Source organism: Nelumbo lutea, chromosome 4, assembly GCF_056320005.1.
Source record: "Nelumbo lutea isolate HS-2025 chromosome 4, American lotus-T2T, whole genome shotgun sequence".
In the NCBI taxonomy this organism is placed as follows: Eukaryota; Viridiplantae; Streptophyta; class Magnoliopsida; order Proteales; family Nelumbonaceae; genus Nelumbo; species Nelumbo lutea.
In genome coordinates this window covers 98,759,851-98,831,016 of record NC_142687.1, presented here as the reverse complement: position 1 = coordinate 98,831,016, position 71,166 = coordinate 98,759,851, and the positions used below count along the sequence as shown (strand labels likewise).

The 71,166-nt window shown below is 37.0% G+C and overlaps 6 protein-coding genes and 1 non-coding gene across 9 annotated transcripts; 5 read left to right on the top strand and 2 right to left on the bottom strand.

The window, feature by feature from the left end:
* The first annotated feature begins 2,328 nt into the window (after positions 1-2,328).
* On the top strand, positions 2,329-23,769 carry LOC148862139 (large ribosomal subunit protein eL20-like). Of its 3 annotated transcripts, XM_088986175.1 has the most exons (6): positions 2,336-2,757; positions 9,459-9,534; positions 15,372-15,489; positions 21,214-21,329; positions 21,551-21,614; positions 23,358-23,769. In XM_088986175.1, exons 1-6 carry the CDS (start codon positions 2,571-2,573, stop codon positions 23,697-23,699), a joined length of 903 nt encoding a protein of 300 aa, XP_088842301.1. In that variant the 5' UTR covers positions 2,336-2,570; the 3' UTR covers positions 23,700-23,769. The 3 variants fall into 3 exon arrangements, with proteins under 3 accessions (XP_088842300.1, XP_088842301.1, XP_088842299.1); XM_088986174.1 differs by lacking the exons at positions 21,214-21,329; positions 21,551-21,614; positions 23,358-23,769 and adding an exon at positions 16,988-17,247 and having other exon boundaries at positions 2,329-2,757; XM_088986173.1 differs by lacking the exons at positions 2,336-2,757; positions 9,459-9,534; positions 15,372-15,489 and adding an exon at positions 20,900-21,100.
* A 10,047-nt stretch (positions 23,770-33,816) lies between these two features.
* On the top strand, positions 33,817-36,931 carry LOC148862138 (large ribosomal subunit protein eL20-like). The gene is made up of 4 exons (XM_088986641.1): positions 33,817-34,174; positions 34,279-34,394; positions 34,615-34,678; positions 36,454-36,931. The coding sequence occupies exons 1-4, from the start codon at positions 34,160-34,162 to the stop codon at positions 36,793-36,795; spliced, it is 537 nt and encodes a 178-aa protein (XP_088842767.1). The 5' UTR covers positions 33,817-34,159; the 3' UTR covers positions 36,796-36,931.
* Positions 36,932-45,141: 8,210 nt separating this feature from the next.
* On the top strand, positions 45,142-47,901 carry LOC148862137 (large ribosomal subunit protein eL20). The gene is made up of 4 exons (XM_088986640.1): positions 45,142-45,202; positions 45,342-45,457; positions 45,678-45,741; positions 47,490-47,901. Exons 1-4 carry the CDS (start codon positions 45,188-45,190, stop codon positions 47,829-47,831), a joined length of 537 nt encoding a protein of 178 aa, XP_088842766.1. The 5' UTR covers positions 45,142-45,187; the 3' UTR covers positions 47,832-47,901.
* Positions 47,902-52,956: 5,055 nt separating this feature from the next.
* LOC148862136 (cytochrome b561 domain-containing protein At4g18260-like) lies at positions 52,957-58,323 on the top strand. Its single transcript, XM_088985380.1, has 4 exons — positions 52,957-53,368; positions 53,604-53,765; positions 56,762-56,910; positions 57,454-58,323. Exons 1-4 carry the CDS (start codon positions 53,213-53,215, stop codon positions 57,764-57,766), a joined length of 780 nt encoding a protein of 259 aa, XP_088841506.1. The 5' UTR covers positions 52,957-53,212; the 3' UTR covers positions 57,767-58,323.
* Positions 58,324-60,232: 1,909 nt separating this feature from the next.
* Positions 60,233-63,558, bottom strand: LOC148862135 (myosin-G heavy chain-like protein). The gene is made up of 3 exons (XM_088985379.1): positions 63,236-63,558; positions 60,939-61,010; positions 60,233-60,846 (listed from the first exon to the last, which is right to left on the bottom strand). Exons 1-3 carry the CDS (start codon positions 63,441-63,443, stop codon positions 60,548-60,550), a joined length of 579 nt encoding a protein of 192 aa, XP_088841505.1. The 5' UTR covers positions 63,444-63,558; the 3' UTR covers positions 60,233-60,547.
* Positions 63,559-64,361: 803 nt separating this feature from the next.
* On the top strand, positions 64,362-67,198 carry LOC148862134 (GDSL esterase/lipase At4g10955-like). Its single transcript, XM_088985378.1, has 2 exons — positions 64,362-64,713; positions 65,913-67,198. The coding sequence occupies exons 1-2, from the start codon at positions 64,580-64,582 to the stop codon at positions 66,940-66,942; spliced, it is 1,164 nt and encodes a 387-aa protein (XP_088841504.1). The 5' UTR covers positions 64,362-64,579; the 3' UTR covers positions 66,943-67,198.
* Positions 67,199-69,339: 2,141 nt separating this feature from the next.
* On the bottom strand, positions 69,340-69,412 carry TRNAR-ACG (transfer RNA arginine (anticodon ACG)). The gene has a single exon. It is a non-coding gene; the product is annotated as a tRNA-Arg (tRNA).
* Positions 69,413-71,166: the final 1,754 nt, after the last annotated feature.

The window sequence follows — 71,166 nt, the reverse complement described above, 5'->3', positions numbered from 1 at the left end:
TAGAGAAATTAAATAAGAGCATTTGTATATTTCCTCCAGTATTTCACCCGAGAAATTGTTTTGCCCCAAGTTAGTCTCCTTTTAAGTGAGAGAGATGAGAAAGATCAACTGGAATTTGGCCACTCAAACGATTTGAACAAAGTTGGAGGATTTCCAAATCAGAGCAGTTGTTGTGTTCCACTAGAATCATGCCTGAAATGCGATTGTTGGATAAGGAGAGAGAATAAACATTGATTTGAGGAAGTTATAGGTTGCTAGAATCTCCCCGTAAAAAGCATTTGATGTGAGGTTCAAATACCTTAAACCCAATCAGCTACTAAAACATTTCGATACATCTCCAAATAGTGCAGTTTCTTGTAGTGCAATTATTTGTAGATTTGAGCTCACCTCAATCAAAGTCCGAGTGGCCGTTAAATGAACGTCTATCGTGTTTTTGGAGCTTTTGTTGAGGGATGAACAAAGATCCAGAGCTCAGATTCTGAATTATATTGATTCATCCCCCCTACGTGGCAAACCTGAAAGCTCGAGTAGCAACTCACTAGAGAGGTTCTACCAACTCAAATCAAGAGTCCTAAGATCCAACAAACTTCCAATGCTAGAAGGTATCCTTCCTGAGAAACTATTACCACTCATTTAGAATAAGTAGCCTTCGTATGTTGCCTACTCTCAAAGGAATTTCACCCTTAAATCTGTTGCCACTAAGATTGAAAGTAGTCAAATTGCTCAGCCACATTAGCTCTTTCTGCACAGTGCCAATTAGGTTGTTTTGCCTTAGGGAGTTAAGGGGTGTTCTTTTTCTGGATATTGAGAGGGGGAAAAGTTGGTCAATGGGATTTTGATTCCCATTGACCAAGAATCCCATGTTCTTTTTTTCAGATTTATGTGGGAATCAGGGAAAACTTATTTTCCTGGGTATCACTTACCCAACTATCTCCTATGTGGGTAAATGGCTTCCCCACCTGGGGGGAAAATTGCCAACACTTGAATGTGACAAAAATGCCCCTTTTAATAATGAATTTTTATGGCTAAAATGGTAATTGCTTATTTAAATTGGAAATAAAAGAACATGGGTAAATGCACTTACCTGGATAAATACATTTAACGGGGTAAGTAACTTACAGAAAAACGAATGGAGCCTTAGATTCAATATTTCCAACTCGTACAGACTAGAGAAAGAGTTCGAAATCTGGCCAGAGAAGAGAAGAAATTTCCACCAAGAAATGACATCTTCAGATCCCTTATCTCTCCTATTAATAAAGGAACTTCACTGGAAAAACGATTCCCTTCTAGATCAAGATCGCTTAACAAGCTGCACTTTCCAATCTCCACCAGAACAAAACCACTAAATGTATTGTTTATCAGAATGCCAGAGTTCTTGCCACTGTTCCACAGTCAAAAACGCTAGTGTGTGGTGAGTGGCCAACGGGATGCTCGGATTAGGGCTCTGAGGAGATGAAGACAAGAGACCGGAAGGGGACTTAAACTATGAAAGAAGCCCTGCATTTTTTAGTTTCGTCTTTTTGTGGGTGATTGATTCAGCTATGGGCTGAACATCCATTAAAATTGGTGTTTTTTCGAAATACCAACATGGTCACCTATGATTGATGAGTTCAGGCGTTTGCACTCACGTGGCCGCAACCTAAAATTTTAGGGAGAAGTACCAATCAGCCCAGATCAGAATTTACTAGGCCCAAAGTACAGGAGGTATGCATCGTAATGTGAATTGATGCCAAATTCACAAGCAGGATGTGGTTTATAGGGGGAGAGAGAGGGGGGCTGGAATTCAGAATTCTCCATCATGTGTTTCCGTACTTTTCCCAAAATTTTAAAGTTTTAATGGTTTCTTTGTTTGTTTGTGAAAAGAGATGTCAATCAAGAATTGGGTGGAAGAAATCTGCTTTTCCTACATCAACCTAATAAATGCTTCGGCAAATATCCTCATTTGGTGAGGATTGGCAGAAAAATGGTCTCGGCCAGGTTTTGAATGCATCAGCCCGATGGGTCGGTAAATGCATCCTTCGGTTCGGCCACGAGGGCCGTAGGTCCAGGCATAGAGATTGTGATTTGTGACCATTTATCAACCATCTGATCCACAATTTGTTTTTATCTCGACCGCACATCACGTATATCTCGTGAACAGAAACCTGGACCCACCAATACATCTACCTGGCCAAACCACGTATCGATCAGTCATCAGCACGATATTGTCATGGGCGGGCCCATGGTCCCAACACTGTTCAGTTTATCCGTTCTGATCCCAAGTGGGCCCAGGGCATCTGTCTACAGTCCAACTGGACCCAATCATATATTGGACCTGCCCAAGCCCAAATTACTTGGCACGAACTGCACGAGATCAGAATTCAGAATTTCAGAATTTCAGATCAAGCTGAAAATTTCTCAACTGTAAACAGTGACAAAAGCTCTGAAAAAGGAAATAAAGGATAAAATTAAACCCCAGCTGTTTTGACTTTCCAGGGCTTTGATCTGGAAATTGTTACAGAGACAAAGAGGACGACGATCGCATTTGACGGAGGAAACCCTAACCTTAATTTTCTGTTTTTAATCTGAAGATGAGTGAAGAAGGGAAGAGTAGAGGATACGTTGGCGATCAGGAGCAGCAGCAGCACTATGGGACGTTTCAAGGAGTTCCGAGCTATTCACAGCCGGCCATTGGATTTCCACAGCCGGTTCCACCGCCGGGTGCGGCTTCCCCTTCTGATCCTGCTTTTTACGCTCATGGCTATCAAGCCATTCCAGGTAGGAATTATATTCTCTGGGTTTGTTGCAATTTTGGGAATTGCTGCTTTTCTTGTAGGATCGTTGTTGAAAACCGTAAGGTATGGTTTATGAATTTACGATGATCTTATGGCGAATGAGTTTAACGGTGAAGTATAACAACACCATGGTGGATTTATTTCTGAATTGTTGTGATTCCTTAATGTTATTATTATGGGACGAAACTATTGTTTTTTTTCCGGCATATTGAAAAAGTGTTTAAGATATACTGTCTCTTGTTTTTTTTTTTTTTTTTTTTTTTGACCTTTCTTTTGGTTTTCAGTTTGGATCTTTGAGTATGTTGTAAATTAATCTATTTGAATAAATACTTTCATGGCTTTTTCTAAAAATAATTGATTATCAATGACTTTATTTTTCTTACTTCCCACATCTGCACATGCATTGAAATAATCTTTCTGCGTTTTTCTTCAACTGTAATAGGTTGAATCATACTTTTTGGATTCATAGTGCATACTTGTGACTACAATTTGGATCACTTGAATCAAAGCTGATTTCACAGAAGGAAACAAGTTCTCTTGAATAAGATCTTTACTCATCTACTCATGCCTTGTTCTAACTATATGGAGTCTGCTATATGAATCATTTTCCGCTCTTCACTCTGTTCTGCCATATTCATTGTTAAATTGTGGGCCCTTATATCCATTCTTTTTATTTTATGCCAATCTTTATAACATACTTGATTTGCTTTGATTTTATATTGAACCTTTTCATTCTCATCAATAAGATATTTACTCTTCAACTCAAGCCCTGTTCTAATTATATGGAGTCTGCCATATGAATCTTGTCCCACTGTCCACTCTATTCTGTCATTCATTGTTAAATTATGGGCCCTTATTTCCATTCTTTTTTCCCTTTTCATATCTTTATGACATGCTTGTTTTGCTTTGATTCCATTTTGAACATTTTCATTCCACTACCAAGTTACTTTAATGCCTTACCATTTCCCTTGGTCATTTCAAGGGATATAAGGGCCCATCATCATCATCATCATCCAAGCCTTATCCCAACTATATGGGGTTGGCTACATGAGTACTGTTTTGCCATTCCATTCTATTTAATGCCATATCCATTGTTAAATTATTGGTGCTTTCATCTATTCGTCTAAATTTCATTTTCCTTCTACTATTAATTTGTTTTTAAATTGTTTGAATTTTATCCTTTTATATTTAACCAGTTAATTCTTACACACTTATTTTTTTCTCACTTTTTCTTCCATGTTCTAATTTGATCATTTACTTACATGAATCTATGCTGTGAGGTTAAGTTTCCCCTAAAATAACTGTTGAATCCTTGTACATCACTCATCTTATTTTCTTAGTGAGGAAAAGTCTATTTTACTTGAATTCGGTCCGCTTTTAAACATTATTAAATGTTCATTTTTACCAATAGCTATTGAGTTTTATTAATTATACTGGAATCTGTATTTAAGAGTGTATAGGCAGTATGTGCATCTCTAAATACACATAAAGACAGACCTTTACTACTTTTCCTGGTTCCCAAAATCAATTTTTGCTTAAATCAGCTTTACCCTAGAGGATATTCACCCCAAACAGTGTCCTGTGCTTACTCCTTGTTGAGTTAGAGAATTAACAAGGGAAATGTCAAATTGGGTGTTAAACTAAAAATAGCTTCAGTTTCATTAGCGAAGGGCCTTGCTTTCCTAGTATGGTGTTACACATTTATTAATGTTCATCTTTCTTCTTAGGGTTTGTATTTCCAAACCCTGCACTTTTTTCCTCACATGACCATTTAAATCATCTCCTACGAAAATCCTTTCTCCATTTAAAATTTCTTGAATTAATCCATGTTTTTCCCAAAGCTGTCTTTTAATGTTTTCTTGTAAACCCGCCTAAGGTGCATTAGCACTAATTACATTAATGCTTTCCTTTCAAAAAAATCTATTTTATCTCCAGTTCTTTTAACATTTAGAATTCTATTTTTAGATCATTGTCTAATATTGTTGCTACTCTATTTCTATTATTGACTTCTCTTAATTACCATTACTCACAGCTATCAATTTCTTTATCTTTTTCCTCTTCCGTTTAGTTTATTATAAGCATGTTATGTTAATCCTTATTCTTTTCATTGTGTATGCTAATTCTATGGTCTTGCTTGTTAATGTTCCTACATTTCAAATAGCTGATCAAATTCTTGTATCTTGTACTGACTTCTTTACCCATTTTCATTTGAAAAGTTGTGGGAACCCTTGCTCATTTCTCTTCACAACTGAACCTTGTTTTACTTCATTGCTTCTATGGAACATCCCAGTATGCCCTTCCAATAAAAAATAAAAAAAGAAAAATCCTAGTATGTCCTAGTCCATTTATCACATACTCAGGTTAAGTTATAACATTTTCTGTCAAGGAATGCCTTGGCATGAGAATGAATGACAGTTCAAGATACATGTTCACAAGAGTTTGGCAAAAAAGTTTTGATGCTGGCTACCAACTTGACACAACCATCATCCTTTATTTGGGCTTGGCACCCACAATGTGAGACATTTCCAATCCATGTTCCATAGACTATATATAACCTTCTTAACTTAACAAACGGATGTTACAAAGTTTAGTTTGTTGCTGTTGCCTGTTGGGTTGCATCCTGAGAACTTGGATCACTAGCCAACATGTAAACCATGAGTTGTTGAGTCAACTATGAAATGAATAAACCGTCGTCTAACAACTACAGATTTATGTTAAGTATTTTGGTAAATGGATAACTCATATTTGTTCTCTTACTGTAGTTTACATAAATTAACATATGGTACAAGCATTTTGGTAAATTTGGCAATATTAAATCTCTCCATTGATTAAAAAAAAAAGTAATTCGTGACTAATTATTTCCCGCAAATTAGCTGTTCTGACACATGGGGTATTGGTGTCAATCATTTCCTTCATGCCTTCCCAATTTCCATTCAACTTTGAGTCAAAGGCAAAGGGAGAAACTTTTTGGGTTCTTTATTTTTTCCACTGCAAAACAAAACATACTTTCTATCTTTCAGTTCCTTGCATCTTATTAAAAATCCTTTTATAGCTTCAAAAAGATTCAAATATAGATATGTGCTCTCATCATCTGCTAGGGATGAAAAACTAGTCATTGCTTATTATATAGTTTTTCTATTATGTGTGCACATCTTGGGATTAATTACTCTCAGGGCTAAGCTACCTATTCTTGCTTCAAGGACTGAGATTGGTTGGTTCAATGGGTATGATAATTCTACCAAATTTAACTCGGGAGCAAATGCAACTTTTATTATCTTGGTTCCTCAGAAGAAGGACGCTCTCCAACCAAAGAATTTCAGACCTATAAGCCTGGTGGGAAGCATGTATAAGATCATCTCTAAGGTCCTAGCACTAAGATTAAAAAAGATTCTCTCATCTCTAATCTCACCGTATCAAGGGGCCTTTGTAGAAGGAAGACAAATTGTAGATCAAATACTTATTTCCAATGAATGTGTTGAGGTGAAGAGGAGGAGAAAGGAAAAGGGGTTGGTTTGCAAATTGGATTTTGAAAAGGCATATGACATGGTGGACTGGGATTTTTTACTAGAGGTTCTCAAGCGGAGAGGGTTTGGGGAGAAATGGTGCAGTTGGGTAAAGGGATGCATTTCTTCATGTCATTTGTCAATATTGGTGAATGGTATAGCTAGGGGTTTCTTCCCTGCAAAGAGGGTTATTAGGCAAGGAGATCCATTGTCCCCATTCCTCTTTACCCTAATAGCTGATGTGCTGAGTGCCATGATTTCGAGGGCCGATGCTAACAATTTGATAAGAGGTTGGAGGATTGGTAGGAGGTAGTGGTCACACACTTACAATTTGTAGATGACATCATCTCATTTTGTGACGGGGAGTAAGGGGAATTACAGAACTTAAAGAGTCTAGTGTTTCAATTTGAAAGGAAGTCCAATCTTAAACTGAATTGGGGAAAAAGTTGTGTGGTAGGGCTCAATCTAGGTAGAGAGGAGGTGGATTCCCTAGCTAGGATTTTGGGGTGTGAAGTGGGGGGCTGGCCTTTATAATATTTGGGGCTACCATTGGGAGGAAACCCAATGGTTGAGAGTTTTTGGTACCCTGTAAGTGAAAGATTCTCCAAGAGGTTAGCAAATTGGAAGATGAATTACATCTCTTTAGGGGGTAGGATAACCTTAATCAAGTCAACCTTAGTCAACCTACCAGTTTATTTCCTATCTACCTTTAGAGTACCAATGAAAGTAGCTAACCAGTTAGAGAAGATAATGAGGGATTTCTTGTGGGAACTAGGGGATACTAAGAAGGATCACTTAGTGAAGTGGGAGGTGGTTTCTAGGAGTAGGGATGATAGAGGCCTTGGGTTAGGAAATATAAGATTTTGAAACATGGCTTTGCTGGGGAAATGGATTTGGAGACTACCATGGAATAGGACAGACTTTGGTCTAGAGTGATTGTTAGTATTCATGGATTGGCAGATAACGACTGGGATGCAGGACTTGACCCTGGGGCTTCTCAGTGTTCTCCTTGGAAAGCTATTCAAGGTATTTTGCCTCTTATGCTTCCTTATTTCAAATATGACGTCTGCGCTGGAAATAAAGTCTTGCTTTTGGAAGATGTTTGGGTTGGTGAAAACTCCCTCAGAGATAGATTTCCTTCTATTTACTCCTTGTCTGAAAGCAAAAGAAAAGTGATCTCTTCAATGTTTGTTGAAAACTCCTGGAATTTGGGCTTGAGAAGAGGTCTAAGGGTTGAAATGGGGATGGTTGATGATTTGGTCACTCAGTTAGGGGAAGTCTTTCTTGATCAGTCCTATAGAGATAGCAGAATTTGGAAACCTTCCCGTTCTGGTTTTTTCAATTGCTCTTCTTTCTATAACATTTTGCTTCAGACTTCTAACCTTGTAGGAAACTTTCCTTCAAAGGAGGTGTGGGGTAGCCCTGTACCCCCTAAAATTCAGGCCTTTTGTTGGGAAATGGTACTCCAAAAAATCAACACCTTTGATTTATTGCAGAAAAAGAAGCCAAATATGTGCCTCTCCCCCATGTTTGTTGCCTCTGTTTGGGTTCTGGTGAGACAATTTCACATTTACTAATCTCATGTCCCTTTGTGTTCTTTATTTGGTCTTGGTTCTCTTCTCTCTTTGGCTTCAGGTGGACTCCCTCTTCAAGCATGGTAAACCTCTTTGATCCAACTTTTTACAGGCAATCAACGGTTCGTGGAAGGATTATGTGGAGAGCCACTAGAGATGCTGTATTGTGGTCAGTGTGGGAGGAAAGAAACAATAGGATCTTTAAAGGCAGATGTAGATCCAAGGAAGAGGTTGTGGAAGGAATAACTACTAAGGTTATCCATTGGTTGAAATCCTGTGATCTTTTTAAGTATTTATCAGTTGAAGACATTTATAGAAGTTAGGGTATTGTGGCATCTACTACTACTTCCAAAGCTATGATACAGGAAGTTTGGTCCCCACCGGCACAACAAAGGGTGAAACTGAACTTTGATGGAAGCTCTATAGGTAATCCAGACTCATCTGGTATAGGAGGTGTTTTCAGAGATAATGAACGCAAGATAATGGCTTTGTTTTCAGGTCCAATAGGAGTTGGAAATTTCTTAAGAGCGGAAATCTTGGCACTACATCAAGGTGTAAAACTGGCCAAACAGTTGGGGCTACAGCAGATTGAGATAGAGGGAGACTCCAAGTTGGTAATTGGGTGGATGCAATCAGGGCAGCTAGGAATTTGGCAAAATAGACAGCTGATAAGGGAAATTCTCAGCATAACAAGGGAGGTGGGTGTTTGGTTCAAGTGGGTAAGGAGATCAGCAAATGGTTTTGCTGACGCCCTAGCAAAACAAGGGACTGCAAGGGAGAATCTTTTTTGGGCAGTGCTGTAATGTTTGATGTTTATTGGCCCAACCTTTTCTAATAAGGGTTGAATTCTGTATTTCAGGTTAATTTATCTCTAATGAAAGTTATCGTTTCTGATCAAAAAAGAAAAATAATAATTCTACTAAAAAAAGAAAAAATGGGTATGATATTTGGAAATTATAGGGCTCTCTCAAGTTGTAAGTAGGTGAACAAGAGCACTAGCACAGTCCTGTGGCTATATCTTCACCTTGTTACAGGAGCATGGTCTTTGTGTCCAGCATGAGTACATTGTTGAGATGGTTTGAAAGGTCTGCCAACTCTCTAGCAGAAATTAGCTAAAATGGAGTTAGTAGGGATGAATCGCACTGCTTCTTCTATATATGGTAGTAGGTTGGCCTCAGCCCAGCTGATTTCTACTTCCGCATTCATCCTGCTGCTTACTTGCTTATTCATCAGAAAAGTCTCTTTGATCTGTACTCAATTCAAAATAAAAGTACACATGTTGGCTGTTTAATCTAAATCATCTTATTGATGGGTTCCACCTTGGAGGTCCTCTACTCCAAAAACATTAGGAAAGCAGTTAATATATACTCTGAAGGCCAGAAAATGCTACTTCTAGATAGATTTCTACTAAAAGATTTCTGAACTTAGTGTCTATAACATTGTACACAGCCCTATGAACATAATAAATTAGATGCAGCCCTAGTGCTCATAAGATATATATATATATATAAACAACCACCACCTTGAAGTGAGAGTGTAAATTTTTGCTCTCTCTCTCTCTTGCATGTGACCTTTCAGTTTCTAATATTGTTTTGATGTTATTGAAGCTTATGCAATAGCTGAAGGAAGACCTGTAAGAGAGCGCCGCCTTCCTTGCTGTGGCATCGGTGTTGGCTGGTTTTTGTAAGTCCGTTGACGTAGTCTTATTTATTCTTCATGTTTTCTTCATAGAATAAATTCATACAGCCAAATCAAGGCAGTTGACCTCTCTATTTCACTATACTCATAGGAAATGAAACTTCTATTAGTAAGAGGATTGTATTACTAAAGAGATGAGAAACAAGGAAAATAGACAATAAGCTTGGAATCTCTATACCACTTGTAGTGATCTACTACTCTAAATATAAAACGAGTGCGCTCAAATATGTCATAATTTATATCTGAACTCTTATTTGAGAATCATAGAAAATGAAAATTGACTCATTTCAATCAATGGATGAGAAGGCTTAATTAAGTTGCCTTGTAAATTTGAATAAACTCTGTAAACATCTTGAATCAGAGACTGGCTTCATATTTTAGTATGACTCTTGCCTGAGCTACCATATTTTCCGAGTTCCAACACCATTATATCATAGTCCATGGAAATAGTTCACAAAATTGGACAATTTCTATTGGTGGTTTGGAGAGCTTGAGTGGGCATCTGACATGGATCCATCCTAGCATATAAATAGAATATTGCAGTGAAAAGGAATTATAACCTTCATGGGTCAACATACTTGAAACTACTTTGGTTGGCCTCTTACATTCATCAAAAAAGTTAATAGGTGCAAAATCAAGGTTTTTACCTAGCAACAAACTGAGTCTTGTCTAAGGTTTTCATTCCCCTCCCCCTCTTTTTCTTTTTATTTGTCTAATGGGCTTGCATATGATTGAATCTAGGCTAGAAATTTTTGATTCACATTGATGAATTATTTCTACAAGTTTTCTTTTTCCCTTATTTTTTCTTAGGATCTGGATCTTTGGATTCCTTTAATTTATTTTATTTTGTTTTATTTCTGTTAAAGTTCGGCCTGCCCTAGAAGTTTGTTTTGTTTGTTAGCTGTAAAGTAAACAACAAGAAGGAAGAGAGGAAAGAAGGAAGAAAGAGGAAGGAGAAGAGAAAAGGTCTGGTTCGAAAATAGGAAAAAGTCAACCCTAGTTTCGGCCAGACCTGTTATTATATTATTAATGTGATTGGAAAAGACATAAGTGCCCTTATTTAAGTAAGAGACACTTGAACTAACATAATAGTACACATCAGCACTCTCAACGGGTACAAAGACCGAAATACCCCTTCACTAACACTCCCCCTCAAGTTGGTGAGTATATATCATATAATCCCAGCTTGTTACATATGTAGTCCACTCTCCCCCGACTCGAACCTTTTATAAACAAGTCTACCCATTGATTTCCTGTATTAACATATGCAGTCTCTATGACTCCATTCAGCACCTTGTCTCTCACAAAATGACAGTCAACTTCGATGTGCTTGGTTCTTTCATGAAACACCGGATTGGAAGAGATATGAACCGCTGCCTGATTGTCACAATAAAGCTTCATTGGAGTACTGATGTCATATCCTATCTCCTGTACAAGGTTTCTTAGCCACACTAATTCACAAGCAGTATGTGCCATGGCCCTATATTCTGCTTCTTGCCACAACTGTTTGCTTCTTAAGTCTGCATACCTTACCATCCTCCCCCTGAGCAACAAACCCTGGTGGTTGCTCCATGTAGACCTCGAGCAAATCACCATGCAAAAAGGCATTTTTGATATCTAGTTGATGTAGAGGCCAATCATACATAGCTGCCAGGGAGATGGCAACATGAACTGACCCTATCTTAGCAACCAGGGAGAATGTCTCTGTGTAGTCAATGCCATAAGTTTGGGAGTACCCTTCTGCAATCAATCATGCCTTCAGGCGCTCAACACGACCATCTGGCAAGTACTTAACGGTATACACCCACTTACAACCGACAGCCTACTTCCCAGGAGGAAGAGCAGTGAGGTCCCAAGTGTGATTATGATGGAGGGTAGAGAGCTCTTCTTCCATAGCACGACACCACTCTGGAGAGGTAAGGGCTTCCTGGACATCATTAGGAACCACCACTGAGGATAACAAGGAGATGAACTGGCGATGGGAGGCGGAGAGGTGAGTAAGGGAAACAAAATTGGAAATAAGGTGAAGGGTACAGGTGCGTTTACCTTTCCGTAAGGCAAAAGGGAGATCAAAGTCGGAGGTTGGTGTTGGATCTGGAGCCGGATCTGTCGACGGTGATGAAGACGGAGGAGGCGTAGCCGGTACACGTGGGCGATGTGTATACACGTGATGGATAGGTGGATGGGCAACAGACGATGGCACCGGAGGCAAAGACGTAGGCACGATTGGAACCATAGGAGGAGGATCAGTCACAGGAAGGGGAAGAGGAGGAGATGATGTGGAGGAAGCAGCATCACCGGACCCCACGAAGAATGGAGTAGACTCGAAGAAAGTAATGTTAGCACATACCAAAGAACGACGAGAACTGGGATGGTAACACTTGTACCCTTTCTGAGTCCAGGAATAGCCAAGGAAGATACACTTAAGGGATTGTGCATCTAACTTGTCAGTCTCGGGACCCAGATTATGGATGAAGCAGACACACCCAAATACCCGAGGAGGAAGCGGAAACGGAGACATGTTGGGGAACAAGACACTAAAAGGAGAACGACCATCAAGAATAGACGTGGGCATCTGATTAATTAAGAAATAAGAGGTGAGCATTGCATCACTCCAAAAGAGTTTGGGAGCGTTCATGTGGTGTATGAGTGAGTGCTGTTTCTACAAGATGTCGGTTCTTTCTCTTAGCAACTCCATTTTGTTGTGGGGTGTAGGCACATGAAGTTTGGTGTATAATGCCATGTTGGTCCAAGTATTCTTGAAAGGATGAAGACAAGTATTCGCGGCCATTATCAGAACGGAAAATTTTGATGTGAATGCCAAATTGACCGCGGATCTCAGCATAAAATTTCTGGAAGATGGCAAATAATTCAGTTCTTTCTTTCATTAAATAGAGTCACACCATTCTTGAAAAGTCATCAACAAAAATAACAAAATATCTGTGTCCATTATATGACATCACTTTATAAGGACCCCAAACATTTGAATGAATTAAAGAAAAATGACTCGACACACAGTTATCAACCCTAGAACTAAAGGGAACACGATGGTGTTTCCCAAATTGACACGACTCACAATCTAGAACAGAAAGTTGACTCAACGAAGGGACCAAGGACTTCAGCACTTTCAGCGAAGGATGGCCAAATCTACAATGCCACTGGAGAGGAGGAATAGATGACTGAAGGGCCGTTGACGTTCTTCCACCACCATCAAGATAATACAGTCCACTGGCTTCATGCACTCCACCAATCTTCATCCCCGTCTTGAGATCCTGAAAAACACACATAGAGGGGTAAAATGTAACTGAGCAATTGAGGGACTTGGTCAGCTTACTAACGGGCATAAGATTAAATGGATGTTTAGGTACATATAAAACAGAGGATAAGGACACAGGGTCTAGGTCAACATTACCAACACCACGAATAGATGATGCGGAGCCATTAGCAAGGGTAACAGATTGTGATGTTGAGCAATGAATGAGAGATGAAAACACACCTGGAGTTCCCGTCATGTGATCGGAGGCTCTAGAGTCAATAATCCAGGGGTTGGGTGTGGATGCCAAACAAGCCATACCTGAGTGTGCAAAGGTAGTTGTGTTCTGCTGCGATGTGGATTGAACAAACCTTTCATACTCATCACGAGGAACACTCACCATCTCCTTGCCTGGACCATCTGGAGAGGTAGAAGGCATGTGGTCAGCTGATCGGTTCTCCTGTCTAAAGCTAGAACTGGTATCACTAGTCATGGCATGGTTGGCCCACGTCGAGGGTGGACCATGTAAGTCATAGCAGTAGTTAGTAGTATGTCCATCCAAACCACAATGAGTACACCTCCGTGGACTCGAGCTACGTCCTCTACCACGATCTCCCCCTGAATCTCTGCCTCCAGTACGACCACCACCACAGATATGTGTCGATCCACCACTACCACTCCGGCCATACACTAGACCACTACTGCCACCACGGCTAGGCTGGGCTCCTCGAGCCCCACTTCTGCCACCTTTTCCTCTTGACACTACAAATGCTGATTTATCTGAGATATTAGAGTTTTCCATAGATCCAATGGAAGTCCTCCGAAGACGAGCAAACACCTCTAAAGATGGAAGGGCAGATCCTCTTAGTATTTCGGCTCGTACTGGTTCATACTCAGACTTCAACCCCACCAGAAATCGAGTCACATCAAGCTGCTCTCTCTGTTGCTGTTGAACCTTGACATCAGAAGTGAGAGGTTGATAGACATTTAGCTCATTACGGATATTTCTCATACTGGCATAGTACTCTTCAAGGCTCTGATTTCCCTGTTGCAGATTGAAGTATTCCTGATACACTTGATATACCCTAGTTGTATTATCCTGACCAGAATACAATTTCTTAGCATGATCCCACACCTCTTCGGCTGTGTCAAGAAACATGAAGTTCACACTGATTCTGGGTTCCATACTGTTCCACAACCATGTGATAATCTGTGCATCTTCCTGTTCCCAATCTTCATACTCCTGAGAACTAGTGGGGGGTTTCTCCTCTCTTATGTGCTTTACCTTCTTCTTCGCCTTCATAAAAACCTCTACAGACTTGGCCCAAGGGACATAATTCTCTCCATTTAGTTTAATGGAAGTCATTTGGACATTCAGGTAGTCAGTAGATATCATCACACTAGGTTTACTATCATTGTTATCTGCCATTGCCGAATTCCCTTATCACTGAATCCTGAGCATTACACACTGCACACTGCACACTGCACACAAACACTTCACCGAAATCTGCACACTGATTTCAGCAATGACAAAGGCTGAAAGCTGTATTTGTAACACCACAAACCCTACTCTACAGCTACCGGAAGTTTCACCATTAAGTAAACACTACTTCCCTTCGAATCACACACAAACCAGTGTAAACCCTAGCATAAACCCTAGCATACTGCAATATGAAAACCCATCATATGATCTGTACCACACCTCTCATGTGTTCCATAACAGAAAATATGCATAAAAAAAAACTCCTTACCTTATCGCCTGAAGGCCAACCACACGAAGGAATGAAACACCACTGCACCACACACACCAGCCCTACATTAATTAGGGGAGGGCTTAGAAACCACAGCAACCAATCACCAACAACACCACCGGAGGCATAGAAACCTCCAGGGGAAGAGGGCGATCACTCCTTTTCAGCCCTTTTCCCAGTCTCCAACCAACGGCTGAGAAATCCAAGAAAAACCCTAGTTCGAATGCGCAGAAAACAGAATTCTAGCAGGTCTGATTTGTTTGATGTGGCTCTGATACCATGTTAAAGTTCGGCCTGCCCTAGAAGTCCGTTTTGTTTGTTAGCTGTAAAGTAAACAGCAAGAAGGAAGAGAGGAAAGAAGAAGGAAGAAAGAGGAAGGAGAAGAAAAAAGGTCTGGTTAGAAAATAGGAAAAAGTCAACCCTAGTTTCGGCCAGACCTGTTATTATATTATTAATGTGATTGGAAAAGACACAAGTGCCCTTATTTAAGTAAGAGACACTCGAACTAACATAATAGTACACATCAGCACTCTCGACAGGTACAAAGACCGAAATACCCCTTCACTAACAATTTCCATGTCATAACTGTAATAATATTCTTCAAGATTTTACATGTGAATGCAGTTTCTTCAGGTGTCCTTTCTCAAATATCATAAATTTGATCTTATAATCACAACTAAAATGGTTGACAATTGGCTTTAGAATAATGTTATTTTTCAAAGATTAACTGGTTTACTGGATTTCAGGATTAAGTATATTTCAGTTGAGTTTGTTGCTGAGTATATGTAGTTGATGATATATATTGGTTTACTTTGTAGGTTTATCATTGGTTTCTTTCTAGCGGCCATTCCTTGGTATGTTGGAGCTTTTGTTTTACTTTGTGTCAGAAGAATGGATTATAGAGAGAAACCTGGGTATATTGCATGCACAATTGCTGTAAGTTCCCGATCTTCCATTAAATTGAATTGATAATGGTAATTTTCATATTTTTCCGTTTGTATAATATTTGAGTTTCCATGTTTTACATGGCAACCATGGTCATAGTGTTGATAGTGACTTTTGTCTTTCAAAAAACAGCTATTTTGTGTCATAGGAGTCATCACAAAAGGTCTGTTTGAATTAATTTGCAGTTGTATCTTTTCTTTATGAAATAGTCATATTTGTTCCTACAAGCCCAACTATTTTATGAGCCAGGAGCTTTTAATTATTTTAGAAAGGCATAATTTCTTCTATTCTTCTCTGATGAGTTTTGAGAACTTCAGAGATGAGTTTCCAGCTACATGGGGGATTGATATTGATAGATCTAACCATCTATCTGATGAGGAACCTCTAGATTATAATTTATAAATTAAAATTTACCATATTATTTTGCTTGATTTTCTTTGAAAAATATACATAGTATCAAAAATCAACTTATTCTGACATGTGGAAAAGGCTGTTGGGCTGCGACATGCCTCATGGAAATAGGATAAAATGGAGAACCATGTGAACACTTTCTTGCTGCTACATCTGATGTTAATCCAGTCCGAAGAACAGTCCAGTGCATGATGCTCCTGCCAATGCGGGGTCTGGGGAGGGACAGATGTATGCAGCCTTAACCCTGCAGATTACACAGAGAGGTTGATTCCAAGATGCTAATCAAGTCCTTGTGACCATTATTTTGTACTAGGTTCCCAGAATCTATACCATCCGAAACATTCATCAACACTACTGTGTGAAAAGGTCACAAGTGCCTATGTGTTTAAATGTCTTAGATGCTAAGGAGTAGAGGCCAGCTAGAAACAATGAGTTATAGGAGTGTCTTGGCAATTCTTTTTCATTTACACGCATTGTTTGAAACAATAACAATACTCTACTTTGTGATTGTTTGTAGTTAAAATTTAAAAATTGACCAGAAATTTACATGCTACTAAAAATGCAGTGTCAATAATCTAAATTCTTAACAAGAGAGAGAGAGTAGAAAGTAGAAACACATGGTGATGTATTAATGCCAATTTGTAAAACTATATTTTGGAGGTTTTTTTATTTTTATTTTTTGTGTGCATCAACATATATGAATTGTATAATGTGGATGGCCAAACTTTTCTCTAAAAAATGAGACCACTAAATATGAATTGTATAATGTCTTGTGGCATGGTCAATATTTCTGTTATGTCGTTAATGCAGTATTGAACATGAGGCAGCAATATTCAGCATTGAAGATCCATCATCTCTTTAAACTGCATCATAGATGTGCTCTGTGTGTGTGTGTGTATAAAAAGAACATTTTAGTATTTTTGTTCCATCAACTAGCTTGGCTTGTGGGGTTCTCTTTCTTGGCCATTTATTTACAACTTATACTCTACGATTTTAAGCAGATTAGATAAAATAGTGCTTTTTTTTCCTCTTTTCTCACTCACTCAAGAATTGTGATTTCTTGCCATCTTGTCAACAGGCCATTCTTGTTACAATTGCAGCTATTATCGGTGCAACAAAGGGGACTCATACCTGGTGATGCACCAATGACATTGTAAAGACTGAAAATAGATGTATATTTGAGTATTCTTATTTGTTTAAATATGATATTGTGTGGGTTTAGGTTTGCGTGGAAATTGTCTTTGTGTAAGCTTGTAAAAGTGACTGAAGTTCCTGGATGTTCAAATGGACCTTGAAATTGCTTGTGTTTATGAACACTTCCATGCACACTTTTATTCAGCTTGGCCTTATAAAGTCTGAGATACTCGTTTAATGCAACCAACACTAATGTGCCTAGTCATGCTAAAATGCAGACACTTAAAAGCATGTAAAGATAGAATGATTATGTGTGTCCCGAAACTTACAGAATTATTAAAGCTGTGTTTGATTTGATAGAAAATAAGAATCAGAAAATTGAGGTAAAGTTCTTGAGTAATTTCACAAATTTTGGTAAGAACTTCCTCAACTCTCTATTTTCTCCCTTTTTCTATCGAACCGAACATGGGAGGGAGTCTTGTAAACGAAAATTAAATCATACTATTTTTGCCAATGTATCAATGGAAAATAATCTTTAAAGTAAATTAAATTAAATCAATATCTTTATAATGTGGAAGTAATTATCAACATTATTTTTTGATATAAAGATAAAATTCATTAAACAAAAACAAGGTGATAATAAATCACTCAAAAGAAAAAGACAAATAATCCAACCGCCAATATCATTCACCCCTGAAACTAACCTCTCTTTCAACAAAATTTCTCCAATTAAGACACAGTTATACTCCGAAAACCAAGACTTCTTTTGGAACCCTAACCATAGATGTCAAGGTGACGCTTAGGTGATAAAAACGCCCGCATGTTCATATGCATTACACCACATAATATTTTTATATTTTTATTTTACATTATTAATAGTGGTAGAAAGATATCATGCACCAAAAAATACATAAATACTTGGGCTAAAATATTTATATTGTAGGAATATAGTATTAATACCATTGTTCTTACGCTTGTTGTTGAAGATATAGTTTCAGGAATTTTGAAGTTAAAGTTCTGAGGCATATCTAAAGGCATTGTTTTTAGAATGATATTTGCCTCCACTTAAGTAATTGAGTTATTGTTGGATTGTAGGTAAATTTGTTCTCAGTATAGAACAAAGCATCGGGTAAGAAACTGCAATTAACAGAGTTGGAAAATCTCTAAACAAATCTTTTGTGAAATAGTAATAATTTGAATTGGGAGAGACAAGAGTGTTCAGCATTGTGAAACAACTTGCTTACAATAGGTTGAAGAGCTACCATTAAGGAGGTGTTCTTTTTCTGGACTTTGAGAAAGGAGAAGGGGGACCAGGGAAAGTATATTTTCGTGGGTATCACTTACTCGATGGGTAAATAACTTTCCCACATTGGGGGAAAGTTGTCAATTTGAATGAGACAAAAATGTCCTTTGACCATTGCCTTATTTACATAGGAAATAAAAGAGCATGGGTAAATGCACTTACCTAGGTAAGTGTTTCCCAGAAAAGACTTATCCAAGTAAATGCATTTACCCAAATAAATAACTTACTGAAAAACGAACAGAGCCTAAAAAGAACAAGTTTATTTGAATATACTCTTTATATGATCACAAATTTGAATTAAATGACTATTTTTTTTAGAATGCAATTAAGTGCCTATTCAAAATTAATAACCGTTAACATTTAAATGATAAATGATGTTCCTTGATCGCCTATTTAAGTCATAGTAGTTGGATTTAATTTAAAATATAAATAGTCATGATTCCGCCTCCCTAAAGTGTTCTATTGCATCTGTATGTGAGTTCATGTAAATCACAACATGGGGCAGATGTGATTTGCACCTGCGATAGCTATAGTAATTTGTAATTGTGATTAGGATTTCATTTAGTCGTTTTAAATGAAATATGTATGCTTCATTTAATCATTTTAAACCCCTATCGAGTGAGGGGTAGGGGTGCAAGCGAGCTTGGTTAAGTTGGGTCGAGGTCAACCCTAACTCAAACCAAAATTTGGGCTCAAGTTGGCCTGCCTTCTTTACTTCCTTCTACCAAATCTATTTATTTCCTAAACTTTAAGGGTTTATGTTAATTCATTATTATGTGTAAAAAACATAGTTATCATTTTCTTGGAAGAATTTTTTCTAAAATCTTAAGGCTGTGTTTGGTTACAAATGCATGGGAGTGCAAATGTAAAAAATGTAAATTGTTGTTTAATTTTGTTTTGGATTTTATTTTATTCTGCTTCATGTTTTAATTTACTTCATATGTACTGCAATCAAACAAAATAATCTAAAATTTGAAACAAAAATAGGTCAGAATTTACACTCAAATCATTTGCATTGCCATGGTTTTGTATCAGCACAAATTTATTTGCATTGCAACCAAACATGGCCTAAGGAAATTTATGGATAGATACATACATATATACATAAGTACTAATTTTGACATACAATGTATATGCACACACATGTAGATAGATATATACATATATAAATAGATAAATACTCTAATGAACAAAAATATATACATAAATATATAGATATATACATTAAAGGGTATGCATGCATGCATCAATACACATATCCATAACTACCTACGTACATAAATACATCTTTATATAATATTTTGTACACGAAAATATGATGTTTTCAACCTTTGTGAGGTGGGCCGCACTCAGGGAATATGAGAAATGTTGGTAAAAATTCTCGAAACCCCAAATCTACCACCCTTCAACCAAAAATCGGGGCTTTCCACTGAAACTTCTTATAATGGATTCTCTATAACAACTTAGTGAAAGCAGCTTAACAAAAGCTTTAGTGCTCATTTTGGGAGAGATTTCACGCAATGGCTTTTGGCTTTACAAGATGAGGTCCATATGAAACCTTAAAAGTTATGTTAACTAAAATACCCAGAAATCTCCAATATTCAAGAAATCAATTTTCACCAAATTTTTTGGGTGAGGCTAATAAGTAGCCAGTTCGGATCAGATAGGCACAATATTGTAAGCATATTCAATGAACACTTGAAAATTTTTTTGACACCTGTCCCTACCTCAATCCATCCTTAAAAAATATTAAAAACCACTTTTAACAGTTGTCAAAATATTTATCAAGTGCTCACTTACATACTTAGTTATGTTAAATTTGCTAAATCTGGTCCCATTAGTAGCTTCTTCAAAGCAACTCGTTAAAACTAAATCACTCTCAAGATTCATATGGCACTTGGATTGTATTTGCTAGATCCTGACCTAGTGTTAGCCTTCGCCTTTGGGTTGAGGATTTTGTTGGGCCCTGCTCCAAATGCGAGCAAGCCCAGAACTGCATGAAATTTCTCTAGCTTTAGGCACATCTCAACGACCCAATCCGTCTTGGGTTTTTAGTATCTAGCAATTGGGTTGGATAGGTCGGGTTTGGGTTGGGTTAAGGTACTTCGGGTTGATTTCGAATCGGGTTGAATTTTGGGTTATGTTGTCAAATGCTAGACCTTAACCCTAAAATGTTTGAATTAGGGTTGACCCATGGGTCAATTCAGGTCATCCCAAAAAATAATTAAAATTTAAAAAAATAAAGAAAATTTACATGAAAAATATCAAAATTAAAAGAATTAACCTAAAAATTTCAAATATAAAATAAAAAACTTCAACATTTAACAATTTAAAGAGTAAACAGAAAAAAGTAAAGACTAAATAAAAAAATTAAAGAGTGAAAATTTTTAATAATGCATAAATAATTTCAATTAGACTTGACAATCAGGTCAACTGATTGACCCATGACCCAACCCAATCTAACTTCGTTTTTTTAGGATTGGATCGGAGCGGGTCGGGTCATTTTCACTAAATATGAGACCTTTAACCCTGTTTTTCGGATTGGATTGGGTCGGGTTCGCGGTTTATGTCAACTTTTTGCCAGGTATAGTTTTTAGGGTTTTTATCATGCTCGCTTGTCAATTGTTCTATATAAACGAAACAAACCCGCTACTGTTAATTCTTCCTCTTGGAGGGAGGGAGAGAGAGAGAGAAGTGTAGGGTGTTGTTCTCGAGTCCTGCCTCTTCTCTTATCTGAAAATGGGCAATTTCAGGGTGAGCTTCTCTCCAGTATTCTGCAGTTTTTCGCAAAATGTACCTTTAGTCTTTAGATTTCCTTTTTTTTTTTTTTGTTTTTTTAATGATGGTTTTCTCGTTTCTGGATCCAGTTTCACCAATATCAGGTGGTCGGGAGAGCGCTCCCTTCCGAGAATGATCAGCATCCGAAGATCTACAGGATGAAGCTCTGGGCCACGAACGAGGTTCGCGCCAAGTCGAAGTTCTGGTAAGGAATTCAAACCCAAAGCACCGAATCTGAGCTATTCCTTCGATTCCCAGTACTTGTATCTTGCTTTATATCATGCAATTCGGTGGATATGAATCGTTTTCTTCCGATGAAGTACTAGGCCTGTAACGAGGACTGATTTCTTCCGACTATTTTTAACTATTATGAGCGTATGTGACACTTACGAAGCTGCCATGTTGTTTTTTGATTGATTTGTCCAGGTACTTCTTGAGGAAGCTCAAGAAAGTCAAGAAGAGTAATGGGCAAGTACTGGCAATCAACGAGGTATTTGTCATTTCTTTACTCGATTAGGCTTTAGATGGGGTCGTTGGATTGAGAAGAGCATGGTTAGAATGTCTTATTTTGTCAAGCAAGAAATTTAGTAGGATAAACAAAATAGAATGGAAACATGGTAGAACCTTCTTGAAATTTGATGAATCCCTTTTACTTTTATCGTTACAATTCAAAGTACCGTGTAGTTTCGTACGATTTGCTGTTCATGGTCTCTTCTTTTTCTAGAATGAGTCATCATTGGAAATCAAGAATGAAACCATGTGATTTAACAAACCTAAAGATATGTAATTATCATCATATGTTGTTATAAAGTAAAGAAGTATGAGTTGCCCATTTTGTTTCCATAATTTTTTTGCATTGTTTTGTTGTTATAACCCTAGGTCTAGTTCCCCTTAAAACACTTCAGACTGCTAACGACACCTTCTTTCTTCCCAAAGAATCTTCTGCCAAGCCAATCTGGTGACCCATTTGAATAGCTATTCAAGTGTGCCTTGATCTCTGATCATATATCTGAGATTTCAAGGTCTTTCCAAATGCGAACACACCACTCAATCATAGCATGATAGTCACCTTGAACCTCAATGCCATTCCATGACAGTCACCTTGAAGTCCATAAGGAATTACCTTCTCCTACTTGATCCGAGAAACCTGAGAGAATGAATCCTTCATGATTTCTAAAATCTCCACCAATGTCTGACAGTTTAGGCTTACCCAGCGCACAACTATCAAGTTAAGCTCAATTACTCCACTGTGGCACTGCAGTCCAGTTCAGAAGAGTTGGTCTCCTTTGTTATGCAAACACCAAACAGCAGTAACTTGCCACCACCACATGGGATATACTTCTGAGTTTTTATAGAGTAGATAATGAATGTGCTGCTCTCACTACAATAAGCTCAATGAGGATATGATCATTACAAATCGACAAGGTAGGTGTAGGTGGTTAGCATTTTTATCATTCTATAAGTAAAGGTCACATTCATGAGGGAAATGGGTTTGTTGATTTTCTTTAAAATGAATTATTGGAAAAAAAAGCTTTAGTCCTTGGAAGAGTAGGAGTGTAGGACCATCTCGGAGTGTAACCTTAATGGGTGAGGGGATCCATGTATAGGCTTGAAGAAAGAGTAGAATAAGAACAGTCTACAGGGTTTAAAGACTTGAACCTAGAGGCACATCCTTTCCCTAATAGTCATCCTCAATCCTAAGACAAACCAAAAATAACTGTTATGTCTCAGAATAATTATGCAATAAATCTCTTAGGGTAACCGCAAAGATGGGAGCAGCAGGGATGGAGGGGGATCCATATAGGAACTCGAAGAAAGAGGAGCAATAAAACCAGTCTACAGGGATTATAGTTGCAGAATAATCAAACCAAAATAGGAGTGTAGGTTGTAGTAGCACAAAATTGTCATGCAATTACTGTTATGGCATAATTTTTGTTTAACCATCTTGCAACTTTCATCTAGAGTCATGCCTTGATAACCAGCCAATTTCTTCTTATCGGAGGAGATATAAAACAGAAAAGTCTTTGATCCTGGAAAGACAGTGATCCCTTGAAAGGTTTAAATTTAATAAAACTGTTTTTTAGCTTTTAGTGCTTACATCAGAAGCAGAAGATATCTGTGTTTTTTTTTTTGGCCTTCTCTTTTGCTAAAAATGTCGATCTCTTAATTTGTTTCGACTGCTTATTGGAGTTTTAGTATGATATCATCATTAACTTCATTCTTGTGCTTACAGATATTTGAGAAGAACCCAACCAAAATCAAGAACTATGGAATTTGGCTGCGTTATCAAAGCCGAACCGGTTATCACAACATGTACAAGGAGTACCGTGACACCACTCTTAATGGGGCAGTGGAGCAAATGTACATTGAGATGGCTTCTCGCCACAGGGTGAGGTATCCATGCATCCAAATCATCAAAACAGCCACCATCCCAGCTAGCCTCTGCAAGAGAGAGAGCACCAAGCAGTTCCACAATGCCAAGATTAAGTTCCCCTTGGTGTTCAAAAAGGTCAGGCCTCCAACCAGGAAGCTTAAAACCACATACAAGGCATCGAGGCCCAATTTGTTTATGTAATTCCTATGGTTGATGTAATGAACCGAGTTACTTGGAGAGAAATTAAGATTGGGATTTAAGCTTTTGAAAATTTTGTTTTTTATGGTAGAGAGATGTTTTGCTGATTTTTCCATGTTTAATTTTAGGGATTTTATCGACAAGCAAGTTTTCAAAAGTATCTCCAAGGTTCAAAATATGGATACGGAATACGATGTGATTTTATTATTTGGTAATCAAGACTAAGACAATTCATTAAAGGATCAAAAAACAATACAATACAATCAATCAGCCAGGGGTAAATTATGAACCAAGCCATTCTGTGAATAAGTCCATAAGGAATAGGACGGCAGATTTGGCCCAGAAATAATGGATAGGAGGGCTGTTAGACTGACCAAACCAGATATAAAATAAAACTGGTTGATTTTGGTTTAGAAATATACATAACCCGATGGGTTACATTTTACCAAGGTTCAAAATATCGATACACTGGTAGGGGCGTATTGTGTGATATTGATTGTTTTTATTATTTTTTCAAAACCTGTTTAAGGGCGGTTTAAGGTTCTTCCACCCCCCAAATTGGTCAGAACCCTTGATACATCCTCTGTAGAGGCATATCGGATAGCCCCTGAAACGATACCTATCGGCTGATACGAGAATACTTTGAACTTTGCATTGTAATATTATATTAGCCAATTAAATCGTGTCTTAATTCCCCACTTGCTATTTTCCAATTCCAACGTAACAAATGCCATAATTAAAAAAAGGGTAAAAAGTGAGATCTAACTAACCATACATCTGAAAATAACATACTATTGGATACCCATTCCAAACGAAATAGTGCAAATAAATACTATTGAATATCCATGCTAAAAAAGCGGGCCGACATGGATGGAACTAATGGCAGTGCCCAATTGAGATTAAAATAAATAAATACTTTTCCAAATTTGTTTTACGGTGCCATTGTGATTCATTTGAGGGTCCATTTGGATCATTAGAATGAGTTGGGCTTCAGTCAGGGCAAAGCCCATCCGAGCAGCCTTCACTGCCTTGCACTGAGAATATCTCCGTATTGATGTGCTTTAATTCATGGGGAGATTTTCCCAATGCAAGATTGGGAAAGACTGTTAAATCGGTGTGGGCACAGGTTTGCCCTGATGGAAGCGGATCTCCACTAGAATAAGTGTCTAGAATCAAAATTGGAATTTCGATTCCAACTACTTGTTTGGCAAGAATGGGGTTCTGATTTTCATTCTTGGCGGAATAGGATTCCCCCATATTGGAGAATGGCCATTCTAGGCCCTCCCCTAGGGAATGGGATTCAGAGTCTATCAAGAGGCAAAGAACGCATGACAAAAACCCCTCAAGCCCTAATATTAATAAAATAATAGAATATTAATAAACAATTAATAAATAGTAATGAAATAATAATACCACAATGAAATATTACTTCTATATAATTAAATTAATCATAAAACATTAATAGTTAAATAATAAAATATTAATGAATTAATAATAAAATGTAAAGATATTATTTATTAAATAATAATCATAATAATAATAATAAGTATAAATAAAATATTAATATAATATAATTCAAGTAATAATAAGATACTAAGATATTAATTATTAAATAATAATAAATTAGTTTTAAAACAATAAACAAAAAATAATATAATATTAATCAAATAATAAAAGAATAATAATAGAATATAATAAAATATAATAAAATAATGTATATTAATAAAATATTCACAAATGAATAAATGATAACTTCTTAGATATTAATTATTAAATACTAATAAAATAATAATAAAAATCAAAGATGATATTAATTAAATAAATATGATAATAATAATCAATATTAATATGATATAATTAAGGTATTAATAAAATACAAAAATAATAAAATAGTAATAGATTAATTGAAATAATAATAAATTATTAATAATTATAATAATAAAATAATAGTTGCATATTCATAACATATTAATAAATTAATAATAAAATAATAAATAGATTAATACAAAATTAAAAGTGTTTAGTTGATTTTGATTCCAAATACAAATGAACCAAATAGGTGTTAGGAATAAGTGAATTCAATCCCAATTGGCACCCTAAAATTTTGGATATTAAGATAGCTCGAACCAAACTCGCATTCTCTACCACTAGGATGCAGAAAAATTTCGGCACCCACCAATTGTAAAACTCCCCTCAAAAAATTAAATTTTATTATAACCCACCCTACTCTTTCTAATCTTGACCTCTCTCCCTCTCTTTCTTCACTTCTGTTCTTCTTCAACCTCACCCACTTTTACTATCATCAGATCACTGGTTGTGCCACTAGCCCATTGCAAGTTATCTGTTCTCTCCCTTGTTCTTCTCCCCTCTCTGTCCTCTCTCCTCTAGACCTCCTTTCTTATTCTTCTCTCTTCCTTTGAATATGCAATCCAACCCTTCAAGGTTTTAAAAATCGACCCAAAAATGGAACCACTGTGAACACCGATTCCTAGGTCAAACGGTTCAGACAGTTTGATTAGATTAGGGCAAATATTTGTGGTTGCCTTTCTTTTATGAGAAGAGAGGCTGAGACAAAGGTGGTTTTTGATTGAGAAAGAAAGAAGAAAGAAAGAAGAAAGAAAGAAGAAAGAAAGAAGTTGAATTGGGAGGCAAATATTGTTGTATTGTAGGTAAATTCATTCTCAATATAGAACAAAGCATCAGATAAGAAACTGCAATCAATAAAGTTGAAGAATCTCTAAAGAAATCTTTTGTGAGATAGTAGTAATTTGAATTGGGCAAGACAAGAGCATTCAGCAGTGTGAAACAACTTGGCTTACACCCATTATATAGGTTTGAAGAGTTACCATTAAAAAGAACATGTTTATTTGAAAATACTCTTTATATGATCACAAATTTGAATTAAGTAACTATTTTTTTTAAATGCAATTAAGTGACTATTCAAAATTAATAACCGTTAACATTTAAATGATAAATGATGTTCCTTCATCACTTATTTAAGTAATGGTAGGGGTGCAAGCAAGCTAGGTTAGGTTGGATTGTGGTCAATATAACCAAGGTTCAAAGTATTGACACTGGCGTGCTTTTTTTTAGTTTTACTATTTTTTTTTTAAAATCAGTTCAGAGGGGCCGGTTTAAGGCTCGGCTATCCTCTGGACTAGTGGCTGACCCGATATAATCCCTATAGGGGCATTTCGGGAAGCCATTGGTATGATAGGTATCGGCCGATACAGGCCAATACGTATCGATACTTTGAACCTGAACGCAACCCAACCCAAAATATGGGCTCAAGTTGGCCAACCTTCTTTACTTCCTTTTGCCAAATGTACTTATTTCCTAGACTTTAAGGGTTTATGTTAATTCAATATTAACATTATTATGTTTAAAAATATAGCTATCATGTATTGGAAGAAATTTGTCTAAAATCTTAAGGTTGTGTTTGGTTGCAGTGCAAATTTATTTGCACTAGTACAAATGCATGGAGTGAAATTGTAAAAAAGCAAATTCTTGTTTAATTTTGGTTTGGATTTTACTTTATCCTGCTTCATGTCTTAATTTATTTTACATGTAATGCAAGCAAACAAAATAAGCTAAAATTTGAAACAAAAATAGGTTAGAATTTACACTTAAATCATTTGCATTGCCATGGTTTTGCATCAATGCAAATTTATTTGCATTGCAACCAAATACAACCTAAGGAAATTTATGAAGGGATAATTTATAGTGCATGAAGATTAACAAACTCACAAAATAGTGGATGTTTCCATCTGTGTATCATAAGAATCTCTGTTCTTAACCAAGGTCCAAGTTGGTGCATGGATCGTTGGTTGAAAGACTGCTCATAGGATTGACCAAAAACTTGGGGAATAGGTTGAGAGAAACGTCGAAAAAATGTCCAACTCGTCCACAAACATAGCAAGTTGCAGGAAGATCGTCTTAGTGATAAGTGTCCCAATTCGTGACACTAAAGAAACAACCTATCTTGAGAAGTTGATCAATGGTGATAATAACTTTAGCACGAATATAATTTTGAATAACCAAGATGTGAAGCATAGGTCCAATACTTTCAAAGATAGGCTGCCCTATTTCTATGGAAAGAATCTCATAAGGAAGATCATGGAGTTGGACCCAAACATCAATCTGGTTGAGTTGCCATTCATATTGAGGGCGACCAGGCCTCCAATGCGTGAGAACAACCCACTGCCTATTTAACATCCAGGGGCCATTATCACAAACTCAAATATAATCTTTTTCATATCAAAAACGAAGGCGAAAGTGACCACATTGGAAAGATGACATTAACAGGCGGTCATGATTTAGATTCCACAGAGAATAAAGGCCTTGTTCTAGTTCTTTCAACAAGTAATCCTCCTATTGTAAGAGTCACCCCTTAAACCTTCCAACTTGCACAACAAACCCATAATATTTTATATCATCTATTTTCTCCTAGACCTTCTGATCCATCATCTTCTAGAGGCAAATGACCCTGCATTGATCTAGTGCATCATTTAGAAATTGAGGATTCCATCGACCTTCCTATTTATGACCGACTTGAGCCTTCCTCTCGTACTGACCAAACAAAAACAATTTTGTCCATTGTTCCTTCCAACCTAAATGATGAGACAACTCTGACCAATCAGAGCTGAAATCTACTGATGTGGGATCGTGCAAATACAACTAATCAAGTAAGTTCCTTGTTTCCTTTTTTCTGTTCACTAAAAAGGGCAGTGTGGTTGGCCCCCAAGAGCCACAAGGTCGCCAAGGTTGATTGTTTGGAACTGTTGTGGGGCAGCACACCCTAAGGCAGTTCAAGGACTAGGAGTTTTGGTAAAAAACCATAACCCGAATTTTATTTTTCTATGTGAATCCAAAATCTCCTCTGATAAAATGATTTTGTTAGTCCATCATTTTCATTATCCTAATGTCTTTTTCCTGTTACCTGAAGGACGAGTTGAAGGATTAGCAGTTTTTTGGAAAAATTGTATTAATGTCTTTGTCTTTTTGAGCCATCCAAGGTATGTTTTTCTCAAAGTTTCTTCCCCCCCCCCCCCACCCCGCTAATTGATGATTGGCTATTAGGTTTTATCTATGGTCCTTCAATTGAAGCCGATCGTAATGATTTATAGATCCAATTAAATCAAAGACTCCAACACTCTAACATGCCTTTCTTATTAATTGGAGATTCCAATGAGGCAGACAATGTTACTATTCAAGATCCTTCTACGTCGGACAACCTTTACTACCTTTCTTCTACTCAATACCGAAACCTAATCTATGATCATAATCTTATAGAATTGTACATCCAAGGCGATAAAATTAGTTGGCCAAATAAGCATTCTATTGGTCTCATCAATAGGACCTTAGATAGAACTATAGCCTCTCCCAAATGGATTTCAATGTTTCCTCATGCCACTCTCTCTGTTTCTATAAGATGGAGATCTGGTCATCATCCCCTAATACTTGATGTGTCTCCTCTTAAAAACCAATATCTGAAACCATTTAAATTATTTGAAGTGTGGTTGTCAGATGATTCATGTAAACCAGAGATTCTCAGTGGTTGGAACTCTCATGTTAGTGGATATGTTGCCTTCGGAATTTCCTAAAAAATGGATAAAATAAAACACAATCTTATCAATTGGAAGAAATCTAAGTTCTCAGATCCCTATTATAAATTAAAGGACATTGAAACTCGAATTATCCAAATGCAACAATCTACTCCTTGGGATCATCTAAATATTATGGCTTTATATAAAAAATTTGATGAGACACAATTACAAATTGAAAGTTTTTGGAGACAAAGATCAAGACAACTCTGGTTGAATCCAGGAGACAAAAATACTAACTATTTTCATAAGAGTATAACATGTTGCCAAAGAAGGAATGAAATACAAGGAGTTAAAGATCATCAAGGTACTTGGATGACCGGTCATAAAGACATTGGAGCCACTTGTATTAAGTACTTCTTAGATCTTTTTACTCAAAACCCTCCCGCTAATCTGTCATTTCTTAATACTCTTTTTTCTCCTATTATTACTGAAGAAGATAATCAATGCCTTACTACTATTCCATCTGATGAAGAAATCAAATCAGCCCTCTTTAGTATAGGTAGTCTCAAATCCTCAAGATCTGATGGTATTTCTTCTTTAATCTACAAAGAGTTTTGGGATCTTATGGGATTTGAAATTGTTGAATTTGCTAAGGAATTTTTCCAGAATAAGAAATTGCTGAAACGTCTGAATCATACATTTATTTGTCTCATTCCAAAAAAGGAAAATTGTACTACAGTCACAGATTATCATCCTATCAATCTTTGTAATGTCTTGTATAAAATTATCTATAAGATTTTAGCAAACAAACTACATACTATCCCGGACAAGTGTATTTCCTCCTACCAATTTGCCTTTATCCCAAGAAGACAAATGACAAGCAATACTATAGTTTCCCATGAAATGTTTCACTTTCTGAAGCACCATAAACGAGGCACTAGTTTTGTGACTATTAAACTTGATATGGCCAAAACCAATGACCATCTAAAGTGGCATTTCTTTCTTGAAATCCTCAAAGCACTAGGGTTAAATCAAGACTTCCGTCACATCATCTTTGAGTGCATTTCTACTATTTCTTATTTTGTTCTCATTAATGGTACCCCAGAAGGAAAAATTGTGCCCACCCAAGGGATCAGACAAGGAGATCATTTATCTCCGTACTTATTCATTATAGCTATGGAATGCTTAACCAGAATGATTATTAAAATTGAATCTGATAACCAACTTAAAGGTGCACAACTATTAAGACAAGCTCCTACCATTTCCCATCTACTTTTTGTAGATGATATTTTATTATTTCTCAAAAATCATAGAGATGAATTAAATCATCTTAAAACTCTTCTACAACAATTTCAAGATGCTTCGGGACAACTTATAAATTTAAAAAAATTAGGAATTTATTTCAGCAGAAATACTCATCCTAGACATCAAAGAATGATTAAAAGACAACTTCAAATCAAAAACATTCCAAAAAATCTAAGTACCTTGGGCTTCCTCTAATATGGGGTAGGAATAAACACTCATAACTTTCCTTTATTCTTGATAACCTAAAGAGCAAACTCAATAATTGGAAAACCTTTTCTATTAGTTAATCAGGGAAAATAATTATTATCCAATCAGTTCTTCAATATATTCCTTCTCATGCTGTGACTGTATCCCAATTACCCCAAAAAACAATAAAAAAACATTGATAAAATGATTAAAATTTTTTAGTGGGGTAAATCGGAAATAAATCCTTACCCCTATCATTGGGGATTATGGCATAATTTAACTCTTCCCAAATCTTCTAGTGGTTTAGGCTTTAGGCAAACAAAACTAGCCAATATAACTTTCCTAAAAAAGCTTGCTTGGCGATTCATTAATACTTACCCCACAATGCTTACTTTTCTTACTCTGTTCCTAGAACCAGATCTTTCTTTTGGAAATTGGTTGCACCCAAAGTACAAAATCTTTCTCATGAAATAGGCCATGTGGTTTTAAATAACTCCATTGAAAATATCACTCAATTTCCTTGGATTCAAAATGAATGTGGCTTTTAAATGATAAGTAAGCACATGCCTCCTCATTTAACAAACATCACTTTTGTTGATCTTATTAACAAACATCACTTTTGGCATATACCTTCTATTCAAGCTAATTTTGATGCTAATCAAGTTTCTAAAATTCTTGACACTCCTATTCTTCCTAGTAATGCAACAATCCAATGGATTTGGACCAAACATTTTTTGGGTAGAGTTCAAAACTTCCCTAGCTTACAAATATCTTATCTAGGGTTGCATCCATCAAATATAAAACCAACTAAAATATTGTAATAAATGGATTTGACACCTAATTTATCCTCCTCGATATTAACTTCTCTTTTGGAGAATTATTCATGATTTCATTCCAGTCAAAGAATTTTTTTTTCTAATCAATAAGATAGATCTTGTATCTTTTGCCAAACTGATGTTGAATCCCTGAACCATTTATTCCTTGATTGCCCGTTTACAAAATCAGTTATATTTGCTGCTCCTTGGAATATTATATCTCCTGATAATCCTTATGACTCTTGGATTAATCGTATTTTTTATCTTGATCATAAGATTTCAGATATATACTTTTTAAGGCAAATTCTTTCCTGGTACGCTATTTCACTATACTATCTTTGGTTTGCTCAAAAAAAAAAAAACTAAAGATAATAATATTTCAAACATTTGGATCATTTGGAAAACTAATGCTATTTTCCAAGGTATTTTACTATCTCATTCAGATACAAACATAACCACAAAACCACCTCCACAATTATGTTTACAGATTAAGGAAGATATTGATTGCATTATCTTCACTGATGTAGGAAAAATCAACCAACTCTCATTTACTTGTGGTATTATACTTATGAATACTCAACTGGAATGCCCTCAAATTGTAGGAGGTAGGAAAAGATTAAAACTAGTCAAGGAAGCAGAATGTTTTGCTATCTACCAAGGGCTATTTATTGCTCAAGAACTGGGAAGATCTCATCTTTTAATATGCTCAGATTCCTAATCTATAATCCAAGCACTACAATATCTCTCTTATCTACATTGGTCCAATTTGGAACTCTTAACTAAAACCAAGAAAATATTATTATTATTTAGATCTTTTAAGTTATTATATATTATAGGGATTACAATGTTCCTACACATCAAATAGATAAAACCAAGTAAACAATATTTGTAGGATTACAAAACTTTGTATTTTGCTATTTTTGTCAATATAGTCTTTTATCTATAAAAAAAAAAAGAAATTTATGGATAGATACATACTGATGCAGTACAGAAGAAGGCCAATACATTCTATGCAAGTTGGGACCATTCCGAAACACATAAGAAACAAAAATGATGCCACTGGCCCATCTTAGTAAAAATTTACTAATATAGCATCGTCACGGGAATTCTATCTTAATACGTTTTTACCAAGTTGGCACCATTTCAGAGCTTTCATCTTAGTTCGTTTTTACCAATATAGCATTATTTTGAATTTATATTCAATTAGGACTTTCCTTTTGAAGGATTTTAGTTGGATTCTATTTTGGAGTCTTTTCTTAAATTAGGATTTTATTTTTAAGGAGTTTTAGTAGGATTTTATTATGAAGTGTTTTCAGATTAGGATTTAGTAAGATTCTATTATGAAGTGTTTCCGGATTAGGATTAGGAGACATAAGGGTGTATGCCTATATAAAGAGTAGCTAAGGGAAGGCTAAGGCAGTTCTCTGGTTATCAATTTTCTCTTATTTGTTTAATGAACAATTCTTCTTCTTAAAATTCGACTTCTGCTCTTTTTTTGAAGTTTCTCACGTGTTTTGTTTCCATTCTGCATCACATGCATATATATAAGTACTAATTCTAACATAAAATATATACACACACACATATACATACATACATACATACATACATACATACATATATATATATATATATATATATATATATATATATATATATATATATATATATATATATAGATAGATAGATAGATAGATACATAGATACATTAATGGATGCATATTTATGCATGCATGCATCAACACACATATCCATAACTACCTACATACATAAAAACATTTTTATATGATATTTTATACATGAAAATATGAACATTTCAACCTTTGTGAGGTGGGCCACACTCAAAGAGAATATGAGCAATGTTGGTAAAAGTTCTTGAAACCCCAAATTTACCATCCTACATCCAAAAAAACAGGGCTTTCCAATAAAACTTCTTATAATGGATTTCCCATAACAACTTAGTGAAAGCAACTTAACAAAAGCTTTAGTGCTCATTTTGGGAGAGCTTTCACGCAATGGCGTTTGGCTTTATAAGATCAGTTTCACATGAAACCCTAAAAGATATGTTTACTAGAATACCCAAAAGCCACAATATTCAAGAAATCAATTTTTACCAAAAGTTTTGGGTGAGGCTAGTTAGTATCCAGTTCGGATCAGGTAGGTACAACGTTGTAACTTACATTCAATGAATTGAATAATTAATTTTTTTTTTGACACTTGTCAAAATATTTATCAAGTACTTATTTATGTGTTTACTTATGTGGTATCTACTAAATCCGGCCCCGTTAGTAGATTCTTCAAAGCAGCTCAGTCAAAACTGAAACCCTCTCAATTCCCAAATCGGCCCGGCCTGACCTAGCGTAAGCCTTTTCACTTGGGCTGGGGACTTTGATGGGCCCTGCTCCAAATGCGGGCAAGCCCAGAACTGTATGGAATTTCTCTAGCTCAAGGCACAGCTCAGCGACCCAAACCGTTTTTAGGGTTTTGCTTTTGTCAATTGTTCTATATAAAGTTATAAACGAAACAAACCCGCCACTGTTAATTCTTCCTCTTTGAAACAGAGAGAGAGAGAGGTTTTGTTCTCGAGTCCTGCATCTTCTCTTATCTGAAAATGGGCAATTTCAGGGTGAGCTTCTCTCCAATATTCCGCAGTTTTTCGTAAAATGTAGCTTTAGTCTTTAGATTTCCTTTTTTTTTTTTTAATGATGGTTTTCCCGTTCCTGGATCCAGTTTCACCAATATCAGGTGGTCGGGAGAGCGCTCCCTTCCGAGACCGATCAGCATCCGAAGATCTACAGGATGAGGCTCTGGGCCACGAACGAGGTTCGCGCCAAGTCGAAGTTTTGGTAAGGAATTCAAACCCAAAGCACCGAATCTGAGCTATTCCTTCGATTCCCAGTACTTGTATCTTGTTTTATATCATTTAATTTGGTGGATATGAATCGTTTGCTTTCGATGAAGTGCTAGTCCTGTAACGAGGACTGATTTCTTCCGACTATTTTTACTATTATGAGCGTATGTGGCACATATGAGGCTGACATGTTATTTTTTTATTGATTTGTCCAGGTACTTCTTGAGGAAGCTCAAGAAAGTCAAGAAGAGTAATGGGCAAGTTCTGGCTATCAACGAGGTATTTGTCATTTCTTTCCTCGATTAGGCTTTAGATGGGGTCGTTGGATTGAGAAGGGCATGATTACAATGTCTTATTTTGTCAAGCAAGAAATTAGTAGGATAAACAAAATAGAATGGAAACATGGTAGAACCTTCTTGAAATTTGATGAATCCCTTTTACTTTTTTCGTTACAATTTAAGGTACCGTTTAGTTTCTTACGATTTGTTGTTCATAGTCTCTGCTTTTTCTAGAATGAGTCATCATTGGAAATCAAGAACGAAATCATGTGATTTAGCAAACCTAAAGTTATGTAATTATCATCATATGTTGTTATAAAGTAAAGAAGTATGAGTTGCCCATTTTGTTTCCATAAATTTATTGCATTGTTTTGTTGTTACAACCCTTGGTCTAGTTCCCCTTAAAACACTTCAGACTGCTCACGACACCTTTTTCTTCCCAAGGAATCTTCTGCCAAGCCAATCTGGTGACCCACTTGAATAGCTATTCAAGTGCGCCTTGATCTCTGATCATATATCAGAGATTTCAAGGTCTTTCCAAATGCGAAGACGCCAATCAATCATAGCATGATAGTTACCTTGAACCTTAATGCCATTCCATGACAGTCACCTTGAAGTCCATAAGGAATTACCTTCTCCTACTTGATCCGAGAAACCTGAGAGAATAAATCCTTCATGATTTCTAAAATCTCCCCCAATGTCTGACAGTTTAGGCTTAACCAGCGCACAACTATCAAGTTAAGCTCAATTACTCCACTGTGGCACTGCAGTCCAGTTTAGAACAGTTGGGTCTCCTTTGTTATGCAAACACCAAACAGCAGTAACTTGCCACCACCACATGAGATATACTTTTGAGTTTTTATAGGGTAGGTAATGAATGTGCTGCTCTCACTACAATAAGCTCAATGAAGATATGATCATTACAAATCGACAAGGTAGGTGTAGGTGGTTAGCATTTTTATCATTCTATAAGTAAAGGTAGCATTCATGAGGGAAATGGGTTTGTTGATTATCTTTAAAATGGCTTGTTGGAAAAAAAAACTCTTTAGTCCTTGGAGGAGTAGGAGTGTAGGACCATCTCCGAGTGTAACCCGAATGGGTGAGGGGATCCATGTAGAGGCTTGAAGAAAGAGTAGAATAAGAACAGTCTACAGGGTTTAAAGACTTGAACCTAGAGGCACATCCCTAATAGTCATCCTCAATCCTAAGACAAACCAAAGATAACTGTTATGGCACAGAATGATTATGCAATAAATCTCTTAGGGTAACCGCAAAGATGGGAGCAGGGAGGGAGGGGGATCCATATAGAAACTTTCATCTGAAGTGTAGGCTGTAGTAGCACAGAATAACCGCAAAGAAGGAGCAACAAAACCAGTCTACAGGATTTATAGTTGCATAATAATCAAACCAAAATAGGATTGTAGGCTGTAATAGCACAGAATTATCATGCAATTACTGCTATGGCATAATTTTTTTTTAACCATCGTTGCAACTTTCATCTAGAGTCATGACTTGATAACCAGCCAATTTCTTCTTATCGGAGGAGATACAAAACAGAAAAGTCTTTGATCCTGGGAAGACTGTGATCCCTTGGAAGGTTTAAATTTAATAGAACTGTTTTTTAGCTTCTAGTGTTAACATCAGAAGCAGAAGATATCTGTGTTCTTTTTTTTTTGGCCTTCTCTTTTGCTAAAAATGTCGATCTCTTAATTTGTTTCGACTGCTTATTGGAGTTTTAGGATGATATCATCATTAACTTCATTCTCGTGCTTACAGATATTTGAGAAGAACCCAACTAAAATCAAGAACTATGGAATTTGGCTGCGTTATCAAAGCCGAACCGGTTATCACAACATGTACAAGGAGTACCGTGACACCACTCTTAATGGGGCAGTGGAGCAAATGTACACTGAGATGGCTTCTCGCCACAGGGTGAGGTATCCATGCATCCAAATCATCAAAACAGCCACCATCCCAGCTAGCCTCTGCAAGAGAGAGAGCACCAAGCAGTTCCACAATGCCAAGATTAAGTTCCCCTTGGTGTTCAAAAAGGTCAGGCCTCCAACCAGGAAGCTTAAAACCACATACAAGGCATCGAGGCCCAACTTGTTTATGTAATTCCTATGGTTGATTAGATGAACCGAGTACTTGGAGAGAAATTAAGATTGGAATTTAAGCTCTTGAAAATTTTGTTTTTTATGGTAGAGAGAGATGTTTTGCTGATTTTTTATCGACAAGCAAGTTTTCAAAAGTATCTCCAAGATTCAAAATGTGGGTATGAAATACGATGTGATTTTATTATTTTGGTAATCAACATTAGGACAATTGATTAAAGGATCAAAAAAACAATACAGTACAATGAATCAGCCAGGGCTAAATTATGAGCCAGGCCATTCTATGAATAAGTCAATAAGGAATACGACGACAGTTTTGGCCCAGAAATAATGGATAGGAGGGCTGTTGATAAAAATGGCAAAAACTGACCAAACCAGATATCAAATAAAAACCGGTTGATTTTGGTTTAGAAATATACATTACCCGATGTTGTGCATGGTAGTTGGATTCTCAACCTCACCACACTCGAGAGAATATGAGCAATGTTTGTAAAAATTCTCGAAACCCCAAATTTACCATCCTTCAATAAAAAAGCAGGGCTTTCCAATGAAACTACTTATGATGGATTCTCCGTAACGAGTCCGACTTCTATTAGGGCAAAGTATATATGCGCACTTCTCGTGCAGTATAAGAACTCTCCACGCGTTATTTCTAATAAACGTTGTTAGTTTCATTCGTTCCATTCTCCTTTCTCTCCTGATTCCTCACTCTCACTTTCTCTCCACAGCGAACCATACGTTATTCGTGCTCACTCTCCCTCTTCAACCGATGCAACCAACAGTGAATATTGGCGACCAACGACCATTAGCAAGTACCATTCTCGAAATGCCACCAACTTCTCTCTCCTCAATTGGGTTCTTCTTCTCCACCTAGTTCACCCCACCACTTTTCCACCATGAACAACAAGACCCAATTCTCACAACCATTTCTCAAGCCATTAAGAATACCCAAGAAATCCCCTCAATTCCTCTCTTCCCTTCTCTATTTCTTTAGATGGATTTCTTCTCAACAGGGTTTTTGCGATACCATTTGTTGCCTGTCAAAATGGGTTGAGGGCAACACTGTCAATTCGATCATAAGCTAAGGTGTGGTCGAGTAGTCTGAGGCCTGAAGTGGCCAAGGGCTGGTAGGCCTACTTTGCAAGGAGCAAAGTAGAATTGTCAGAGTCCTCGAGTTGGTACCCGAGGCGAAGACTCCGACGGTCAAGTTAGTACGAGAGCGATGCAAGGCTGGCAAGGCCTGAGGCAAGGTTCAAAGTATTGGAAACGCATGGTGCGAAAGGTAATTTTAAGAGACGTATCGAGATATGCTTTGAAAACGTATAGATACAGACAAAAAATCAAGATACGCATGGATACAATAGAAAATCCAAAAAAAATCCTTAAAATATGAATAATAATAAAAATAAATTTTATGTGAGTATAACTAATTTATTTAGACATAAAAACCTTTCTTTAATGATTCATATAAAGTATTGGGATAAATTAGTAACCATTGAAAAATAATAGAAGAACTAAAATGTGTGTATATATACTAATATTTATTAGTTAATATTTTTTTTAAATCATTCATTAGTTAATATTTATCACATATAGATTTAGATGATTTTTATTATGTGTACAAGTTAATATACCTTAATTTTTAATAAATAAATATAACTTGTATTCATCTTATTATTATATAAATATTATTAATCAAATTTATAGCATTTGTTGGGAAACATCCACCAAGGCAAGAAAGATTACTTTAAGTATAAAAAAAAACATGTCATTCTAATAAGTAATTAAGGTTGGCATAATGGTTAATTAATTGTTGTTATAAGCAAATGACTTGGGTTCGAAACTTGTTACCTTTGGTTTGTGATTTTTAATAAGTCATTTCACTTAAATAGCATTTAATACATAATCTGTATCGGCCCGTTTCAGGTATGTATCAGCACGTCTCGGGTTGTATCGATCGATATATACCCAAAACGGTCCAATACAAAGCCGATACAGATCCGTATTGGTCCAATATGGATGAAAAAAATATAAAACCATGTTACATGTTTTGTGTATCTCTTCCGAAATGATAAGTATCGGCCAATACGTTGCAAAATTTAAAACCTTGGCCTGAGGTGTGAACACCCAAGACGAGGCTGCCTAAAGGTAGGTAGGGGTGAGCAAAAAGAACCGAAAAACCAAAACCGAATTGAAAACTAGTTAATCAAATTGGTCGGTTCGGTTTCGATTAACCTTTTAAAAAACTAGCGGTTAACCGAACCGATCGGTATATACTAATAATATTATATAATGTATAATTTATATATTATATTTTTAAAATCAAATAAAGGATTCGGTTTTAACCTAATCGCCTAGTCGACTTTTTCGGCTTTCCCCTTTCCCTCTCTAAGTTCTCTCAGTTCTCTTCTCTCTTCTTCCCCAATGGACTAACGGCCTCCACCCTCCGACCGAGTCACTGACGTCCGACAAGGCGACGACCTCTGGGCTTCGAATCTCCAACCAACGACCTTCAACCAACACGCCAACTGTCTCAGTATCTCTCACTCTCAGTTCTCTCTCTAAGACTCTCATGTCTTCTTCCTTCTTCCCCAATGGGCCAGACTAACCGACGGGTAGATCCATGGAGGGAAGAGGAAATACTTGCACTCTACTAAGTTTTTCCCCTTCAAAATGAAGAGCAAGAAGAAGAGAGGGAGATGATTCAAAGTATGGAGCTCCTAGGACTCAAATCCACTTCCGAACTAGTAGATCCATGGAGGGAAGAGGAAATAGTTGCACTCTTGAGAGCTAGATCTAGCATGGAAACTAGTTTTTCTAACTTCATTTGGGAACATGTTTCCAAGTATGTATCTTATTATTCCCATGATTCCTTCTTGTTTAAACTATTATGACTTCATTTAGGAAATGGTTGAAAAATTTTAAGAAATGCTTGAAAAAATTTAGGAAATGCTTGAAAATTTTTTCTTTTCTCTTCAGAGTTGAATGATGAAAAATTTAGGAAATGCATAAAAAATCAAGGTTTTTATGAAATGCTTAACATTTGGGAATTGTTAATAGAAATGCTTAATGAAAATTTTAAGAAATGCTTCAAGGTTTTTTCCCTTTTTTAATTTCGAGTGCATAAAAAAACCAAACCGCGGTTAATTGGTCCACTAGTTCACTGGCTGATCGGTTAATCAGTTGCATCGGTTCGATTTCAGTTGGGATAATTAAAAAACCGAATAGATCGGTTTGGTTCAAAAAATATGCCCACGGTTCGGTGTGAGCACCCGTAGAGGAGGGGCCCGTACGCGAGGGGCACGGTCATCCAAGGTTGCCAAGTGACTCTGCACCATTGGTTCCAAAATGCACGATGAGATCTGTTCTGCGTGCTCCCTAATTCGGCCCGCCCTGACTGTTGCCATCTAATCTGCTATTGGGCAAGGCCATGTGTGTCTACATCACCATTCAATCCTATTGTTTCATGGCCCATTACTTATGCGGCCACTAGATACTCTCAAATGCCCAATCTCTACTTCAATTTGTTGTTTCTTGTAAGGGCAAGACCATGCGCGTCTACATCCCGTATGAGATTCTCTTTGTGGATATAGGTCATTCAATCTTTGAGAGTATAGGACCCGCCCAGCAAATCACAGTCATTCAAAACTACATCCGTGCTAAAGTCCTTGTTACAATTGATCAACCTCTTAAGGTAGGTTCTTTTTCAGTGCTACTCACTGGGTCATCTACCGTTATGAAAATCTTCCATATACTTGTTATATTTGTGGATGAGTCGGACACTTTTTCTGTCGCTATTCTCAACCCCTCTCCCATGTTACAGGTCAATCCTTTGGACAATTTTTTAATCAACGCATCATGCATCACCCCGGACCCTAGATTAGGTCTAAAATCCCCATGCGCAGATCCTAGCGGCACCTATCTCTTCATGACTTTGTTCCTTACCTAACCCAAGTTAATAACGTTAGCCCCCCCCCCCCCCCCCCACACACACACACCCCCCCAACTGAACACCTTCTAATCCCTAGTCTCATACTCATCATCTTTCTACGCCTACTGATTCCACCTTATCCAGGGTCATTTCTTCTTCATCTACCACCAATCAGTCTAATCATGCTTTGTCTTCTCTTAGTTTCCCCAGAAACCTTCTAGCAACCTTACCAAGCCCAAACCGCCCTTCAATTTTTTTGTCAGACCCAATGGTTGTTTCCTCTTCTCGAGGAAAATGCCCTAGGCTAGATCTCCTACAACATTTAGAAATTGAGAACTCGGATGATCTTCCCACTTATGACTGACCAGACACTTACACTCAAAGTAATCAATCTGAAAGAATCTTGTCAATTGTTATTCCAAACCAAGATAATGATAACCCCTCTGAATACGCTGAACCATGAGTTGCTAACAAAAAGCGCTAACCCTATTGATACGACGGATCAGGGTTTATTTCTTTTCATGGTCTGTTTTTCTCTCTCTCTCACAATGGCAGTGGTGGTTGGCCTACAAAAGCCGCATGATCGCCAATGTTAATTATCAGTTGGAACTGCCCCCTTGGCAGTTCAAGGACTAGAAATTTTGGTGAAAAAAAGCATAATCCCGATTTTATCTTTCTTTATGAAACCAAAATTCTTATTGATAAAATGCAACTTTTGGCCAACCGATTCCATTATTCTAACTTTCATTTTATTCCTTCCAAAGGACGAACAAGAGGACTAGCAGCTTTTTGGAAACATAATGATAATGTTTCTTTCTTTTTGGTTGAATCAAGGTATGTTTTCCTTAAAATCTCCTCTCCTCTTATTTTGGATAATTGGATCATTGGTTTTATTTATGGACCCTCTATTAAAGCTCATAGGAATAACTTTTGGTCCTATCTTAATCAAGAACTACAATCTTTTAATTTACCTTCTTACCTAATAGGAGACCTAAATGAAGTAGACCATGTTACCTGTCCAGATCCCTCAACCTCTGACAAACCCTCTAGATCTACTTCTACTCAGTATCGACATTTAGTTTTAGAATAGGATCTCACGGAGCATCATATTCAAGGAGGCCGACTTAGTTGGTCAAATAAAAGATCAATAGGCTTAATCAATTGTACTCTTGACCGAGCTTTAACCACCCCTGACTGGATTACAGCTTTGCCTTGGGCATCCTTATCTCTATCATCCAAATGGGGTTCTGACCACCACCCTTTAGTACTAGACTTATCTCTTAGGAGAGCTCAATATTCGAAACCTTTTAGGTTCTATGAAATGTGGTGGGTAGAAAAATCTTGCAGAGATGAAATCATTAAAAGATGGGGTTGTCATACTAAAGGATATGCTGCCTTTCGAATTTCCTCTCGAGTGGATAATATTAAACAAAAGCTGATCACCTGGAGGAAAACAAATTTTATTGATCCCTAGATAAAATTGAATGATTTATAATCCCACATCATCTCGGTGGAACAAACAACACCATGGGATCAAAATAAATTACCAACTATTTTCACCAAAGCACCATGTGCCGCCAAAGAAGAAATGACATCCAAGGAATTAAGGATAATCAAGAAGCATGGATGATTGAGCACAAGGGCATTGCAAAGGTCTTTATCTCATACTTTCAAAAGCTTTATTCCCATCAAACCTTTCCTGACTTGTCTTTTATCAATGACCTTTTCTCCCCCATCATTATTGAAGCTAGCAATCAGATGTTAACTACCACCCCCTCGGAAGAAGAAATCAAATTAGCTTTATTCAATATAGGAAGTCTTAAATCTCCTGGACTGGATGGTATGCCTGCTTTGATCTATAAAGAATATTGGGATCTAATGTGCACTGAAATCATAGACTTTGCCAGAGAGTTCTTCCAGAATAAGAGATTGTTGAGATGGTTAAACCATACCTTTATCTACCTTATTCCTAAAAAAGAAAATTGTACTAAGGTACAAGATTTCCGGCCCATCAATCTTTATAATGTCTTATATAAAACCATTTCAAAAATCCTGGCCAATAGACTTCGTACTATCCTAGATAAATGTATCTCTCCAAATCAATGAACTTTTATTCTGGGATGTCAAATGGTAGATAATACCATTTTGTTGCCCATGAAGTTTTTCATTATCTAAAACACCATGAAAGGGGCACTAGATATTTAGCTATAAAGCTAGATATGGCTAAAGCCTATGATAGACTTGAATCGTCCTTTTTATTAGTTGTTCTCAAAGCCCTTGGTTTTTTATAGGATTTCTGTCATATCATTGTTGAATGTATATCTTATGTCTCCTACTCTATCCTTTTAAATGGGTCGGTTGAAGAAAAGGTCCTACCCTCAAGAGGTCTTAGGCAAGGGCATCCTTTATCCCTTGCCTCTTCATTCTGGTCATGGGATGTTTAAGTTGTATCATTCATAAAGCTGAACAGGAGAATAAAAAATTCAAGGAATCAAAATTTCCTATACAACACCTTCCATTTTCCACCTTCGTTCTACAGATGACATCCTTTTATTTATGAGGGGCCATCGGGAGGAAATAAACAATCTCAGAATCATTCTTGATAATTCTCAACATAGTTATGGCCAATTCATCAATTTAGACAAATCTGGGGTTTATTTTAGTAAAAACACTCATCCTTGCCACCAAAGAATTATTTGAAGATAGCTTCAAATGAAGAATCTTTCGAACAATTCTAAATACTTAGGGCTTCCTTTAATCTGGGGTAGAAACAAACATAACCAACTCTACTTCCTCTTAGATACTCTTAGAAAGAAACTTAACAATTAGAAAGCTTTAACCATTAGTCAAGCTGGAAAACGAATTCTTATCCAATTTGTGCTTCAATATGTTCCTAATCATGCAATGACTATAGCACAACTACCACAAAAAACAATTTCTGCTATGAAGAGTATCATTAAGAATTTCTGGTGGGGTAAATCATCCTCAAACCCTCATCCTTACCATTGGTGTTCTTGGTCTAAATTATCCTCAACAAAATCTCATTGAGGGTTAGGATGTCTGGAGATCAAACTAGTGAGCTTGGTTTTTCTCAAAAAACTAGCCTGACACTACTTAAATGAGCAACACGAGTGGTGGACCCAAATCTGGACATCAAAATATCTCCCACTAAATAAAGTTTTTCCTCGTTCCATTCCTCGCAATAGTTGCTATTTTTGGAAATCCACAACTCCCAAGATTCAAAATCTTTTTCATGAAGTTGGTTATATTGTGTCAATGAATTCCACAATGCCAATCTCTCAAGTACCCTATATCCAAATTAATTATTCTTTTCACATGATCCATCGGCCTGTTAATATACAACTTCTTCAATACACTTTTCAAGATATAATGAAAAATGGTGAATGCAATTCACATTTAATCAATACCCTTTTTGATACAACTCAAGAATCATTTATTCTTCAAACTCTCATACTGCCTGAAAACACAACTATTTCTTGGATTTGGACAAACCATTTTTCAGGAAAATTTTCAACTGCCATGGCGTATAAAGACTTAATCCAAATGAATTTATCCCGGTTGAATGATAGGTTAAAATTCTGTATCAAATGGATCTGGAGTCTAAACTGTCCCCCTCGCTACCAATTACTCTTCTGGCGTGTCATTTCCAACTATCTTCCTGTGAAAACCAAAATTATAAATCAAAGTCAAGATCAAGATTGTGTCTTTTGTTATAATCATCCGGCATCTCTTTGGAAGATCATTACGGGTCATAATTGGACTGATTGCCTACATAGTCTTGATCAGAAAATTTTAAATGGATATAGACTTTGTAAAATCCTCAACTGGTATGCTATTGCTTTGTATTATATTTGGTTTGCAAAAAATGAATAAATCTTTAAGGAAATTGAACTTTCTAATCTATGGATCATTCGAAAAACCAATATTGTTTTTAATCATATTTTGAAGACACCTCATAATAACCACTCAGCTCCTACTTCACCTCTTCAATTCTATCTGCACATCTCTCATAATACTAGCTGTATCAATTCAGATACAGGCAAAATCTCACAATCTTATTTCTCTTTTGGCTGGATAATCAATTGAAATGTTTGCAAATTGCAGGTGGCAGAAAAATTTTACATTCAATAGAAGATCTGGTCCCGTTAGTAGCTTCTTCAAAGCAGCTCAGTCAAAACTGAAGCCCTCTCAATTCCCAAACCGGCCCGGCCAGACCTAGCGTTAGCCTTTGCACTTGGGCTGGGGACTTTGTTGGGCCCTGCTCCAAATCCGGGCAGGCCCAGAACTGAATGAAATTGGCACAGCCCAGCAACCCAATCCGTCTTGGGTTTTTAGGGTTTTTAGGGCTCTTGTCAATTGTTCTGCATAAAAGAAACAAACCCGCCACCGTTAATTCTTCCTCTTGGGTGTTGTTGTCGAGTCCTGCCTCTTCTCTTATCTGAAAATGGGCAATTTCAGGGTGAGCTTCTCTCCGATCTTCTGCAGTTTTTCGTAAAATGTAGCTTTAGTCTTTAGATTTCCTTTTTTTTTTCTCTTTGGTTGAAGTTGTGATTCTTGGCGTTTAGCATTTATGATGGTTTTCTCGTTTCTGGATCCAGTTTCACCAATATCAGGTGGTCGGGAGAGCGCTCCCTTCCGAGACCGATCAGCATCCGAAGGTCTACAGGATGAAGCTCTGGGCCACGAACGAGGTTCGCGCCAAGTCGAAGTTCTGGTAAGGAACTCAAACCCAAGCACCGAATCTGAGCTATTCCTTCGATTCCCAGTACTTGTATCTTGTTTTATATCATTTAATTCGGTGGATATGAATCGTTTGCCTCCGATGAAGTGCTAGTCCTGTAACGAGGACTGATTTCTTCCGACTATTTTTTACTATTATGAGCGGATGTGACACTTATGAGGCTGACATGTTATTTTTTTATTGATTCGTCCAGGTACTTCCTGAGGAAGCTCAAGAAAGTCAAGAAGAGTAATGGGCAAGTGCTGGCAATCAACGAGGTATTTGTCATTTCTTTCCTCGATTAGGCTTTAGATGGGGTCGTTGGATTGAGAAGGGCATGATTACAATGTCTTATTTTATCAAGCAAGAAATTTAGTAGGATGAATAAAATAGAAGGGAAACATGGTAGAACCTTCTTGAAATTTGATGAATCCCTTTTACTTTTTTCGTTACAATTCAAAGTACCGTTTAGTTTCTTACGATTTGTTGTTCATGGTCTATGCTTTTTCTAGAATGAGTCATCATTGGAAATCAAGAACGAAACCATGTGATTTAACAAACCTAAAGTTATGTATTTGACATCATATGTTGTTATAATTTATAAAGTAAAGAAGTATGAGTTGCCCATTTTGTTTCCATAAATTTATTGCATTGTTTTGTCGTTACAACCCTTGGTCTAGTTCCCCTTGAAACACTTCAGACTGCTCACGACACCTTTTTCTTCCCAAAGAATCTTCTGCCAAGCCAATCTGGTGACCCACATGAATGCTATTCAAGTGTGCCTTAATCTCTGATCATATATCTGAGATTTCAAGGTCTTTCCAAATGCGAAGACACCAATCAATCATAACATGATAGTCACCTTGAACCTCAATGCCATTCCATGACAGTCACCTCAAAGTCCTTGAGGAATTACCTTCTCCCACTTGATACGAGAAACCTGAGAGAATAAATCCTTCATGATTTCTAAAATCTCCACCAATGTCTGATAGTTTAGGCTTATCCAGCGCACAACTATCAAAAGTTAAGCTCAATTGCACCACTGTGGCACTGCAGTCCAGTTCAGAAGAGTTGGTCTCCTTTGTTATGCAAACACCAAACAGCAGTAACTTGCCACCACCACATGGGATATACTTCTGAGTTATTATAGAGTAGATAATGAATGTGCTGCTCTCACTACAATAAGCTCAATGAGGATATGATCATTACAAATTGACAAGGTAGGTGTAGGTGGTTAGCATTTTTATCATTCTATAAGTAAAGGTCACATTCATGAGGGAAATGGGTTTGTTGATTTTCTTTAAAATGAATTATTGGAAAAAAAAAGCTTTAGTCCTTGGAGTAGGAGTGTAGGACCATCTCCGAGTGTAACCTGAATGGGTGAGGGGATCCATGTAGAGGCTTGAAGATAGAGTAGAACAAGAACAGTCTACAGTGTTTAAAGACTTGAACCTAGAGGCACATCCTTTCCCTAATAGCCATCCTCAATCCTAAGACAAACCAAAAATAACTGTTATGGCACAGAATAATTATGCAATAAATCTCTTAGGGTAACCGCAAGGGTGGGGGCAGGGAGGGAGGAGGATCCATATAGGAACTCGAAGAAAGAGGAGCAACAAAACCAGTATACAGGATTTATAGTTGCAGAATAATCAAACCAAAATAGGAGTGTAGGCTGTAGTAGCACAAAATTGTCATGCAATTACTGTTATCGCATAATTTTTGTTTAACCATCTTGCAACTTTCATCTAGAATCATGCCTTGATAACCAGCCAATTTCTTCTTATCAGAGGAGATACAAAACAGAAAAGACCTTGATCCTGGCGAGACAGTGATCTCTTGAAAGGTTGAAAATTAATAAATCTGTTTTTTAGCTGCTAGTGCTAACAATATCAGAAGCAGAAGATATCTGTGTGTTTTTTTTTGGCCTTATATTTTGCTAAAAATGTCGATCTCTTGATTTGTTTCGACTGCTTATTGGAGTTTTAGGATGATATCATCATTAACTTCATTCTTGTGCTTACAGATATTTGAGAAGAACCCAACCAAAATCAAGAACTATGGAATTTGGCTGCGTTATCAAAGCCGAACCGGTTATCACAACATGTACAAGGAGTACCGTGACACCACTCTTAATGGGGCAGTGGAGCAAATGTACATTGAGATGGCTTCTCGCCACAGGGTGAGGTATCCATGCATCCAAATCATCAAAACAGCCACCATCCCAGCTAGCCTCTGCAAGAGAGAGAGCACCAAGCAGTTCCACAATGCCAAGATTAAGTTCCCCTTGGTGTTCAAAAGGGTCAGGCCTCCAACCAGGAAGCTTAAAACCACATACAAGGCGTCGAGGCCCAATTTGTTTATGTAATTCCTATGGTTGATTTGATGAACCGAGTTAATTGGAGAGAAATTAAGATTGGGATTTAAGCTTTTGAAAATTTTGTTTTTGATGGTAGAGAGAGATGTTTTGCTGATTTTTCCATGTTTAATTTTAGGTATTTTATCGACAAGCAAGTTTTCAAAAGTATCTCCAAGGTTCAAAATGTGGATACGAAATACGATGTGATTTTATTATTTGGTAATCAAGGTTAAGACAATTCATTAAAGGATTAAAAAACAATACAATACAATCAATCAACTAGGGTTAAAATTATGAGAAGTCCGCAGAGATCAAAATCACATTGGGATTCCGTTTTCCACCTTTGGTCAATTGTGCACACGGACACACGGTACACCTCTTCTACATGATCAAAAAATAATATTATTTTTCTGTTATTATATGATTCAAATTTGTTTTCATAAATCGATGAACAGAAAGTAGATGAAATGGTATTTAGGATTAAACTGAATGTAAGTTTTTAACATATCTATGGTCTGTTTGTGTCAGTTTCCATGCTGTATCGTGTTGAGTAGTTCTATGCCCATTTGGTATCGTTTTGAATATTTAACTATTATAGGAAATGAACCTTTCACACAAATCTGTTAGATCAATCTGTCTTAAACAAGGTGAGGTTATAGTTTGATTGAAAATGCTATGATACAGAGGTGAGGTTATTGGTTTTCTATCTAGTTTTTGTAGGTGACTTTGATTTTTTTTAACTATTATAAATTGCCAAATTCAATTAAACTTTTAATATATGCATAAGTTATCATATGTCTGGTTAATTAAAACTCAAAAGTGTTTATTTTACATTTTCTCAGAAAAGGAAAATAAACGATGTCGATGTAAAACTGTCAAACTTTTTAAAGTGTGATAATCGATATAAATAATACATCGATAAAATCGATATAATATTTACATCGATTGTCGATGTAAAACTCAACCAATGGGGAGGTTTACATCGATTTTTTATATAAACCTTAAATTAAAAACAAACACATGAAAATACGGATTGGGTGTAAAGTTTTTACAGCAATCTGTATTTACACTGAAAACAAACATTAGGAGATGTTCTCGGTTGCAATGGCTGGTTGGGGCGTTGTTTATCACTCGAATACACCACTCCAAAAGTTGATCACTCGAATATATTCAAGATAAAAATCCAGGGGCCCAGATTAAAAGGATGTCACTGAAAGAATCAATGATAAATTAAAAAGGAAAGGAAATGGTTCTTATTGGGTAATGGGAAAGGCATTCTGTTTTGGCTAGATAACTGAATTGGTGATGGGCCACTATCCCTAGGGGCTAGGGGCTAGGGCCAACAACACCCTGACTTGAATGCTAGGGTGGAACAATTCATTCATCTAGTGGACAAATCAATGGAATTCAGAGATGATTCCTCAAACGGTCAGATAACTGAATTGGTGGGCTTTATGGCCTATTTTGAACTTGGGCAATGGAGAGTGGAGGATTGACCTGCTTAATTTGCCCACAAAGCAAGTATGGCTTCTAGTGGATCAAAAATTCCATTGGGCCCAACCCAAGATGAAGATTTATTATAGAAATTAGTGGAATACCGATTCTTACTAAACAGCTTTCAAACCCAACCCAGAGCCACTAACGAGTTCAGATCTGCTGATCATAATGCATTCACTTAACCATGCATTGAGAATATCTCTTATACTTTATATTATCGATATTCTCAATGTGCGGTTAGATGAATGTGACCAGCAACTGTCCATAAAGCAACAAAGTTACCTTGATCATATATGAGAGAATCTTAAGCTTTCATTTGATAGCATGGGTTTATTGAGCTATTGTCTAAAAAGGTCCAGACAATATGCTTACGTGTGCTCTAGTTTGGGTTGGTGCCTCTTAGGTTCGGTTTGGAAGTAGTATAAATACAAATATATAGAGCGCAAAAATTATATATTTTGTATGAATTTGTATTGTACATATTTGTATTTGTACTCCTTTCAAACTGAGCTTTTGTAAACAAAAATGAGTATATCTCTAGGTGTTCTTTCGTCACTAAGAGATAAGGATGTCTATAGGTCAGTTTTGGTATGGGTTGGCTTTTGGAATTTATGGGTTTCAAGTAATCATTTGCCATGGCGAAAGACAAAAAACAAAAACAAATACGAAAAATCCTAAACTTTAAGTTTATGGATTGGAAGTAATGCCAAATTGAAACAATACCCTCTATATATGTAAGGGTAGCATGACCCGATAGGGCAGGCCAGCAAAACCCAAATATGACTTAAATTGAAGAATCAAAACCCTAACATGAGTAAACATGCATGACCCTAGATTGACCCTATAGGGTCGGGTCAAGCCGGTTTATCATTTAACCTCATCGATTAACATCCCTAAGGTGTCATTTCTCGTTTTATAGGGTTATACTCAATTTATCAAAAATGAAGTTTGCCCAAATCACTAATCTTTTCATAATTTATTATTATAGTTTTGTTCAGTGTTGTTTGTTTTGTTCTGATAGGAGAAAATGCTTATTTAAAATAAAGTTATGTAGTAATAATCACCGGAACCATACATTTTTTGTTGATTGACCTCCTGATTCTCTTCTTTGCGATTGATAATTGAGGCACTAGCTTTGGTATGCAGGCATTATATCCAACCATGGACCATGGCCAAATGGACCAAAGCTGATACCAAACACCCCAAAATAAGATGTCTACTTTTTCAAATTGGAAGTTGTTAGAGAGCATCTCATCCGGATTATATTACTTTTCTATTTAAATGACACCCACTTGATTTTTCTTCAAACACACTTATCTCTTAACTCTCACTCGTCTTGGTTTCTTTTGTTTAAAATTAAGGGTGCGTTTGGTTTATAGTTGAAATCGGATTTGGAATCGAAATCCTCTAGAATTGTTATCAGAATGATGTATTCCTATAGTCTGTTTGACTCAAACAAGAATTGATTGAAATGAGAATTGAAATCAACAGAAATGGGATTCATTCCCAAGAAAGGAGCAGAAAATGGCCATTCCCTCAAATGGGGAATGGGATTCTGATTCGCTGCAAACCAAACTGGGCCTAAATGGATTTAGAAGGGGTGATAGCCTAATAAACACGTAATCTAACTGTAATTTTGATTCATCTGAAATACCTACTACTGTTCTTTCCTTTCAAGCTCATGATTGTGCTCAGTGGATATAGTTGTTGTGGTAACATGTGACATATCAACGGACATGGAAAGTGGCATCATTACTTCATGTGTTGAATGAGGATGACATGGACCCATTTGATGATTTTGAAAGACAGTGATGCCACTACCTTTTCCCTTGGTGCAATTGCTCTATTATTCCATATCATCCAATTGTTGGGGGTTGCCACTAAGGTGAGCCACACCCACCAAATCATACCTATTGGAATATGATGATAACCATCTGATCAGCATCATCTGAGATGAATTGTTCAATTGACAGAAATCTTCCACCCAGGAACTGGCCCCATGACCAATTGGGTTTGTGGTGATGGAGTACCTAATTCATCAACTGTTGAAGGTGTTAAATTTCACCAACCAGGTTGCCAATCAGCTTGGGGAAAAGCTGGATAGCTGGATCAAGTGGGTTGAAAACTTGGATCAAACAATCATCAAAATTTGTTACCAGTAAATCACCTTTTCCAAATTAGCCTACCTACTCATTTTAGGTTGTTTTTAGGTCTTGGATAAGAACAATATGAACCCCCAAGATGAGGACAGCTGATTCAGTGGTCCAAATTCATCACTAGATGGACCACATATAAATATATACCATGCAGAGCCTCTGTACATGTCTATACGTACATACGTATGCTACATGTTTGTCAAAAGGAGATAAGAAATAAAGTGCAGCTAGCCCATGGGCCATGGAAGCTTCTTCCAGTGACTGTCACATTTCTCCCCACCAAAAGCTCCATGAGCTCAAATGTCTTGGCCCACCTTGAGATCTACCACTTACAAGCTTTTCCTCCTTACCTCTCAGTTCCTGTTGTTTAGTTCCTATTGCCCATAGAAATCAAGGCTGATTTCATTATGTTGTTGTCTGGTTTACAACATATTTCTTTTAATTAGTCATGAGCAATGATAGAAGCTGGTTCATGAAGGGAGGATCATTAATTTCACATCAATGAGCTTCATGAAATCTCAGGACCTGTTTGGTTTGATTCGCAGGAATAGAGCTCTGGATCCGATCCCAATAGTTTGGTTGGGTGGAATCAGAATCTCATTCCCATTCCTGATGGAATGGCATTCTCCCATTTTGAGGGAATGGCCATTTCCTCCCCTCTTTTGGAAATGAAATCTCATTCCAGTTGATTCTAATTTCTATTCCTATTCCTGTCTTGAACCAAACACAAATAGATTCTGGGAATAGACCATTCCGATTCCGATTTAAAAGGATTTTGATTCTGATTCCCATTGGCATATACATTTAGCCAGAACCCAATCTACAAGTGCCACATCATCGATAAGGGTATTTTTGTCAATGAACAGATTCAATTGACCAGAATACCCATTAATTGTTTGCTACAGAAAGGAGCACCATAGTGTCTGGATCATATATGTAGAGATTGTGCGTATCTGTTTATGTTCAAAGAGTACTATTATTGTGTGCACTCTCAGTTGTGAAGGTAGTGGGGATGCAGAAAATAATGTCTACTTCCATACGCCAATCTGCAACTCCACATTTTCAAACATCTCCATTAAAAAAACTGACCCTTTTCTGCTCTGCAACTCCACATTCTCCTCCACCAGACCAAAAAGCCTGCACAAGTGAGCCCCACAGGTTTGATTTTAATTTTCAAACCTATACCCACCACTTCATTTTTTTTTTAATATTAAAATCCAGCTACTACCCAAGTAACCCAACACCATCAAAACTCCATCTAGAAGGCAAGAATGGTCAAGACCCATTCTGTTAATACTAATAAACTAGTTTAGTTTGGTATTCTCCTTATTATACGTTCACAGACCACCCTACTTTGGCTTCTTTAAACAGGAAGAAATGCAGTTTGTGGAACAGTGAAAACAAATAACCTTACTTGTCAACTTATCTCTGAGTGTGGGTCTGCTTTCTTTTTTGAATATCAAAAGTTTTCAAACGTATCTACCTATGCAGTGGGGAAACAAAGAAAAGATGCTGAAGCTTTTTGATACAAATTAAAGAAGATATATATGGATATATAGATTCATATATTTGTTAGATGAGTTCGTACATTCACTGAAGATAATTTGGTTGAGCCTGTATTTTCGTCAAGTAGTATCCATTTAGAAGATTATTTCTGTCCCATGAAGCTATAAATCAGCACAAAAGGGTTGTCAGAGCTGCGTGATCAACCTCTTTCTAGCTTCTAAGCATTGAAAAATGAAGATCCTCCAAAAGCTGTTTCCTTTCATCAGTGTTGCAAGCTTTTCTGTTCTTCTTCTTCTTCTTCTTCCTCTTCTACCTTTGGCAGAATCATCTCATGAACAGGTGAAACAAGTCGGCAGTAACAGGAGCATCAAACAAAACAATCAGAAGGTAATTTTATTTTATCAACTCTGCAGTTCTTCTATTTTTCTCCATTTCTCTTTCATCTACCACTTGCCAAACAAATTTTCTTGTTGTATGCACAAAGAATTTTTGCAGCAACCATTCTGCTTGAACATGAATTTGTAGAGCATAATCTGGCCACTTAGTGAAGCACGTCAATTACTATTACATGAGATATGTATGATTACTGATATTCTAACTGCTTTCTGTTATACATTAACAGATGAGCCTTGAGCTTTCCTTTGAAATTGCACTTCATGGGTTTCTCCTCTGGGCTTCCATGGGATTCCTAATGCCAGTTGGGATACTTCTTATAAGAATGTCCAATAGAGAGGAATGTGGGAGAAGGCTCAAAGTTCTCTTCCATTTCCATGTAATTTTACAGGTGAGAGCATCTTTTCTTTTAATTGTTACATTATATTATCCTCACTCTTCCACCATTCAGAACTGTCGATTATTTTTTTGCATGACCAGAGTGGCAAAAGTTAATCATTTCTTTCTTTCTATCTTCTTTCCTTTTTTTTAATCGGGTCTCATAAACTAATGAGTGATCATTCAATCCTCCCTTGAATTCATTAGATTCTCCACTTTAACTTATAAATGATTGTAATTGGCGATAAAAAAAAATGTAAATGGCTCATAGCTCTTATTTAACCCAAGTTCATGATCACTAATAAAATAATACCAGGTTATCCCTTGAACAACAAGGGAAATTATTAGGGTCCATTTGGTTTGCAGTTGGAATCAGAAACCGAATTGGAATTATCTATTCCCATAAGTATGTTTGGTTCAGACTGGAATTGGAATGGGAATTGGAATAAACTGGAATAAATTTCATTCCCAAGGGAGGGGGGAGGGAATTGCCATTACACAAATGGGAAATGTCATTCTACCAGGAATGAAAATGGGATTCCAATCCGTCCAACCAAATAGTTGAAATCGGAATGACCCGTTCTAAATTTCCAATTCCAATTCCAGATCCCTATTCCCATAAACCAAATGGGCCCTTAATTATATTTGTTCAAAAATATTTCTTACTCTTGACTCTTAGTCTTATATACTACTAAACAATGAAACCGTCCTCAGTCATGTGGTAAAAGCTTTTTACCATTTATGTGATTGTGGGGTTTGGTGGTTATATATATATATATATATATATATATATATATATATATATATATATATATATATATTTGTTAACTATGTTTTTCATATTACCCACTAATTAATAAGTGGGACCCAAGCCTCATGTAACAAAAGATAAATTCATATAATTAATTATTATTAAAATGATTAATATTCTCACGATACTATATATAATCTACCTTTCTTTCTTTTTTGAATTCAATAACCCTTTGATATTTGAAGATGTCCATATCGAGATGAATCAGGTTGGATGGGGAGCCTATTTCCATTCTCCCATCATGCACGGTTTAAAGTTTATAACTCAAAATTGATTTCTTTTGGTAACGATAACGTTATCAATGAGAAAAGGAGCTTAGACCAAAATCACAAAGGAAATATTAGGGGGTGTTTGTATTCATACTTCCTTCATCTGGTTCATAAACATAACCAGCGTTTTGTATGCTTGTTCTGGAATCAGTATAACCGCCCTTTGCCAAACACAATTTTTTATAGCTTTTTCAACTAGAAAACATGATTCACTGATGTACATATGACATGGCAGTCATATGGTTCCAGTTATAATGTCTCTATTTGATAATGACTACTGTATCATAAAAAGTATATAGGCTAGTACATGCACACGAGTCTCAGAATATCATGGTTCAAAAACTGAACCATGAAAAAGATTGGTATGGTGCCTCTCACACACATGGATTGCTGATGTAAGCATGATGGCGGTTACATGATAAAGAATTTTTTTGGCTCAAAAGTAGTATATATATATATATATATATATATATATTCTATGCTACTGGAAAAATATGGTATCTAAAAGATTTGACCAATCAAAGCACCCTCTAAATGCCAATTGAGATCACTCTTTTGTGATACCAGTTGATTGGCTGTAAGTTTTTTAGATATCATATCTTTCCGGTATTGATAGTCAAACCCATATCATAGTAAAAAAATGAGCCACAAAATGAACACCCTATTTTGTATTATTTGGTCAAAACATGCATAGTCAATCTCTAAAAAGTAATTGGTTTTTTTTAATCCATATACCACCTTTTTTTTAAAACTATGAACCAAGCGCAACTGAAGTGGATAATTGCATTTTTTTTTCATCTCTTAAAAAGCTATTATATTTATGTATCTAAGGTGGCATTTGATAAATCTGAAATCTGAAAAAGTTAAAAAGATATTAATGGCATCTGAAATCTGAAAAGAAACATATATGCTTTCCAACTTTTTAAAGTCTCTGAACAAAGAAGGTTTTTGTGTTGGATCAAACCTTCAGCATTTGATATTCCTTAATTTTACTATTTTACCCCCTAGAACATACTATTTGTTAATTTTGAATTCAGTTTGTACTATTTCATTAAATATAATTTATTAAATTCAAAATAATATTGAAAAATATGAACACATTATGATACATTATAAAAAAATTAAAAGCTTATTAAAATATGAATAAAATTGAAAAAATATAAAAATTTATAAATTAAAAATAAATTATTAAAAGTTAAAATAATAACAAAAATAGTAATAAAGTCCATGAAGCAATGGAAAAATATTTAATAATTAAATTATTAAATTAATCCTATTAAAATATTTAATAATTAAAAAAATTCAAACTACTAACACTTCTCTTTTTCTCCTAAACAAAATATTTGAAAAGATATAATTAGAATAATATTGAAGCCTTGAAATGATCTATGTACATTGTACTAGATTACTGATTTAATTTTAAGCAAGATTCAAGTATATTATCAATTCCTCTTCTTCTTCCATGAGGCTTTACAACGGGGGTAGTCCATCTCCCTCTCTTAACCCCCAACCCTAATGATAGCAAGATTTGATCCCAGGTCTCTACTCCCAGTAAGAGATATTATCAATTTTTGAACCCACTGATGACACCAAATATTGTCTCTGGCATCTGTCACTTTAAATTTGAAGGGTATTGTATCAGTGTGTATCGGTGAACAGAAGTCCTAACTTGCAGTATATAGCATATCGGAGGATTGAAAACTCGATACTATATTATACCCATGGGATGATAATGATCTATTAAATATTATAATTTTTTGTAAAAATGGTAATTATATTATAGGGGATGAACTAAATCGTCTTCTCTATTGAGCAGACCAAGTTTCTATGGTGACTTGCACATTTATGTGATCCTTCTAAAATTTAATAGCAAATCTATGATTTTTCTTTGGTCCAATCTTCTATTCTAATTACTTTTCAAATCATCAGGTGCTTTCAGTGCTTCTTGCCACAATTGGAGCAGTTCTGTCCATCAAAAATTTTGATAATGCCTTCAATAATAAACACCAAAGGATAGGGCTGGCCCTTTATGGTCTCATATGGGTCCAAGCCCTCATTGGGTTTTGCAGGCCCCAAAGGTAAATTCCTTGATTTCCTCATACTGAGTCTCAGTCTTCTCACCAGGGAAGAAATGAAAAGTGACTATTGATCTAGTCCATTTTCCTTTGACCATTTAGTACCCTTTAACTTGGTGGTGAAGCCCCTGGAAAAACACTTGATCCTAGAAGAGAGTTATTTATTTAGGTAAATGCATTTATGTTAATAAGTGCATTTATTCATGTTCTTTCATTTTTCGAGTTAATAAGATAAAGGCCGTTTTATCCATAAAAATCCATTATTTTAAAGGGCAATTTTGTCTCATCCAAATGTTGGCAACTCCCCCACCCCTATAGGTAATTAGTAACTTTCCCACCCAAGAGATGGGTATCACCTGTCCAAGTAAATACATATTACCTAGAGAAAATAAGTTTTCCATGAAGCACACATAAATCTAAAAAAAGAAAGTGGGTTTCTTGGCCAATGGGAACCAAAATCCCATTGACCAACTTTCCCCCTCTCAAAATCTAAAAAACAAATGGTTCCTAAGTTCTTTTCTCTTTGTATCTCCTCTTAATCGACAGGGGGTCCAAAGGAAGAAGCCTGTGGTATTTTGTCCATTGGGTATTTGGAACAGGACTTTCTGCACTTGGAATAATCAATATATACACTGGATTACAAGCTTATCACAAGAGGACATCCAGAAGTACAAGACTATGGTATATACTTTTCACTGCCGAGGTCTCTTTCATTGCTTTCCTCTATCTCTTCCAAGACAAATGGGATTATATGCAGAAGCAAGGAGTGATTTTAGGTAATGAGCCAATTATCCCCACTGATCAAAAAATCTCTCCAACTCCAAGAGACAATCGAAAGGAGATGAATGTTCCTTGTTGAAAAAGAGACGGATTGATTGATGATTTCAAGCTAACGTATCCAATTCTTTTTTTTACTCTTTTTCTTCCTCAACTGTGAAAGGTTGGATTTCTTTTAAAGTATTAGACAAGTAGTGATATCAGATGAAGCATTGGCATTGACATTTGGCAAAAGGAAGCCTCAAACTCAAAGAAAATGAAGAATTATTGGAGAATTCTAAGGCAACTTATACTTGGTGCATGTTTCCTCCACGGCTCCACCCATACATCTCTACAGCTAATCTAGAATATTGTGGGTCCCATGTGAGTCGTCCCCTCACGTGGCTAATGATAATATTCCAAATCAACTGTGTGAACTGCATGGAGGCAACGTTGATTAATTACACATACAATAGTCTTGGTAGTATTGGGGATGATATGGTGATTTTCACAAGGGTTGGCATGGAGTTGTGCAGTTAGATTCTAAGAGTCTCCGTGTGACACTGACTATGATAGCTATTAGATTTGTGACTTTGTACGGTTGTATCGTTTCTTTATGTGTTTGGATGCAATTTGGAATTGAATATTTTCATACTTTCATTATGATTTTTCCATTTCATTTGAACTAATAGGGCCACGTTTATTGCTAAAGGGAAACAAAAGTTAAGTATGGAACAACATAATGGATTTAAAAGAATCTGATATAACCCAAAATTATGTCTCTATGTATAAGAAATTGAACTAAATTAGATCACATTACCTGCGACCAAGGTTTGTTAAACTGGACCGGACAAGGAACCGTTCTGGGTCCAGTTCCTGGGTCAAATGGTTGGATCATTCGGTCCGAACAAACAATTCACTCTGGCAAAAAAATTTTAAATTTTAAATTTTAAAAACAAAAAAACAGCCAAAATTCATTGTCCAGGTCGAAAGATCTGACCGTCCAGTCCAAACAGGTGACCTACTCTCACAAAAAATAATAATAATAAATAGAACTTTAAAAAACAAAAAATGGTCAAAAAACATTATCTAAATTGACGTTTCAATCACCCGAATCAGCAATTTGCTGACCAAATCAACAGTTTTTAGCCAAAAAACAGTTTTGGGATGAAACAATGATTGATTCCAATTTTTCCAATCCAATCATCCAGTCCAGTCCAGTTTTGAAAACGCTGCCTGCAACCATGGTCGCAGAACAATTCAGTGACCTCCAATGAAATGCAAACACGGTGTTGTTGGCAATATATTTAATACATCACGTGGATTGATTTTTTATTTTAAACGCTGGCGTACTCATATTTCACTTGGGGTCATTGATTTGTTCTGCAACCAGGGTCGCAGGTAATGTTTTCACTTTTCGCGTGATCATCTGAACTCAAGCAAAGCTCGAAATACCAAAAATTAATATTTTTTTCTATTTGATAATCAAAAGCTGAAAAGATTAAAAGATGCGTACGCAGAAAAGTTTGGAAAATAAATCTTATTTGATGTGGCATTTGCAAATTACTGTTGGGATGGCAAGAAATGAAGTCATTTCTAGTTTTCATCAACATTCTTATAATAGAACCATTTTGGATGATGAAATCCTGCATTCAAATGCTAATTGCTAACTACAAAAATGAAATGATTATGTGCCAAGAAGGTGACTCCTTTGGAATTTAATTGGACCACCTCAGCTCTCATCTTTTCTATTTGCATCAACTGTATCTCTGTATCTACTCAGATTTGTTTCTCTTATTCGACAAGTTGGTAACAGAACAGGTTTCTGCCGCCATTCTTAATCTCATGCAGATTTAGACCAACCGGCTGCATGAGATGGTTGGATTGATCTCGGTAGACCTGAGCATACAACCTTTCAACTGAAAGCGAAACATTCATTTACTAACAAGTACTTGTTTTTTTGGTGGATTTTAAATGATCCTATTAGAAACAGATCTAATAATAACACGTCTGTCAGGTTTAATCAGATTGAATTTGAATCAAGATGTCAACATCTGATCCATTGGCAACCTTATCCATAGTTAAAACTTTTTTGGTTTTGACAAAATGCCAGGAGGAAATAAAATGGAGATAGATTTCGATTGTTAACACCACACTTTTAACCTAGTATAACTTCCTGTGGTTGGCAACTTCTGAAATACATCAAAGAATTAAGATGACTAAATTGTAAGATAGAAATTTGGCATGGTGATCAGTATTATAGAGTGGAACTTCCAAGGCCAATTTCATGATTTCATATTTCAATAATGGACCTAAATGTCACTTAATCCTTTACCAAAAAATGTCACTTCATCACTAAATGACCATACTGATGCTGCAGAATCTCAGTTCATTGGGAAAAGGAAAGAGGATCAATACTCAACCGTTGATGTTGTAGCATGATGAGGAAAGCATGAGAATAAAATTGAGAAAGTGGAGGAATGACATTTTTCTACAACAATGATGAGTACATAATATGCTTTCTCATGGATCGAAAGAAGAGAGTCATGAAAAAAAAATATTTGGATGATTTTTACAGGGAAATTGAAACTCAAAATTGAATTCAACCATCTAAATGGAAAATGATTTAGCTTCTGTACATAAACTGAAAATTCTCCTTCAAAGTTGCAAAAATGGTAGACAGAGAATCATAAGGGAATTATGTCATGCCTATTCATACTATCTGTTCTCATTGAAAGATATAGCTTCTTCTCACATATTATAGATCAGAGAACAGGTGCTCACAGTCCTCTATATCTTGAAAGAAGCCTAATTACTTGGACATGGCAAATCTACGTATTTGCAGAAATTTTCCCAATTCCTTATATGAACTAATGATTCCAAGTCATGGAAAAAACTGTACATAACCAGTTAATACAGCAATCCCTAATATAACAAGTGGGGGAAGAATTACAAATGCTCCAATTGTGGCAAAGAAAACTGTATCATTCCTCTGAGACACTTCATTCAAGTATTCCTGCCTTTTGATGTTTCTCTTCTGTGATATGGTTAAGAATTTTGGGCTCACCTTCTTTAGATTTTTACCTAATGGAATACTGAAATCCTCTCCTTCTCTGTCTCCAACTAACTGAGAGAGCTGATCACGAATCGTAGGTTTCAGAGAACTCCCATCACTCTCATAACCTGTTTACAAAATAAGAAATCCAAAAGTTTACCAACATCAAAGTGGCACAATGTTTAAAATGGTTTTTCTCATATGGGACAACTACACATACCATCACTAGAAGAGCTGGTGGAAGTCAATTGTTCCAAGAGATCCAGCTGAGTTCGTGCAGAAGAAAAAGACACTTTCCAGAAAATGCAGCAAACACGGATTAGTGTATGAAACCAAAACTTCATTCATAGAAGAGGCATAATAAGAATTTAATATAAAAGGCAGTTAGAATATAAAGAGTGAGAGGAAATAATATTCTAACTTATACATTAACATGAAAGAGAAACCCTCTACCTATTTTGGGCTAGTGCTTTAAGATTCAAGCCACATAGAATTTTGAATTATGAAGTAATTCAATGCTGAGTGACATGGTGAGTGATGAAACTGTCTTTCATTCCAAGGGACCTGTATTCCAATGGGGGAGGGAGGGTCTAGGAGGAGCATTGTTCCCCAACTAGGGGTCAAGAGGATCAAACCATATGTGAAATTTGACTGGACATCTGCTGTACAGGGGTATTTCCAGTATTAGTGTTACTGTGTTTTAGTCCTATTTTCTATTAAGATGGTTTATAATTTAACAATGAAAACCATATTAAACGGAATGGAGTAGCGAAACAAGATTAGTAGCCAACCCATGTAGTTAGGATATGGCTTAGATGATGATAGAAAGTTTAGAAAAAAATAGGTCTTCATATAGTTTTCACTGATCTAAAAAAAAGCATATGATAGAAGTCATAGAGAGGTAATATGATGGGTTTTAAAAAGAAAGGAGTCCCAAATACGTATATGGAGCTAATCAATGATATGCATGAGGGTGCAAAAACCAAGGTCAGAACACCTCTGGGAGAGACATCAGATTTTACAGCTATAATGGGTCTTCAACAAGGTTCAACACTTGGTCCTTATTTATTTTCACTAATCATAAATGAATTGACTAAGCATATTCAAGAGGAGGTTCCTTTGACCCATGTGCAAAAAAATGCCAAAAGTTATAACTCCATCCATTCTACCCTCCCAAGAACCCAGATAACTGGGACAAACATTGGGCAATGGCCTTTTAGGAGTGCAAACTAGGGTACACTTGGGATTGAAGATCAAGAGATAACTCAATGTGACCTCTTTCATAACCTTGGTTCAATAATCCATACAAAGGAGAGACTGAGGAGGATGTTGTTCATAGAATATGAGCACGATGGACAAAATTGAGGTGTGCATCTAGATTCTTATGCGATAGCCAAATACCACTTCTACTAAAAGGAAACTTTCATAAAACAGTTGTAAGGCAGCTATGTTGCATGGAGCGAAGTGTTGGGCAGCTAAGAAACATGTCCGAAAAGTAAGTGCGGCAGAAATATGAATGCTTAGATGGATGAGTGGTAAAACTAGAAAGGTCAGGGTCATAAATGAAATCATATGAAGGAACCAAAGAGAGGCTCCAAAAGGTGATAAAATGGGAGAAAGTAGACTGAGATCATTTGTAGCGTGCATAGAAGACCAATTACAGCACCTGTTAAAAGAAGTGATTTGTTACAAGTTGAAGGGGCTAGAAGAGCACCAAAAAGAACTTGAGCGGAAGTAGTAAGAGATGATTTTTAAGTGCCCATAATTTAACAACGGATAAGGCACAGACCAGAACAAAATGGCGAAACAGGATTCATGTAACCAACCACACATGGGTTGTACTCAAATTAGGAAAGCATTCAGAAATCAAACTTGGTGATAATGTGATATAGAAACTAACTTTCTGCTTAGGGCTGTAATCTTTTTGAGAGTAGTGAAGTTTTTTGCAGGGTTTCATCCAATGACAGAGAAATCACCAAATCACGTTATTATTGTGTATTCTCTGTTATTGCATTTCTTTCGTGTTTTCTTGATTACTGGCACAACAGTGAGCATAGGTGATCCCTTGTTTATTAGAGTAACAGGATGCCATTTCGCATTATCATATAGTATATAATATAGTTCGAAATGGAAACCATTTGCTATATTTGCAAGAAGCGACCAAAGAATAGGCATCACACAGTCATACACAGAACGTTCAGGAAATCCCACATGGTCATATCAAGAAGATGGGGCTTCAGTCCTGGATCATCATAATCTCTATTCGGAATTGGAATTTTTATCATAACGAAGAAAAAAGAAAAACCATCATGGTAGCAGAGAAACACAACTTAGTTCATGACCATTAGTTTTGTTTTTGTTGACCCAAGCTCCAATTATTTATAGGACCAAATTTGATGCTTGATTTCTTGTTTCCACCAGTAGAGACCGAAAAAAAAAATCCAACAGAGTTTAATTGAGCTCAGTTATGTGATCAAATCATCAAGCAAGAAAGCAGAACAAAAAAACATATGATACCTGTGAAATCAGGAGGGTCCTCCTCTTTTACTCCTCCTCCTGTTCCTTCTGATCGAGCAGCAGCTCTGAAAGAAGAAGAAAGCTGGTTTGCGGGTGGTGGGCTTTGCGAGGAGGAAAGTTTAAAGAAGAGATTTCTGTGTTTTGGAAGAAGAGGTGTTGGAGGTGAAGGCTTCGACTGCAGAGAGGCGACTCCATAGATCAATGCCATGGAATTGCAGTCGACGACTCTCCTCTGCTGATTCCCCAACAAGCTCTCCACTCTATTCCATTCATTGTAGTGCTTTTGAGGCCAGAAATCCGTTTTACTTTGTATTCACGCGCTTAATTTTAAATTGAAAAACAGCTCCACCACATATATTCGAGGGACAGCTCCTCCTCGGCTCCACGTAGTCAGACACGTGTTATAACCATGTCCCACAGCCCACTTATGAAACAATCTGGACCACACAAATGGTGAGAATTGAAATCTGTTCCTCACAGAGCGCACCTCACAGACACATCTCACCCTGCATCGGGAACATCTCCAATGTGTGCGATCAGAACATACTGTGAGGTCGGTGTGAGTCGCGCCATGTGAGTAGCTGATCCGGACTCAAATGATGGACACCTGAAACCCGGGGATGGCCCACAGCCTTATCACTTGATTATTCTGAATCAATCCACGGGGTGGGCCATCTGAAGATAGTCCTCCGAATCTTCTGCCACAACCAAAAGGCCAAAACCGATCCAAAAGCGGGTTCGTATTCGGATCCCGGGGCGGGTCGGAGCAATCTATCCGATAAATAAACCGACCCACTAGGCCAGCTGGTACGCGCTGGGAAGGGTCATTCCGTAAATTTCTGGAGCAAACAAGGGCAAATAATAAACCAACAGTAACAGGGAATTTTGGTCTCCTGACGTTTATATAACAAATTAAATTACCATACTATCCTTAGCCAGTCCGCCCCGGGGAATATCCAGATTAAGTCATTAACGCAAATCTGCAGGGACTCTTTCGTGTTAGAAAACAATTCACGGAGATTTTTAACCTGAAAGAAATATTACCGTTGGACGCGCCGGACTCGGTCGGTACTCGGTAACGCATTCGAAACGTTTTCAGATGATTATTTCTCGTAAACATTCAATTGATTACAGTCAAGTTGGCACCGAATCAGAATATTTAAAAGGTGCAAGAAAAAGCGAAGCAAAGAGGCTCTCTCGTCTCTCTTCTTTTTCCTTCTTTCTCCTCCACTGCTTATTCTCGACCGTTGCTTCTCTCTCTGCTTTCCTAATCTTTTTCGTCTGCTTTCTCTGCGATAACATGCAAAGAATACAAGAAAAGAGAGAAGGAGCGGAGGTGGTTTCATGGCGAAGCGCTCTGTAGGGGAGCTAGCGGAGGGGAGTGGATCAAGTGGTGAGGCTCATCCTTACGCGTTCCATGTCTCTGGTCCTCGTAATGTTTCTTCTCCGAACTGGAGGGATTTGATCAATTCTAGCTGGTAATGTAGAAACCCATATCTTCGTCGTTTCTTTCTTTTTTCACAGATATTTTGGGGTCTGAAGCAATTGGTCATGTATGCTGTAATGGGTCTACATTCTTACTTGAAGTTCAACAAAAACTTTAAGTGTTGTCTAGACTCCCTGACCTACAAATTCTGAAGTTTCATTATTTGAACTTTGATATTATATTCTGGATTGTTAGATTTGTTGGAATAACGGAATTCTCTAGTGGATTAGAGTATTATCCTTTGTTTAGTTTGTTGTTGTAGATTTTTATGGGTTTCTACTTTCTATTATTCAATTTGATAGAATTGTTCTGTACTCGTATCAAGGAAAAAGAAAGAGTGACTCGAATTGAAAATACACTAGAAATTAGAGCCCGACTACATGGTCCCTTTATTTTGGTCTGTTTTGGAAAAACCATTCTCCTGATCTTTGTGCAAACTGATATTAAATGCCCTTTTTCCTCTCCACCACAACACTTTATATGGGTTTATATATGCTCCTCTTCTACCTTTGGAAACCCCACAGAACCACAACTTTCCTTTCAATAAGTCCTCCGATCCTTCTCATAACCTCACCCACCTAAAGGTGGTAATTTGGTAGGGTGATTTCAATGTGTTAAAGCTGTGGTCTGAGCCTCCACCTTAATCAGAGATATAGGATGATTAGATAGTAAATTAGCATTATTAAGTAAAAGTTTTCTGCTATAGTTTGGTAAGATGAAGAAAAGCCATCACAGATGTGGAGAAAATTCTATACAAATTACAAACTATTTAATGATTCAGAATTCTTTTTCTATCTATTTATTATTGGTCAGACAAATTATTTATAATTCAGTCATTTATATTTTATAATATAATTGAATATCACAACAGATATTCAGATATAGTGCTGTTATGTATTCTCTGTCAGCTTCATATGATACTGACATTGGATTCTATAGGAGGTGCCTTCGATTGTTGTGTTCAAACTGATCAAATTTGTGCTTTTTGGGGCTCAATTATTCATCTGAATTGTTTGGAATACTCATTGAAATCAAGAAGTGAATGTCTTGCCCTCTTTGTCAGTTAGAAATTCTTTTATCGACAAATTTTTCTTTAATTTCTAATTTCTTATAGAAACCAAATCTTTCCAGTTGTCTTATGTGTTTTCATCCTTTCATTAATTAGAAACTCTTGATCAATTGATTTTGCAGGAAGGATAGCAACTACAAAAGAACAGTAATAGCCTGCATCATACAAGCAGTTTATTTGCTTGAACTTGACAGACAGGAAAACAAAACAGAAAAGAATGGCCTAGCTCCAAACTGGTGGAAACCCTTCAAGTACAAGCTGACCCAAACATTAATAGATGAAAGGGATGGGTCCATATTTGGGGCCTTACTGGAATGGGACCGATCTGCAGCTCTAGCTGACTTTGTAGTGATGAGACCTAGTGGTGCACCAAGGGCTGTTCTAGCACTTAGAGGAACTTTGTTGAAGAGTTTTACTATTAGGAGGGATATAGAGGATGATCTCCGCTTTCTAGCATGGGAAAGCTTGAAGGGGTCTGTCAGATTTGGCATAGCCCTGGAGGCACTAAAAATGGCAGTTGACAGATATGGTAGTCGCAATGTATGTATTGCTGGTCATTCTTTAGGAGCTGGTTTTGCTCTCCAAGTGGGCAAAGCATTAGCTAAAGAAGGAATATATGTAGAGACTCATCTGTTCAATCCACCTTCTGTTTCACTAGCTATGAGCTTGAGAAGCATTGGAGAGAAAGCCGGGTCGGTTTGGAATAGATTAAAATCAATGCTTCCTTCAAGTGGTGAAGCTCAGACTAATGGAGATGAACCAGAAAAAGCTGCTGGTGCAGGAGTTAAGACATCGAGAGAACCCAAAAAATGGGTTCCACATCTATATGTAAACAACAGTGACTACATCTGTTGTTATTATTCAGATCCAGCTATTACAATAAACGGCTCATCCAGCAATGGTGAAGCTGCTGGCAAGGAGAATGCAGATCCTGCAAATGAGAATGTGGCAGCAAAACTGTTTGTGATGTCCAAGGGCAAACAGAAGTTTCTTGAGGCTCATGGCTTGCAGCAGTGGTGGTCTGATGATTTGGAACTCCAAATGGCTCTAAACAATAGCAAGCTCATAAGCAGGCAACTCAAGTCCTTGTATACTCTGCCCCCACCACAAGCACCACCTCCACCAGCAGCAGCAGGAGACGAGCCTAGATAACACAAAGTGTTTGCTAGGTGACTCACCTTGAGTGCATTATTTTCAACACCATCAACAACCATACCAAATAAATGAGAGTGCCTGATGAACGGATGTTTCTTTCTTTTCCCTGGCTTGTCAAATTGAAATATCTTGGAAAAACAAGAGGAACCGATTGATCCCCAACAAAATAAATACAACAACAGTGATGTTCCTAAATTCATGAAAGCTGTCAACCCTGTTGCATCTCTTTGATATATAATATGGAGCTTTTCAAGTTTCTGTTGTTCTAAATAGATCGAGCAGGTTGAAATTCTCCTCCAGTCTGCTTTATAGTTAAGTTAGAAAATCCATTGCACACTGTTGATCCTAGATATTCAGTCTCTAGAGGGAGGGTAAGAATTAAAAATTTTGATGTTGGCATTCTGGGAATTGTTGTCAATCTTGTTGCTTCTCTTGGATATTTGAGCTTCTCAAGTTTCTGTTGGTCTAAATAGATCTAGCAGGTTGAAATTCTCCTCCAGTCTGCTTTATAGTTAAGTTAGAAAATCCATTGCACACTGTTGATCCTAGATATTCAGTCTCTAGAGGGAGAGTCAGAATTAAAAATTTTGATGTTGGCATTCTGGGAATTGTTGTCAATCTTGTTGCTTCTCTTGGATATTGGAGCTTCTCAAGTTTCTGTTGGTCTAAATAGATCAAGCAGGTCAGGTGGAAATTCTTCATCTCCAGTTTGCTGCTAGTAAAGTTAAAAAGCTCATTACCATCCTAGCTATTCAAGTTTCTGATGTTCTAAATAGATCAAGCAGGTTGAAGTTCTCCATCTCCGGTCTGCTTTTATAGTTAAGTTAGAAAGTGCATCGCCCATTGTTGATCCTAGATATTCTGTTGGTCTAAATATATAGATCAAGCAGGTGGAAATTCTTCATCTCCACTTAGAAAGCTCATCACCATCCTAGCTATTCAAGTTGCGTTTGGTGTGGGGCTTCTTGCCTCTGAACGGGCTTTCTTAGAAGCACTTTTTCAATAAATACTTCTAAGAAAGCGCTTGAATCCTGCTTGGTAAGGTATTACTTGGGTTGCTTTTGCCAATACAAAGATAACTTATTACCCTGAATAAAACAAGAAGGCGTATAATCACAAAAACCGCTGTGGGTGGCATTTGATCGAAAACAAACAACAATAAAAGGCCAAATATTGATATTTGGCTTTTGGCATTCTGCGAATTGTTCTTTCATATCGGTTTGGCAATATACACCTGAAGAAGGCCAAATATTATTTGAACTTTGAAGAACGGCCTACCACTGCTCGTACCATATCATCTTCATAACCCCCACTGCCCATGCATTTAGACTAGTGCAAATGAAATTACAATGCAAACAAACTGAATGCAACTTCCTTCTTGATTTAAATAGTTGTTAAAATAAGCACTTCTAAAAAATATTCATTTTTCTCTCATTTGTTTCAAGGGAAACTGGGGGATGGGATGAGAAAAAAGTAGGATGCAAGATCCCAAAATTGTGTAATCGGGGCACACCAAAACCATGCGACCCTAATGGAAAAACTCGATAAAACTTGAGTTTCGTCTTCATCATCATCGCTGATGCTGGTAATTACCACCACTGCTGCTGGTAATCGCCGCTGCCCTTCTACCTTCTACCTTCTGCATAAGGAAATCAGCAATAGAAGGTTTCAGGAATTTTGTAACACCTTCTGTTGGAAGCATGGGCTCTATGAGCTGTGCCAAATGCATCGTTCACATAGAGGCCAGCAAGAGAAGCCAGCTTCTTCACAAACTCAAGGTCGTTATTTTCTTCCTCCTTGTAACATTCTCAAGGAGTAGAACACCTCCTTCTGGGATTGCAGCCACCAGCTTCTTGACATCCTCACCAATACAGTCGTTGGCCATCTCAACCTATTAAAAGCATATGCATGAAGTAAGCAAGAGGAATCTGCCACCGTGGTAGAACCCAGATTGGAGGAATCTGTCGATTCTAGTTTCGCACGAGGTAACACCGTTGATGACGATCCTCACCCAGGCATTTCGGATTGAACCTCTGAGATCTCTGTTTTGTATTGGGTAATTTTCCTACTATTTTTCCATGTAATACCAAATAATAGAACGTTAAATTTTTACATCCCACCCAAATCTTCCTACAAACCAAACGGAACCTTAAGAACCACTTAATCACCAAATATAATCTTAAACTTTCACTTATTTAGAAGTGTAAAAGATAGCCATTGAATCAAAATAGTCAATTTGGCCTCTGTGAGAAGGGATTATGTGCTCTATCTTTTCCTCTTTATTTCTCACCATCACCTGCTAGCAACATTTTTGGCTCAGTCCAAAGTCAAAAAATGTTTAAAACAAAATTATACTCAAAAAATGTTTAAAATAAAAACAATACTGAAACGATTCGACTCCACTGGGGATCGAACCCAGAATCTCTGGTTCCGTAGACCAGCGCCTTATCCATTGGGCCATGGAGTCAATTTGTGTTATCACTATGTAAAAAACTAATTATCTATCTTTTTGCAGACATTTTGTATATCAAAATTTGAAATCAGCTGGGCCCCGTTAAAGTGGTTAAAGGTTGGTTTCAGTTTAGATGAAGATTGATTCCAATCCCAATGATCCCATCCGATAATGAGTTCAGATCTGTGCTCCAGCAAATATCCGTCGTTTATTGGTAACATCTTCCAATGATCGAACCAAACCCAATGATGTCATCTTCCATTGGAAGCCCCCTTGCGCAAATGTGAATTCATCGGTAACTTAGCCCCACTAATGAGTCGGTACGTATTATTACAGAACTGGTATAGAATATCTCCTATGAATAATAAATAGGTTTTCTAGCAGATAAGAACAATTTATTTTTATAAAATAATCAAAATAAATTTTTTTTGAAAAATATCAAGAAAAGACAATGACACTATTCATCGTTTGCCTCTTTCTATTTTTATTATTTTATAAAAATATAATCTTTTATTGATATTTTCTATTTTTATTATTTTATAAAAATATAATCTTATATTGATATTCAGGGGAGGAACATGTTACCAACGTGCGGCCATGCTGTGATGTCAGTGTGAGGAGCATATGTGAACTCATTGTTACAACGAAGACGCGGATTCGAGTAATTTCAAAAGGGCAAAAAATCTACGTCTCTTATCAGTTCAAATCTCCACCCCACAAGAGGCCGCCCCACAGTACATTTCCGCCGATGATGACATCATCGGAAATGATATTATCATCGGGAGATTTTACCACGGAGATGTGAACTCGTCTCCTATGGCCTTATACGATTAAATACAGAAAAAACCATCAATGTAACATATTTTATCTGTTATAAAAATGGAAATACTTCTTTAGAATTGAATATTGAATACTGATTTACATTATTAAATTGATCCAATGTCCACGGCTAGGATTGAATTGCAGCTATCTAATACCGTAGCTCTATGAACCATCATATCAGTATTCTCCTAACTTATCCTCTTGGTACTGCCACCTTGAAAATTTGCGGACTGGACAACTGGTCAAATAATAACGACAGAATGGCAGAAAGACAGAAACAACAAGCAATCCCCCAGCCCCGCTCTCACTCTCGATCGTCGCCCTAAGGATTCTCCGCCACCTGCGGCGGAGCAGAGACCGAATCTGCTCCTCACAACTGGCGCCTCACAGGCGCCTCACACGCAGATCCTACCATGCATTGGGAACATCTCCCGTAGAGATGCTCCCAATACACGGTGGATGTGCGTGTGAGGCGCCCATTTGTGAGGAGTAGATCCCGTCACGGCGGAGCTACCACCTCGTCCTTCACGCTAAAAGACAACGAGTCCCGCCTAATAAGAAACCTACCGGTGGGCGGGACCCAGAGATTGAGCAGCCCTTGCGGCCGCCCGGATGGCCTCCACACCTGAATCGCCATGCATTGAATCGGATTATCCGCCGGCTCCGATGCGTCTCCGCCCTTGAGCACGTCGCACAGCAACACCCTCGCACTCCCGACCGGCTTCTCCCTGATGTGCCCGTGAGCATATATATCGACGTTGAGAGCTGACATGACGTCATCCTCCGACAAGTCTTCGTGAAACTTCACCTTCACCACCTCGTTCCACGTCGGGTTCACGCCTCCCTCTTCGTCCACCTTCGTCTTCGCCACGTGCTCCCGCTCCACGTACACCACCGCGTATGCTCTCATCTTGGTCACGTGCTTCACATTCTTCAGGTCCTGCGCC

What these genes read in the sequence shown, in the direction of transcription:
- LOC148862135 (XM_088985379.1), bottom strand. Translation starts at nt 63,443, where the DNA reads ATGGCATTGATCTATGGAGTCGCCTCTCTGCAGTCGAAGCCTTCACCT. An exon ending in GGACCCTCCTGATTTCACAG is followed by an intron (nt 61,011 to 63,235) that starts GTATCATATGTT and finishes TTTTCTGGAAAG; the next exon opens with TGTCTTTTTCTTCTGCACGA. An exon ending in CACCAGCTCTTCTAGTGATG is followed by an intron (nt 60,847 to 60,938) that starts GTATGTGTAGTT and finishes TTTTGTAAACAG; the next exon opens with GTTATGAGAGTGATGGGAGT.
- LOC148862136 (XM_088985380.1), top strand. Translation starts at nt 53,213, where the DNA reads ATGAAGATCCTCCAAAAGCTGTTTCCTTTCATCAGTGTTGCAAGCTTT. An exon ending in ATTTCCATGTAATTTTACAG is followed by an intron (nt 53,766 to 56,761) that starts GTGAGAGCATCT and finishes TCAAATCATCAG; the next exon opens with GTGCTTTCAGTGCTTCTTGC. An exon ending in GGGTTTTGCAGGCCCCAAAG is followed by an intron (nt 56,911 to 57,453) that starts GTAAATTCCTTG and finishes CTTAATCGACAG; the next exon opens with GGGGTCCAAAGGAAGAAGCC.
- LOC148862137 (XM_088986640.1), top strand. An exon ending in CGCGCCAAGTCGAAGTTCTG is followed by an intron (nt 45,458 to 45,677) that starts GTAAGGAACTCA and finishes TGATTCGTCCAG; the next exon opens with GTACTTCCTGAGGAAGCTCA. An exon ending in AAGTGCTGGCAATCAACGAG is followed by an intron (nt 45,742 to 47,489) that starts GTATTTGTCATT and finishes TTGTGCTTACAG; the next exon opens with ATATTTGAGAAGAACCCAAC.
- LOC148862139 (XM_088986175.1), top strand. Translation starts at nt 2,571, where the DNA reads ATGAGTGAAGAAGGGAAGAGTAGAGGATACGTTGGCGATCAGGAGCAG. An exon ending in CGCGCCAAGTCGAAGTTCTG is followed by an intron (nt 21,330 to 21,550) that starts GTAAGGAATTCA and finishes TGATTTGTCCAG; the next exon opens with GTACTTCTTGAGGAAGCTCA. An exon ending in AAGTACTGGCAATCAACGAG is followed by an intron (nt 21,615 to 23,357) that starts GTATTTGTCATT and finishes TTGTGCTTACAG; the next exon opens with ATATTTGAGAAGAACCCAAC.
- LOC148862138 (XM_088986641.1), top strand. An exon ending in CGCGCCAAGTCGAAGTTTTG is followed by an intron (nt 34,395 to 34,614) that starts GTAAGGAATTCA and finishes TGATTTGTCCAG; the next exon opens with GTACTTCTTGAGGAAGCTCA. An exon ending in AAGTTCTGGCTATCAACGAG is followed by an intron (nt 34,679 to 36,453) that starts GTATTTGTCATT and finishes TCGTGCTTACAG; the next exon opens with ATATTTGAGAAGAACCCAAC.
- LOC148862134 (XM_088985378.1), top strand. Translation starts at nt 64,580, where the DNA reads ATGGCGAAGCGCTCTGTAGGGGAGCTAGCGGAGGGGAGTGGATCAAGT. An exon ending in GATTTGATCAATTCTAGCTG is followed by an intron (nt 64,714 to 65,912) that starts GTAATGTAGAAA and finishes TTGATTTTGCAG; the next exon opens with GAAGGATAGCAACTACAAAA.